At 35.2% G+C, this 72089-nt stretch overlaps 1 protein-coding gene across 1 annotated transcript; it reads left to right on the top strand.

The window, feature by feature from the left end:
- The first annotated feature begins 20507 nt into the window (after window positions 1-20507).
- LOC140166761 (uncharacterized) lies at window positions 20508-65424 on the top strand. The gene is made up of 13 exons (XM_072190255.1): window positions 20508-20679; window positions 38320-38473; window positions 47825-47907; window positions 51397-51642; window positions 52670-52783; window positions 54796-54924; window positions 55143-55424; window positions 57017-57304; window positions 58252-58542; window positions 59980-60276; window positions 62413-62525; window positions 64361-64587; window positions 65068-65424. Exons 1-13 carry the CDS (start codon window positions 20508-20510, stop codon window positions 65150-65152), a joined length of 2481 nt encoding a protein of 826 aa, XP_072046356.1. The 3' UTR covers window positions 65153-65424.
- Window positions 65425-72089: the final 6665 nt, after the last annotated feature.

Raw genomic sequence — 72089 nt, 5'->3', positions numbered from 1 at the left:
CAAAATATTTTTAGAACCGCCTATAATTAACCATCCGTAACCCCTGCTTTAAAATGGTCGAGTCCTAAAACTTAGTGTACACTTTTAAGCCAGTTATGTCGTTGGGACGCTTACGGGGAACTACAGGGTATTCAAGTTCAATCTCGCTGCCAACCATTGGATTATACTTGTTAAAATTAATATTCACGTTGTTTGAATGTTATTTGAAACCAATTGGATTTTAATGTGATTGTTATTTGTGTTATTTGGACTGCTAATCTGTGTACAGGTGAGTAATAGTTGATATTGTTTCTGACATAATTATTCTCATACTATAAGCAATATTTATATTTGGATGTGTGTTTCTCTGAAATTGATACACATTCATAATCCCTAATAACTTGATTTCTAGCCAATTAGGATTTCTTACAATCATTCCATATTAACCGATACATAAATTAATCTGACTGTGTTAGTTCGTAAGCTTTGTTCGACTCATACTTGTCATAGGACTAAGTGAAGCCAGTGAAGTTTATGATTGCTTGTTATGCAAAGCAAAGAGAACAGAATCGTGTAGACTAATTTATGTGCTAGAAATTGTTATAACTTTAAGGCAGATAATATTTTAATAATTATGATCTATCATTGAACACAATTATTACAATGAATCAATGCAACAATAGGCTACACTCATTATGCAAGTTACGTTGAATATAGAACTACCCTTGGGTGTAAGCAGTCATGGTTTTTACCAAACTTGCGTGCCCATGAAATTGTCGGGGAAAGTAAACGCCTTTGAAATTTCCTTTCGTTTCATGGCTGATTAAGCATTTTGTGCCTATATACCTTTAACTTTTTAGTATTCAATAACAATAGCAACAACAATTCCATACTTTTATCACATATCATTATTCAATAACATTTCACTACAAACATATCACGGTCAGAAAAATTAAATAAAAGGATAACAAATAAAAGATTAAAAACCTTACACATTCGTACAATTTCATTTTTGAATTGCTCCACCACCTGACACATGGTAAAATGTAGAAGTATAGAGATGTATAGCCTGCTATTAGTTTGTTTTTAAATTGATCTTATTATAAAAAAATATAAACGATTTTCACAAGTCATACATTACTGTTCCCCGAGTTCGGTTGCTACAACTATTTTGATAGAAAAGTTCTGTTGTCTAAGATAAAGAAAAACAAGTTACATTCTAAACAAGTCAAAAATCTATTTTTAGCATAAGATCAGCACTACATTAAAGATGAAATTGATAAAATCCTAATATTAAATGCAATAAAAACATTTCCACATATTTATAGAAAATCACAACCTATAATATGTCATCAACCCCGGTACGTCTCAAAAAGGCGGGAAAAAGATCTTCTTTATCTTTTCAATCCACGCGTTCGGCTATCTTAGAGCATTGCAGGCGTTGGGGCCTTGAGGTGGTGATTTCATGACACTTGATGGCGCAGATTGTTGCATTATTCAATAACATTTCCTGATTATAGTGCAGCGTTTCAAATACACAATTATTATTTTCATAACTGAGAAAATACTTTTGTCTTCTGGTCTTAGCCTACATACAGAAACAGCCAGATGTAAGAATACGTCTCAGGTACATGCTATGATGTGGAACACATTTTCATCTATAACATTAGGCTATCATGAATATACAAAATAAAGTCAGCGGTAGAAAGCGGAACAATGTGCCGTACAGACGAATCCAACGAGCCAGGTAATGGTCAGGATTTGGTCGGCCATTATTGGGTCCCCGCAACACCAAACTGGTGTTGTGAGTGCCCAATTGGGTGGATTAAAGCCTCTTAAAAATCGATGTTGTAAAATACCCTCCAAGGCCGCATCATTTCACATTTTAGGTGAGATTGAGCCCACGGGGACCCAGCTACGGCCGTCATTGAGGTGTAGGAATGCGTGAAATTGGATTCGTCTACAAGCACAAATTTATAGTGTTTCTTAAACGGTATTTCACTTTCACGATGATGTCCTAAGTAGATAGTTATAGACATATTAGGCGACACTTACTCAGTGAATGGCCTGTCACCTGTTTGAACTTTGTACACAATTACTGTGATGACAGGAATCACCACAAATGCAGACCCTGGAACACATCTTACAGGGTCTATATTGTCTAGAGATAATTGAAGATCTAAAATAGCACTGCCATGCCTATTTGATATTTTGATGTAAATATTTCCCCTCCCCTAATAGTTGTTTTTATCATATTCTTTGCTTGTTATTTGCCTTTTCCTTAGCCATATGTTTTTTTCATTTCGGGAAGGAAGGTAGGCTTTAATAAAAATAGAAAAACTTTTAGACACGCCTAAACTCTATCCCGTTTACACGGACACTGCAAGAACATAGAGCAACATTTATATTAAAGAGTATCTTGAACACGTGAACAGCTAAATGCATACGGTGTACAGAGAAGGTATAAGGACTGTTTATTAATTAACAATAAAACGCTTGAAAATTACAAATATGTTTATCTAAACACAAGATTCGTGTGTTAACAAGTAACATTATCTTCTTCATATTTTTCACACTCTCAGGTGTTAATAAATGAACATTCCTTATACACTACTTCACTGTGTAAGCCCTAGCCATTAAGGTGTTCACGCGTCTTTAAGTGTAGCTCTGCTTTTTTGCAGTGCAGTGAACTTGCTCTATTCAAATCGTTTATATTGTCACTAATAAATGGTTTATGTCTCATAAGCAGATTGAGTAACGATTTCCTTTTACAATTTATCAACAAAATTAATTTACAAAGCACTTTTAACTTTAAGTCATAGTCACTGAACCAGAAATTTATGAAAGGTAGATTTCAAAAGTTTGTGTGTCACGTCACTCAGCACTTATCTGGAATGGTAAATTATGTGTCATTTGGTTTGAGCATATCGGATGTGTAAATGTACTGAAGGAGAAATCAACAGAAATTAAGTCATCCTGATTTATCTTGTCATAGATGACTACTACTTTCTATGTCAATGTAAACTTTGAACAAATAAAATAGTTTTGAACATAGTGAGATAGGGCTTTCAACGATATCTTTCCATGAATTGGATTAAACATTTTGTTTTGAGACACGCCTTTATGTTTTACTTTGTGCCAAGCATTAAGAAACAAACAGATAAGACAAAATAATAATAACATTAATTGAAAAATAAATAAATAAATAAATAAATAAATAAATAAATAAATAAATAAATAAATAACTAAATAAATAAATAAATAAATAGTAATTGTTGTAGCTTTTTTTACTTTACTGTCTGCGAGTAGAATCCAGTCATTTATATTGGTTAGAATATTTAACACTTGTATGCCGTATTGTTATGAAGTTTCAAATGCTTTCACCACAAGGGATTACAACCGTTATTTATTTATTTATTTATTTATTTATTTTAACTAACTAACTAACTAACTAACTAACTAAATAAATAAATAAATAAATAAATAAATAAATAAATAAATAAATAAATAAATAAATAAATAAATAAATAAATAAATAAGTACTCTTTGAAAACGTACTGCAATTTATAAGATCAAAATTTAGAACAATATAGTCATGATAAAATACACACTAAACACACACATCCAATAGTGGTTGATCTGATTACCATCCTCATTCTTTCTGATATTGTTAAAGGAAGTTGTTCAACCAATCTATTACCGTTACGGATACGAAACAACCACTTAGGTGCAAATATGTAATTAGTTAATATTCAGGTAATTAGGGTATTTATCGCTTAAGGGTGGTCTTAAACCTGGAATTGTGGAAACTTTCGGGCCTCTGCTAAATTGTTGGTCTAAAGTATATGAAAGTATACATATTTAGAATGGCAAAGACTTGATAAATTCATCTGTGAGGCCAAATTGTCATTTTTGGTAAACAAAAACGATTTTTCAGGGCATACAGATTGCTTATCAATAAACAAAAACAACTGACAAAATGAAACAGACATTCAAACCTAATTTAAACTACAGTAGCGATATTAATGTACATGTTTTTAAATTGCTAGATAAAATTTTGGCTCATACAAAGATTATTGTCATTTGATTATTCAATTACTATTGATTATTTTTGCTATCGCTACTCCCGCGTAGCTACCATGGCAACTCTACCAAACGCGAGCATATAGCTCGCATGGTGACCACCTTGATTAGTCAACTATATGTGTGGGTGTCGTTTCTAGAATTCTAAAATAAATATAGTATATTATATGAAATAGGTCATGTCATTTTCAATTGACCAATAAAGTGTCATGATTTGCTCATGAATGAGATGAAATAATCACATATACCCGTCTACAAATAGGGCACTAGTTCGATGCACTGCAGAAGAAACCATTACGGATACTTGTGACGATCATATATACGTGGCAGCCAAAAATGGGAACTTACGACTAAACTTCAAAACAAATCAGACTAGATAGACACAACACAAAGGTCATCTTGTCAAACAAAGTGTCCGTGAAATAAATACTTAAGTTTGACTATTAACACCTGGCCACTTGCTGGTTAATAACATAACACTCGCTAAGGAGAGTCCTTAGTAAGGACAGACGTTGGGCTATTTAAAGACTTCTTATGACAGCGAATTAGTTACTATTATTTTTAGTTCTGCTAAAGTATAGCCTAATCCACACAACACCTGGATTGCGTTGGACAACATGAATGTCACTATATTGCCTTATAGTTGCTGTATAGTTGGTAGAATAACGGCAATGCAAAATGAATATTCTGTTACTTTGGAGTACAGCATTCCGTGTGCCCGGGGGGTTCACTCCCATTGTGGCCTGTACACCATCCGTGATAATAAAAACGCGTAAAAAGGATAGTTTTTCGTGGGTAGGCACAATACGCGCGTATCGTGTTTAGGGTGTCAAAACATGAAACATTTGGAAAAAAGGGTAGCAAAATTGCAATTGCTAATACGCGGAAATGAAATGCAAGGTATAAAATCTGTTTAGGGTGTGAAAACAGGCGTGTATTACCTGTTTAGAGTATCGTTTTAGCCCAGGGTTATATCCTTGTTTAGGGTGCTTTTCAAAAGTTGATTATCGCGGATGGTGTACAGGCCACAATGGGAGTGACCCCCCCCCCGGTCCGTGTGTTCTCCGGTATAAAGAGTAAGCATGCCGTGTGTTCTCCGTTATAAAGAGTAAGCATGCCGTGTGTTCTCCGTTATAAAGAGTAAGCATTCCGTGTGTTCTCCGTTAAGAGTAAGCATTCCGTATGTTCCCCGTTAAGAGTACTAATACTCACCACGTGCTGAAGGTGTGGGGACTTAAGCTCTAAGACTTAGATTTGTCGAGTCCATATCCAAGAAACACATTTTTATAAACTAAAACAGGGTCATAAAAATGGAAGCTTTAAACGGCTGTCCTTGGATGTGTATACAGGTATAATATTTGCAATGACTACTTTGAATGTGGTCCTCTAAAAATAACAAAAGGTTCCTTGTCCTTATATCCATTTCCATGTCCTTACTATCCGTTCCCATACAGCTATTTAAGTGCTTAAATTAAGTAATGAGGATTAGTATTATAGGGTATATCATTCGCACGAGGAAATATGACCATCACTGACCATTATAGTCATACCTGTTGCAGTGATAAACTCATCAATTAAAAAAGACGAAGGCGACAAGAACAGCTAACAGATTGGCTATGTTACGAGATAGTACGTAGCACTATTAAATGTACATAGTGACGCTATAATTAGCATCTGACTCAGGGGTCTTTGAAGACATGAAAATGGCAAAAAGACGTGAGAAGTATGTTTATAGTATCAAAACGAACATTAATATCATTGTTTTAGAAAAAGTTTTCAAGGATAAAGGAGTTCATGTCGGGATTTTATTTTGTCGCCGCACTTTTCGCACCCATATATTATGACCCCTTAATGGGTAATCTTAAACGTAGAGTAATCATTGGTAATCTAAAATCTTGTTAACCCCTACCACCTGCACGTGACAAGAAAATGGGCAAAGCTGCCGAATTCAGAAACAACGCTCCACGTTCATACGCGAGCAGACCATGTTATCATGGTTGCTATTAATAAGCATGGTAAGTCTTTCCCCATTCATTTGGATTAATTATCTTTTTTTTTCTAATGCACAGCTAGGAATGAATAAATAAATAATACTAATACGGTAGGTTAATAACCCAGCAAACACAAAACGTTTTTAAAACGTTTTAAACAGGTTATATTTTGGGGTTTTGGTTTTGGTAAAAACGTTTTAATAACATTAAAATGTCGGGTTATATAAAGGTCATGAAAACGTTTTAAAACGTTATGTATGAAAACACACTACAAAACTATTTTTAAAATGTTTTCAAAATGTTATTGTAAAATATTGTTTTGCAAACTTTTTTTGCCAAATATTTTGTCAACATATAAATAACATTTTGTTAGAATATTTGCAGGTAGTTATCAAAAATGTTTTTAAATGTTATGAAAACGTTTTATACCCTTTATATACCCTCTATATAACCCGACATTTAAACGTTTTCTGGCAACCTTATCTAACATTTGGCGAATGATGTCGAAAACGGTTTGTGTTTGCTGGGAAACGCGTATAACTTTAATATTGGGAGACAAATTAGACAAAATATTGCACTCGCGCTGATGTCGATGCGTCTAATGGACGAGCCCCGAAGGGAGAGTTCATTAGATGCATCAACATCAGCGCAAGTGCATATATTTTGTCTAATTTCTCGAGCAACAGGTAATACGCGTTCATTAACCTAAATTAAGTATATATTATTTATTTATTCCTAAGATAATAATAATAGAAAATGTGTAATTAGGCTAATCTAAATGAATGGGGGGGGGGGAACTTATTTGTTATTTGACTAAAACAATTCATCCACGTGGGTACGTAGTGGTAGAGAACAGGACTACAATAATCATAAGATAGTGGGTTCGAGCCCGATTTTCTTTTCGGGACTAAGGATCCCTCTATTTCTAGAGATTTTACCAATCATGCGCTGCAGCTTTTCCTCTTCTTGAAGTTTTGCCCAGAAATCAATAGGAAAATGAAAGATGTTTTAGCTCAAAGTGCACAAATCAACACGTGGATCTTGACGATCTGATCTAACTGCCGGCAAATGTGGCAATGCAAATTGACCAACGATTTAGACGAGACAAGGGAAACAAAATATCTGCCCAACAGTTTTTACGTTGACCATTGGCGACATAAAGTTGCCTCATTTTTGTTTACTTCCGGAATAATGACGTTTCAACTTATAATCATTTCTTATTTACAAAGGCTATACCTAGCAAATACAACAATGTTTGAAAGCGTGTTGTACGCGTTTATGGTTTTGGTCAAAAGGTTTTAATTGTTTCAGTTTCAATTTTAGTTACATCTAAATGTCGGGTTGTATAAAGGTCATGAAAACATTTGTAAAACGTTTCATATCACGAAAACCAGTGGCGTAGCCATGATTTTGGAACCGAGGGGGCACAACTTGTTAATATTGCATGGTTTGAAAAAGTGAAGAGCAAAAAAAAAAAAAAAAAAAAAAGACTATAGGCGGTACCAACATAAAAACACAAAATTTCATTCACAATTTTTAACAATTTTTCATCCTTTTTATATAATTATCCCCTTTTTTCTGTCGTCCTGGGTAAAAAATAGTCTATCGTTAACCCATTTTTTTCTACCAACGCCTTCCGTCTACCGACGGCCTTACATGAACCGACGGCCATGACGAGCGGGGGGACCCGGCCCCCTGCAACCCCCCCTCCCACTGGCTACGCTACTGACGAAAACAATAAGTTAATGTAAAGGAGTCGAACCTGTATTTTTACAGGACGGAGTGCCCATTTTTCTTCAAGTACAATAACATGTTTAAAATGTTGTCAACATTTTATAGTAAAGTTCTGCAAAATATTGGTTTAACATTAATGTTAAAATGTATTGCAGCAAGTTTCAAAAATGTTTTCTGAATGTTATTAAAACATTTTATACACTTTATAACCCGACATTTAAACGTTTACTGCAAAACGTTATGTGTTTGCTGGTGAGCTTTAAGATAGCTAGCATTGTTTAAAATTATCTGACAAATCTTTCCAACTAGGAATGTTTAAAAACAATGTGTATGAGACAAGACCGTATTGGCACAGAAGTACCTACACAAATTCAGTTCAGTTCGCAACGGCGGTTTTGTCCGTCAAAAATGGCTATGTCTGGTTGACCACATTTAAAATAAATCTTAGCCCCAAAAATGGGTCTCTTCCAGAAAAGAAAATCGTACCGAACTGAAACCGGACCATCCAATTTTCCTTAGCATGTAGGCTATATGATGTATACATTCCCAGCAAACACAGAAATGTTTTAAAACGTTTTAAACAAGTTATATTTTGGGGTTTGGTTTAGGCAAAAACGTTTTAATAACATTAAATGTCGGGTTATATAAAGGTCATGAAAACGTTATAAAACGTTTTGTATGAAAACACACTACAACAATATTTTTAAAATGTTTTCAAAATGTTATTGTAAAATATTGTTTGCAAACATTTTTTGTCAAATATTTTGTCAACACTTGTCAAAAAAATGTTTTTGAATGTTATGAAAACTTTTTATACCCTTTATATAACCTTTATATAACCCGACATTTAAACGTATTCTGACAACCTTTTATAACCTTTTGCGAATGATGTCGCAAACGATTTATGTTTGCTGGGTTGGACCATGCTGTTAAAGAAACATTGCACTTGTAGATAGCGGAAAACGTCTCGAGGAAGCCCGAAATGAATTCATACTTATGTCATCACTTTTGCGTGTTGTTTTAGTATGGTTCAATTCCTCACAGGTTGAAATTCGTATTTGTCATCATAGTCATGGACTCAAAATTCTTTTAAAATATCGTAAAACATAATTTATGTAAACATCCACGTGTACATTATGACGCATTAACATCCTTCGCATCTAGCAGTGTAAAGGTTAGCATCGAAAGAATTTGACATTTTGTTAGGTTGAGTTTGGTTGATTCTTTAAATGTTAGGTTTGTGAAGTTTAGGGAAGGATGTTGAGAGGAGGAGGATGACGTTCGAATAGCTCTACTCCTATATCAATTATAACGTTATGTTTAGTATCACCATTTCTAATGATACAGGATGACACAGAATACGTCAATAACTCAATATACAGGGTGTCCCAGAAAAAATTACCGGGCAAATGAAAATTGGATGTAAGTCGAGAGATACACATCAGAATCCAAAAATCTAAAAATTATCGTGTAGCCCATCTTATTCTGCATCTTATACGCTAATTTTACTGGAATTGGTTGACTGATTGCGAAGAAATGAGCGATTACATAACGCATGCGTCAATTCAATTCATTCCAAGTTTGAAAGAAACACAATGCGCACTAGTGGTTCCGTGAAATCCTTTTCGTTTTTGTGTTTTAATAATCTGTTTCATGCAAAACATTTAATTAGGTTTTCTTCAAATTTGAAAACCTCCACGATATTGAAAATGAAAGATGCATGTAAGATGATGCTCGGTACTTGTAAATATCTCTTTTCGTTAATTTTGATACAAATGTTGCATAAAGAATTATTGCATAAAGAATTCCATCTGCCTTAAAAACTTTCTCACACACATTAATGTTTTTGGAATATATCCAAGAAATTGTAATGCAAGGTTCTAATTTTTTTTTAAACTTGGTATTCAAAATCACACGTAAAGCTGTAAGCACTTGTTCGTTGTCATTCTTGGCTCAAATGTTCTTTGGAAAGTTAAAATATAACATATTTGCACCACATAAAGAATTAAAGTTGGAAAGCTTCAAATTGCAGAAATCAAAGTTTTCTAGGACAAACATGTTATTCATCTTCAGTGAAAGCATGAATAACATAACACCGTCAGATTATAAAATAGATAATGTGGACTAAATTGAATGAGATACACAAACTTTACGAAGCGGTGAGCGAGTATGAAAAAAGCGCCTGTTGATCAAACTTGGAATGAACTGCATTGATGCACGCATCATGTAATTGTAAATTTCTTCGCAACCATTCAACCGAATCAAATAAATTTTTCGTATGTGATGCACAATAAAATAGGCTCTGCGCTACAATTTAAATTTTTTTGATTCTCTGGGACACCCTGTATGCCACAATTATACATAGATAGCCAATGGACAAAGGTTAATACAGTAACTATGAGCCCTATCGGGATACTGATATTGTTTTGTCTTTTTAATTTGTTTCCAATGTGCATTATTGGTTAAATACCACTAATAGGCCTGGGCGATACATTGAAATACGAGTAACTATTTGTTTTCATGGCATCTGAAAAGACTGCATTAAAATCGCTGAAATTGATCAAGTTATATAGCCAAAAAAGTACTTTTTAGGGTTTGATGCTTCAAAATGGTACATTTTCTCTCACTATATGACATTTTTGTTGTAATAGTACCAAAATTCATACGCACGGCTTCGGTTTTTAGTAAATATTCGCCCTACCATATTGTAACTTTCAGCTTCGAGGGCGCGCTGTCATTTTAAGGTGTTTACGGCTCAGTGCGTTAAAACAAGAAAAGTCTCAGGTCAACCTGTGTTGAATTTGTGATCATTTGGCATCTAAATCATATAGTTTCACTCACCTGATATTAGTGGCATTGAACTGTGAGAGTTTTGAATATGAGAAAATTCCACCCGAAATTAGCCATTTTCCCATTTAAACCCGTGTAATACATAATTAGTGGTATTTAACCCATTGAGCACATGCATGTGAGGATCTGTTCATTGGACTGTTCCAGTTGAATTTCAAATAGGGTTACCTGAATGGGTGACTCCATTTTTAAATTTACACCCCCATATGGAAGATTAACGTCATGTCTTCCATATGGGGTATGGGTTTCAACTAGAATATCCCATTGCTGATGGAAACAATATGCATACATTGTTAGTGTTAGAACATTGGGTAGTTTTTCCCATTAGTTGTTCAAAATCCTTCATTTAGTTGTTCATATTGAACCAAAGTTTTGTAAAAAATAAAATAGCGTTTTAACATTGTACTTTATGGTGTACAACTGTATGGTGTATGTTAAATATAAACCCCGATGTACAGCTTTGCCACAAAGTGTAATCCAAAGTCTTGTCAAAATCAATTCAAATTAAATTTGGGACAGACTTGAATAAGCGAATGAGACATTCCACATAATGTTCAGATTGGTCATTCATTACGCAAATTTCCGGGAGATACGAGTTCATCAAATATAGCATCAAGGGTTTGGATTGATGACCGGTTAGTATTCTACATAATAAATATATAGGCCTCTAAGGTCATGACGGTTATTCCAATGAGATCACAAATATTATGCAATAAAGTTCTCTCCATGTGGAACAAATGAATATGATTTGTAATTAAGAAGTAAGTCCTTTACAATAGAATGGTATCAATAAATTTGGATTGCGAAAAACTGTTTTTGAAAAGATATGTTTCAGTTGTTTATAATTTCGAAACACATCCAGCTGCGTGTCTCTAGTCACTAGGGTTGACGACAAAGTCGCCAGTATAATAGTAATAGTCGCGACTTTTGACTATGACTTGTTGATATTCGACTACTGTCTGTCCGATTAAGACTCGCTTTTTATTATTTATTAAAAAAAATATATGGGTTAGAAAAAAGTCATGAAAGAACATGTTCTAGTGCAACTCGGACCTAACAAGATTTTTTGATAACATTTTGAAAATGCTTTCCTTCATGTGGACTTTTATTAAAGTTTTACTACATTTCGACAATAAATCGAGACCAGACAATTATTATTCCTAATGAAAGGACTCTTTGAAAGGTTAGGTGCGATTAAAATCGAGGTGAAGCAGTGGAAAATAATATTGATCCACGAGGGCTAAATGCTTGATGTACATTGAACCCAACGTTTTGTGGACCATTTTCAAAATTACCGTGACTTTGCTCAAATTTCAATACCTTTGTGGTTATAATGTTACCAAATAGCTTTGGAACAAGAAAAACTTAGGTCTGAAGGTCACTAACAACTCTTCTTTCGTGATTTTTTTCGAAAACATTTTTATATTTAAATAAGTAATAAAAACCAGGTCACTGAGTTAATTGGACAGACAGTATATAAATGGGAACTAGCCTATATAAAAAATGTATTATGTACTCTCAAGATACATTAAATACAAGTCAACTATATTATACTATACTATAAAGGCTGGGAAACCTATCGCTAGACATCCATACAAATGTTGCTTAAATTGTTTTTTATGGGCAAGTGTATATCCATGATATCTGTTGGGCGGATATTTTGTTTCCCTTGTCTCGTCTAAATCGTTGGTTAATTTGCATTGCCACTTTTGCCGGCAGTTAGATCAGGCCGTCAAGATCCACGTGTTGATTTGTGCACATTGAGCCATTAGTCGACCAGTCACGACTATTTGGTGCCGACTATAATAGCAACGACTAACAAAGCTAAAGTCGTGTAACTAATCACGTATTCCCATCACCAATATCTTAATATTATGCATTCCTTTAAAATACAGAAATACTAAATTTTTAAGCCTAATTCTGGGGATAAGAAACTGCTTCTACAGTTTGTTTATTTGATTACACTTGTTAGTGTGTACATTCATTCATTGAGCTTCCTAACTCTGCCCTTCCAAGTAAAATACGTAAGTTACGCCTCGTTATTCCTAAAGATCATTATTCCGAAGGATCATTTACTCCGAAGGTTCATTACATCGAAGGGTCGTTACTCCTAATTTTCAACAAGGTTCGTTATTCCGAAGGGTCAATACTCCGAATTTAGAACAAGGGTCTGAAGGATCACTACTCCGGTCATTACTCCGAACTCCGACTTTCGGAGTTATGACCCTTCGGATTAACGGACTTTCGGAGTATTGACTTTTGTTGTGAATTCGGAGTAACGACCATAATGACCTTCGGAATAGTTGGTCCTTTGGAATAACTGTCATTCGGAATAACAATTGAATACATGAATTCAAAAGCTACACAAGTCAATGGGAAGTGATTTTGTGAAGAAAAACCTGTGTATCATTTTAATTCCTTCAGTTAGATTTACCTGGTTAATATGGTAAGTTTCACGTGCAAATGAGTGGGTTAAACTGTATGACGATTAGCATTTCAGGGACTTCGTGGGGTTCATTTTAAATGCTGGACTTGGGTGGGTTTTTTAATCATATACAAAGACAACAATGTGGGAATGAAATTACCACTAGTAAGATAATACAAAATAAAGCACACAGGTATGTATAATGTTGATAAGCATTCTGCCATGTAATATAAACCACACACTTTCCTTTATTAGACCCATTTTTTTTCCAAAAGTCACTCTCCAGCAATGAATGTGTTACAAGTGGACTTTTATACATACTGGATTTCAATCAATGTGTTACAAGACTCAAATCATGGACTTGGGTGGTTCTTTCATACATGTTATTTTTCACATGCTCAATAGACACAGAGGATGAATTTGAGTTGTTCTTTCATACATGTGACAGGCCTATGTATAGCAACAATTTCCCATGCTTAACTCAATTTGGCCAAAGTATGGACTTGGGTGGGTTTTGTATTCATATATTCATATGTTAAAGCTGGTGATATGTTTTTCCGGGTTTACATTATCTGTCCTTTCCCAATTGAAAACTGTGTAATAAGAAATTGGTGGTGTTCAACTTATAAACCAATTTCTGTATTCTCAAGTAAAACACACAGTATCTGCTGTGTTAATTGAAAGCAGATGCTGTTTTTTACTTTAAGAGTAACAGGATTCAAAAACAGTATTGCTTCCCATATGAAATACATGCAATGCTTAAAAATACGAGCAGATACATGATACTACTTCACTCTTTGAAGAGACAGATTCAGGAGGGGCCTGCATCTTGGGACCTGCCTTCCTGGTAAAAATGCACTACCTTTAATACTTTGTTTTTAATAAAACTTAATGAAACAAACATTGGAGACACTAAGAAACAGAGTATGAACCAATTCAAAGCTATGGCAAATGCTTCACCATTAGAACAATACCATAACATATCATTTTTTGCTCTCCATTTCAGCACTTCCTGCTTTAAACTCGTTTTTATTTTTACAAAAAATGTAACCAAAGGCCGGGTTATCATTTGAGATTTAATCTCAACACACTAATCATGTTGATGTACTTAACTAGATGCTCACTTTTTTTTTTTAACCTAGTCGGAAGTTCTCCTTACTTAGCAAGAATGTCTAACAGGATTACATGGCGACTGTGCAGAGAGAATGTTCTCAATAGAGTCACGCACAGTGGACCATTTAGACCACTTAATTTATTAATTGGGCGTGAGACTGGATAATATATACATGACTAGCTTAACACCTGAGCTTGACCAACATTTCTGCACGCATATCCATATTGCATGCAATCACAAAATCATGCAGCGTTGCAAGTGTCTGCGCAGCGTCAGTTCATTTTCAAGCCATATTAAACAAAATATGCACGTTACACATGCAATGGGCGTCAGGACAAAAGTTACTGCTGTTGTTTGGCATGTTAGCCTATTATAAAATGGTAAAAAAGATGTATCTACATCTATAATGGTACATTGGACCGACCCCAGACTACTTGAAGCTAGACACATCCCACCCACATCCCACCCACTTCACACCCTGGTCTTGGCAACATATACTCTTGGTTTTAGAACATGTTTAAAAATCAGTAGATTAAATAACGATCAGCTCACTATTTTAGTCCTAATTTGATCTTTCATATACAACCTTCATCATCTGAAACTACACGGATGTAATGTACAGAGCGCAAAAGAATTAAGGTGCCATGTTCACCTCCTGTAGGCTACACAAAGACAGATATGTCATAATTGGAACCAGCAGCTAATAGCTGCATCTTTTAGCTCGAATTTAAGACGTCATTTGTTGAAATCGTTCAAGATAAAAATACACGACGCACGACGATCCAAAAAACAAGTAAGATGCCAATTCAAAAGTTACAATTTGCTCCATTGCATGCCCTATTGATTTATCCACAAAGCGTACTCGAAGAAGAGAACAAGCGCCGTGCTTTCCATTGACGTTGCAACTATCGTCGTGCTTTCATTGATTAGAACACAAAAGTCCAACTTTTGATATCGTTTCTTCCTTAGGTTTTGGATCACCGTTTCAAGGTCTTAAATCAGTACAAAAGAGTACAGTTATTGGATGCTTGTTTTAATTTTGACACATTTGTCTTTGTTGAGGATATGCAGGGGTGGACATATCTGGTACCTTAATATCTTTTGCGCACTGCATGTATCTACCATAATAAATGATTCCACAGAGAGGTAGTAATACATTATACAAGACAGTGATGAAAGCTTCTGGTGAGAAAAGGCTGAAATAGATTTGATTTCCCTGATCCGTGACAAATGAAGTGGCAATTGGGCTGTTTATACAACACGTGTTGTGCATGCAACAAATAAAATATCGTAAGTACGTGGAAATAAAGTTTTATCAATAAAATAGAATTAACCATATCATCATGATAATTAATTCTAATAACTCACAGTATAATATTATTGGTGTTTCAATAACATAACATGTTCATCAATGATAATCTGGGTTTGTAATACCTATTTAAATGCTACATTCTTAAACACTTGAGAACATTCCTGCAATCTTATTGGTTTTTACCCGTGTGATATGACACGATATCACACGGGTCAGCGCGTGTGCATCGACGCGATACGCATACTTGCTATTTGAACCAATCGGAGGCGCATACATGTAGCAACAACAAGACTGATCGATTTTAAGCCCTAGGTTTAAGAATGAGAATAAATGTATTGTTTTTAGCCGATGTCGTGCATTTTCGGCATCGCCTCGTTGTTTTACTTAAAATAATGATGTCGCCCGTGTTATATGAGACGATAGATGCACTCCAGCGGCTAAGAACAATACCTTTATTCTCTAAATAGTATACAAATATTGAATGTTTGTGAGTTCAATGGTAAGAATATTTTAATTCGGTGAAATGTGGACTGCTCCATTCAACGAGGCTGTGCTGAGTTGAACAGTCCATATTTCACCGAATGAAATAAAAACATTCAATATTTTGTTTTATATAACTCATATATTCCTTTTCTTCCACTTAATTTTATAAATCACCAGGAAAACAAAATAAATTAAAAAATATAAGAAGCTATATTTATTTTCGAAACGGCACCTACACCTATAATAATTATAGGTGAGTCGAGGTGGTAATCGTTGTCGCTATACCATGATACGTGCGAGTATGCCATGGTTGTCATCAGAGGATGATTTAAGGAAGCCCCATCATGCACTGCCAACGTGTTATCACTAGAGTTTCAACTGTCACTTTACTTTTCAAATCCCATTGAATTCTGTGCAAAAGATGTTGTTTAAGAATTGTACGTGTGTCATTATTACTTGGTCGATTTCAGAACAAAAGTGATGTATGCATAAAGGATAATTCACACCTTCTGTAGGTAACATAAAATGTGAAATCGACTAGCATTTTGAATGCGTTTTTATTGTAAATATATCAGTCCAAATTCAAATTTAACCATGCCCGTCAATGCAATGTGCGAGCAGTGGTGTCATGTTCACTCACACAGCTGTGCTAACCGCAAGTCAACACAGTGGCGTGGTGGGAAGTGCTTAAACATCCTCTGGGTTGTCATGGTAGCTTCGCGTTAGTTATGGTTACACAATTCGACAAGCGATCACCTTCCTTTGATTATTATTATGCCTCATATAAATATTAGACAATCTCGACATCTTATTGTTTAATTGCGCTGGAAAGGTATTGAAAATTATTGCGCCCTCGGTATTGGCTGATTTTGACTACTTCCCTCCGCTACATGTATTTTGTACACTTCACAATCAAAGAAATTCGGAACTTCTGATTGGCTGATTGAATCAAGTCATGAAACGCTTCTACACATCGACACTTCATTCGGTACTTAAGGGACGCACCATTAGACTTTAAGGTGGGGTTAGGAAGTTTTGAAAAAAATAAACTTCCTCCACTACATGAGCAAAAACAAAACATTTCCCACCAACACTAAAAAAACCAAACTAACTGTGTATAAATGCATGAAATTAATAAAAACCAACTCCCCGACCCCAACTTCCTACCACCCTCTAAAATTCTAATGGTGCGTCCCTAACCAAGCTGTGTTGCACCGTGTGACCATTGCTTGACCCAGTTTTTGACTCGATAAACAGGGCATGTGCGTTGACCACTGCCAAATTTACGTGGCATAATCTGAACTATCAACTGGTCAGATATTAGAAGAGGTTAATGAAACTGGGTTTTCCTTCAATATTTACTCCATATTACAAATTCGTACGATTTGTTTAGCTGAAATAACTTCTCTCCCGGTTGCCCCGGGGGTTGAGTGAATTGCTAGATTTCACATTTCCACGAAGGCGTTATCAACCAATGACGTCATGATGATGTCATATGTGAAAAGACTGGTATTTGTTTCACTATTACAGACAGTACCCATAGCTACAGTCATACAGAATATAACTCGGACGAGGGTTAATTGATAAACATCGCACAGTTATAAATGGCATCCCGAAGATCAAAAATTAAAGGAAATATTCTGAATTTGAAATATTTTATATTTTATCATACCTGAAATACCCGGAGTTATTCTTACAGTGGGTGTTAATATCCAGCAGCATGGGGGTGAATCATTGCCCATTTCAAGCGTACACACTCCTCAAAATGTTACCCGTCTGATAACCTCACGTTTCCGACAGTAATTCCGTGTTGAACGTTTGTAAGAAATCACAATATTCAATATTTGTTGAAGGTTAGAATGTGTGTCATGTCATTTTTGGTGCCAGTTAAAACTGATGCTGCTATGCAACTATTACATGACGTTAATTGTGTTGTCATGTACATAATGAGACTATGTACTCCATGTTACCAGCCTCTTTTAAAACAGAGGGCCTTCGGAGGTAGTGATTGTTAGTCATTTTGTTTATTAAAACAGGTGCCTTTTCACTTAAAATTACAAGCTGATATTACATAAACCATTTAACAACAACACAGGGAATTTGCAGCTTCAAGAGCGCACACCCTAAACATTTCACAAATGACCATCGCATCCAGGATCAGCTCCCCGAGTTTCGTACGGGTTACAACGATTAGCAGTAAGTTCCGTGTCCGGGGGAATTTCAAGCTAACTCAAATTGTTCCACGAAAGCGTACTAAACCACCGCCAGGGTTCGAACCCGCAACCTCTCGCCCCATAGTCGAACGCCTTCGATTGAGCTAACTATTACCGTAACTCATTGTTTTAAGGTTGGTCTAAACCCTGGAATTATGAAAACTTTCGGGCCTCATAACTGCTAAATTATTAGTCTAAAGAATATAAAAGTATACATTTTTAGAATGGAAATGACTTGATGAATTCATCTGTGAGGTCCAATTTGGGCCAAAATGCTCATTTTGGAGAAAATCCCCCAAAACGGTTTTTTGGCCCAAATTTTTTCGTGCAACGTAACAAAAAAATTGTTTGGCCAAAAAAATTTTTATTAATTTTTAAAAACTAGATAAAAATATCTAGGGACCGTTTTTTTATTTTTTTGAATTTTGACCAACTTTGAGAAATTTGCATTTATAATGGTATAAAAATGCTAAATTTTCAAAAAAATCATAAAAAAGCCTGATTTTCGCCCAAATTTCAAATATTTTTGGTCAAGTTGGTCAAAATTCAAAAAAATGAAAAAGCGGTCCCTAGATATTTTTATCTAGTTTTTAAAAAATAATAAAAACATTTTTTTGGCCAAACAATTTTTTTGTTACGTTGCACGAAAATATTTGGGCTAAAAAAACCCCGTTTTTTTGGATTTTCTCCAAAGATGAGCATTTTGGCCCAAATTGGACCTCACAGATGAATTCAGCAAGTCATTTTCAGTCTAAAAATGTATACTTTAATATTCTTTAGACTAATAATTTAACAGTTATGAAGCCCGAAAGTTTCCATAATTCTAGGGTTAAGACCACCCTTAATCGGTTTCGACAAAGAGGAAACACTATTTGGTAAATACAGACTGCAAAAGAATTAAGGTACCAGTTATATTCACCCCTGTATATCCTAAACAGAGATCAATATGTCAAATAGCTCTGATTTAAGACCTCATTTGTTGAATGGAAAGCACTGCGCTAGTTTTCGTATTCAAGAACGCTTTGTGCACAAAATCAATAGAACATCCATTGGAGCAAACTTCAACTTTTGAATTTGCATCTTCCTTAAGGTGGTACTACCCTTGACCAAATTTGTGCCTATTTTTGCATTTTTCTCAAAAATTAAAGCGCGTTGGTGACAAGTAAGATATGTATATTATTATAGGGGCAAGGACTACAACTACTGCACTGAACATTCAGCACAGACAACAGTTGTGGAGTTACAGTCAAAAATGAGGGGAAACCAATATTTGATCATTAAATCAATAACTACTTGTTTTGAGTCACTGAAATTTCAGTGTAGTAACTGGAGTCCTTGCCCCTATAATATACATAAATTTTGTTACCAGTGTTTTATTAGTTTGTGAGAAAAATGCAAAAATAGGCACACATTTATCAAGGGGTGTAGTACCACCTTAAGGGATTTCTGATTACTGTTTCTTTATTTAGTGACCGATTTCAGGGAGGATGGGAAACATTTTATCAAGACTTTACAAGACTTCAGGGCAATATGGAACGACTAAAGGGGTGTGTGTATTCAACGTGTTCAAAGCAGGAAAATCCCGAATAGTGTTGATCGACGAAATCTTGACACAAACTACATGCATACTCGTGATAAACAAATCAAGTTTGCTTTTATCATATTATTCCAAGTTCATCATGTTAACGGATTAGTTCAGATTGATTCTGGTTAAAAGATAATACTCTTGATATTGCTACTTAATATTTTAGTCTCTTAATGTTGGGGACACTGTACAAGATAGGATATTCCCCGTGAAATGCATGTTCAATGTGATAAGAAATCACAGTCGTACAACAATCTTGCAAAATAACCAAATACAAAGTCTAGAGGATATCTGTTACGGATATTCAACAGGCCGTAAGAGATCTTTTAAAACTCAAAGTGCTTCATGTGTGACAGAGCAAATTATTTTGATACCGTGAAAGCGAACATGCATTTAAGTGTCTGTGGTGCCATATTAGCTTGAAGCATAAAAATACCCTCAGGTATTTTGCCGCCTTTTTGGTAGTAGTTTAAAAATAAATGACTCCATTGAGAAACAGATAAACTGTATCTTCAACATGGGCATCATAACTCCTCCCCGATAATTGCCCATAGTAGGTAGGGCCTAAATGCGAGAAATAAATTGCCATCCTCTCTGTAGAGGAAAATGTACTTCTTGCAATCAAAAGAACTTTATCCTCCACCAAACTGAAACGAACCAGTCAGAGCTGATATGTTTCTCACCTGCACATTTTCATTAAACAAAAATCACTTCTTAATTCTGTTTCAGGTAGCCAATATGGTGGATTATTATACGTCGTGGTTTTACTTGCTTTTTGTTTGCTGGATAATATGTGCAAGTGTAGCTGGTTTATATCAACCAGAGGTTCCACACTATCTTGGAGGCTATGCACTGCCGCTGCCACGGGATCCAGGAACACCAAAACCGCCAGTTGGTCCTGCTGAAGCAGGTAGGAATATACTGACAATTATTTTTGTCGCAATTACTTTCGCATTGAAGATTTTTTCCCCAAAAGACCTAAACAAAATTAGGTCTTGGGGGGGGGGGGATTTATATCTTCAATACGAAATGTCACAAATTTTAAATGATGGACGGTTTTTCCTCCCAGCTACATACACTTTAAGTACATATCATTAGATTTATAAAGTTTTATTTCGAAGACTGTCAAATATACATTTCTAATCATTTGCCATAAAATTTGTATTATATCGTGAATAAACATTTTTTTTCACCAGGTTCTCCGTCGATTATATCGTGAATTTCAAAAAATCTAAATTATTTGATATTAGAAGGACACTCCTCGTATTCAGAATGCAATTTGGTGTGTCTGATGTACTCTCAGGTCCCACAAAAAATACTCTGCAAATGTTGCTATCAGATCCCGTCAATTAATGATTGCACATGTACACAAATGTATAATAGGGAATGCATTATTACTTAATTTCTACACAACAGAGTAGGCTACAATGGTTCACTTTAAATCTTTGATTTGGGTGTTTTTTTTGCATTTTAGTTTCGGTTTCGGTTTCAGTTTCAGTTTTCGGTTTCAGATCTCATTGTTATTTTGAAGTGTTAGCAATGTACGTGTGAACAATCGATTTATTCTAGTCTTTTGTTGCTCACTGAAAAGTTGAACGAAGACACTTTATGGTTTCGGTTTGGTGAGTTATGTTAATTTCTGACATGAAAACGTGAGATGAGATAGTATGGTCACCAGAGGGGGTTCCCATGCACCCAGTGCTTTTTTTTTTCAACTTACATTTTTGTAATCTTGAAGGTGTCTAGTAAATGAATTTTGATGTTTCCAAAATTAAATATTGTCCCATGGGGTTCATTTGGCGGCCATCTTGGATTCCGACAAAATTCAATTAAATTGAAATAACTTTTGAACTAGACATCGTAGGAAGACAAATGACCCCATTTTTCGGGATAATGTGGGCATGAGCAATCAATTAAAAGGGTTATTTTCATGATTTAAACATGTTGGATACATTAAAATGCAAAAAATTATGTCCCATGGCGTTCATTTGGCGGCCATCTTGGATTCCGACAAAATTCAATTAAATTGACATAACTTTTGAACTAGACATCATAGAAAGACAAATGACCACATTTTTGGGATAATGGCTTGTCAGTGGCGGAGCCCCTTACTTTACTGAGCGGCGTAAAATCTAGATGCTCAATACCACTCACATGTAAAATACAATTTACAGGAGGACGTTTCTGCAGTGAGTCTGACTCAGTACCTTTATCACCCTTGCGTTTTGGCATGATTATCCACCACTTCACTATAACTATGCTACGATTTTTAGCTCACTAACACCAGTTCTAGCTAATAATAAGTTAAGTCATGCACCTAGAAGAGAAAATAGTAAATAAATCAATAACATCAAAATATCCTTCTCAATGTACCAAAAAGAGCTCCTATTATATACACCTGCGAGTATGCCTTGAAGATAGTATTTTTAGTAATATTTTGCATTTTAATGTATCCAACATGTTTAAATCATAAAAATAACCCTTTTAATTGATTGCTCATGTCCACATTATCCCAAAAAATTGGGTCATTTGTCTTTCTATGATGTCTAGTTCAAAAGTTATGTCAATTTTATTGAATTTTGTCGGAATCCAAGATGGCCGCCAAATGAACGCCATGGGACATAATATTTTTCATTTTATTGTATCCAACATGTTTAAATCATGAAAATAACCCTTTTAATTGATTGCTCATGCCCACATTATCCCGAAAAATGGGGTCATTTGTCGGAATCCAAGATGGCCGCCAAATGAGCCCCATGGGACAATATTTAATTTTGGGAACATCATAATTCATTTACTAGACACCTTCAGGATTACAAAAATGTAAGTTAGAAAAAAAAGCACTGGGTGCATGGGAATCCCCTCTGGTGACTATACTAAGAGGGTTGGTACTAATCTAGACAAAAGAAGTGTCTAAATTTTACGGTCTTAAATTCGCGTTACGTTGTTCGGCTTCAATTGACTTGCGTTTGGTGTATAAGCACTTCCGCCGAGGTGGGAGTAGCTCGTGAAAATAGCCCATACTGCAGTTACTGTCCATTTTCCTATACACAATACACAGTGCTCTTCCCATTGACGCGTAACCTCTACAAATAGCGTATGTTAGAAGTATGGGTAATTGCCTAGTTAACGTCGCTGTGTAAAAAATAACCGGCCAATATTAAAAGTACTCTTCTAAAATTCTAGAAAATATAGTTTTGTAACATGTCCTAAATTTTTAGCTAATTTAGATGTTTGGAAATATTCGTACTTTGGTGTTTTAGTGTATGTTATAGGTAATAGTATATTGCCTAGTTAACGTCGCTGTGTGAAAAATAACCGGCCAATATTAAAAGTACTCTTCTGAAATTCTAGAAAATATAGTTTTGTAACATGTCCTAAATTTTTAGCTAATTTAGGTGTTTGGAAATATTCGTACTTTGGTGTTTTAGAAAGGATATGTAAACGACAGATAACACCAAAAAATATGAAGAAATTATTTCCAAACCGTGTTAAGTCTGCAAACCACCATGCTTCTCATTTTCAAGAACGCTGGTTAACAATAAGCAGAGTATTGTCTCATTTCGTAAACAAAAGCCCACACAGAATTGTTCTCTAGCGTTTGCTTTATAATCGTTCTCCCAACTGAAACTATAATACCAGCTCATTGCTCCATTGTACATGTAAAGCAGAAACATATGTTGTGTGGATTTAACCAGAGAAGATATGATTTAATCAGTTGAGCTATTTTCAATGAGTATTATCTTGGTTTAATAGCTTTTAATGGGGTTTAAGTCCTGCAAAGGTCGTGGTGAATTCTACTGTAGACATGACTGCATCATGCTTGCGGAGCTGATTTTTGTCAGGCATTGATCAAAATGATAAATTTCACCGAAAGGGAAGGGGAGATACTTGAGACTGACAGACTGAACAAGCAAGGCGAGGGGGCGAGCGAGAAAGAGAGGCGAGGGAGAGACGGAAAGACTAGAAAAAGAAGAATACGAGAGGAGAGAGATTGCCGGGGAGGGAGAGGTGATACTGATTCGGAGGGGGAGGGAGGAAGTGAAATAGGGTGTACTACATTGATACAAAAATATCCACATTAGACCCCGAATTTTATTTCAGGAAATAAAAGATTAAATTACCATAAAAACGAAACAGTAATCTTTCTAAAAATGAAATAAAATTCTCTGAGTCTTAAATTACATCAAATGTGCCACAATTGGGTGTCACGAATCGTTGTATATGATGTGCAGTTAATATTCATATGTTCTTTTATACATGCTTCAGTTTTGACACAAAAATAATTTTATTGAAAACCCTCTCACTCGGCAATTTCAAAAAGGTAACCACGCTTCCCTAGAATGTGCAATAAATTAGCATTAAAATTGTTCTTATTTTAACAGCATTCTAGAAACTCTGGGGGTTTGGCGAGTAGTATCGCCGCTAGCCGCCCATTAATCCTTCTGACTGGATTACCAATTGTTATGCATTACAAAACATTTGAAACAAACCAATGGACCTTTTTATCTTTACGTTTTTTAACCTCTAAATCTTTTTATGCTAATGATTGATTGGTATTTCTCGGTTGCATCGCAACTTATCAAATGAAAGAATTTGCCTGCACCTGGTTTGACTTTAACCTCTACAAAGAAGGATATCCCGCTTGCATGAGGAAATAGATAAAAATGTCAATCATATATCGGAAAAGTATAAAAGGAAAAAAATGAAACTTATGTAAAGTTATACAAGATCCACTTGGCAGTATTTTCTTCACGTTGGCCTGTTAAGACGAGTGTGATGAGAGTATGACCTATTGGTGTTTGCACTCATATATTGAGATAAATAAAGCTGACACACACGTGGAATGGTATGGGTTCTATAAAAGGAGATCCCAAGGCCTGAAATAAGGATGTTATTTTCGCCCAATGTGCATGTTCATAAATAAACGTATTCTGTTTGGGAGTGTTCATTCGGGAGGGGATAACGCCCAAAACATTCGTTTTGATTATTATTGGCTTTAAATTGAAAAGCGGTTATTGGCTTCCTTTACTCATTTCTGTACGATCAATGTATTTATATTAAGAAGTAATAACGGTTAAATGGCTACGAACATATGGCTCCTGACATCTCACTCCGCAATACTTTCAGCTTCTGTTTTGTCATTGATATTGTAATTTCCGATGTTTGGTTGACTAATCCATAGATTGTGAAGGAGTACTCACTATCTACGGTTAGTCCCATAATCTCATTGACCAATAAACCCTCTTTTGTGAAGAACATACCAGCCTACTCTTTTTATATAAATCGAAAAATATTTAACGAAATTTAAATCTTAGACCTTATGCCTTATGTGTTTTACAAAATGAAGAGCTTATTTCCAAACCGTGTTCAGTCCACAAACCAATGTTTCTGATTTACCTGTGCGATATTGCAATGGGTTGTGATGCTATAGGTATTATGATTTCAGTTGGATGCACCATTACAACACTGTAACAATACTGTGTAAGGCCTTTGTTTCCCAAATGAGAACAATAGTCTGCATATTGTTATGCAGCATTGTTGTGGTAAATAATGGCTTGTTGATGGTACAACTCATTGTTGCTAATGTCAAATTTGTCAAAGTAATTGTGATTGTATCATACAAGTAAATAAGGCACATGTGGTTGTGGACTTAACACAGTTTGGAAATAAGCTCGTCATATATGGACCAAATTATAGCGTCACACGTCATTGCGTTCAGTCACAATGGTTCATTATGTAAAAAGAGAACGTTTTAAACAGTGTTAAAAGTTGCATCTGAGTCCATAGGAGTCAACTCTCAAACAATACAGTAGGCCAGGTTTATTTTGTGTTTGTTAAAAAAACCCTGATTGCATTGTCTGAGGTGCAACTTTTAAAACGGCCTCTTTTCTTTCACAATTAACCCAGAGGATGATTTAAGCACTTCCCACCACGCCACTGTGTTGACTTGCGGTTAGCACAGCTGTGTGAGTGAACATGACACTACTGCTCGCACATTGCATTGACGGCCATAGTTAAATTTGAATTTGGACTGATATATTTACAATAAAAACGCATTCACAATGCTGGTCGATTTCACATTTTATGTTACCTGCAGAAGGTGTGAATTATCCTTCATGCATACATCACTTTAGATCTGAAATCGACCAAGTAATAATGACACACGTACAATTCTTAAACAACATCTTTTGCACAGAATTCAATGGGATTTGAAAAGTAAAGTGGCAGTTGAAACTCTTGTGATAACATGTTTGCAGTGCATGATGGGGCTTCCTTAAATCATCCTCTGCAATTAACCATTGTGACTGAACGCAATGATATATGACGCTGTAAATTGATCCACATGTGTAAAACAAATAGGGCTATACATAATTTTTTACATCTTTACAGTTTGTACAATATTTTTCAACTTATTTTATAAAGTATTAGGGTGAACTAAGTTGTGGACCCTATAATATGTGTGTGTGTGATGCAACATATCACAGAAGCAGAGATCGTAGTATTATGGAGATTTTCGAGTGAGACAGGTACATTTTTAGATTCAAACGGAATGGATAATACAACCCATTGAAAAGACTTATTGAAAGACAATGCTTTCATCTGTGTAATTCTAATTATATATCTCAAACAAACTGTATTTGACACGGCAATCTATTTTTATCCGTTGCAGTCGTATTGCAAGAGGTGCTTTAATAATCTTTAAAACTTCTGCTCAACACTTAATATTATTTAAAGCTTAACAGGAAAATTGATTTTCACCGTGACAATGACATGTGTTGAAAACATATTAAATCTCGTCTCTCACTTATACTTCCATACTTGTAATAAGATAATCTGTCCTTGATAATGTGATTATGTAGAAAAGTAACCTCTCAGAACATTATAGTGGCTTGATTTACCAAAGTGCAGGTTACAATTTTCTGTAATGTAGCAGGCATCTAACATGATGTAAGAAGCCACACTGAGGGAGAATATATGGCAAAGGAACCTATAAGTTCCTTCAACAAGTCGAAAATGTTCCTCAACTTTTTTGTTTATACCCAGCAAACACAAAACGTTTTAAAAACGTTTTAAATAAGTTATATTTTGGCTTTTGGTTTAGGTGAAAACGTTTTAATAACATTAAAATGTCGGGTTATATAAAGGTCATGATAACGTTTTAAAACGTTTTGTATGAAAAAACACACTACATCAATATTTTTAAATGTGTTCAAAAAATGTTATTGTAAACTATTTTTGCAAACATTTTTGCCAAATATTGTGTCAATACTTAAATAACATTATGTTAAAATATTGGAAACCAGCAAACACAGAAATGTTCTTAAAATGTTTTTTTCGAAACCTTTTAATAACATTTAAATGTCGGGTTATAAAAAGGTCATGAAAACGTATTGAAAACGTTATTGAAAATATTTTGGGCAAACATTTTTCGCAAAATATTTTCAAAACCCCAAAATAACATTCTGTTTAGAATGTTTTGTATCAAGCTTTCAAGAATGTTTTTGGAATGTTATTAAAACGTTTTTATACCCTTTATATAACCCGACATTTAAACGTTTTCTGACAACCTTTTATAACCTTTTGCGAATGATGTCGAAAACGTTTTGTGTTTGCTGGGTAGGGATGAATCTGACTAAGTCAATGTGTTGGAGTGTGGTCTAGATCGCAGAAAAATAATTGTAAACAGGTCTAATCGAGCCCTGTGTACTTGTTTTGCTTTCAAGGACAAAGGTAAGACAGTCTTAGTCATCAAGATTAAAATGAGCAGAAATCGGTATGATTTCTGTCATAGTGTTCATCCTACAAGTCTACCAGAGATGGGAGGTATTGGGTGATGTTTAATGATTTTAAACACCCCTTCATCCATTTTACTGTATAGCTCCGAATCCTGTCAAGCTAGTGTTGTTCCCTGTCAGATGGATCAAGCAAGGGATATTGTCAACTATCATAGCTGTATCTTGTTTCCCATCTTCATACCAATGTTTGCGACCCTATGATAGGCATTTACTAGTAGTACTTTTAGTAGGATGTATTAGGAACCTTTACTTTGTGGGTAAGGAGCAGAATGACAAAAAACTGGTTTGGAAATAGAAACAAACAAGGAAGTGTGTCGGGGAGAAAGGAGGTCAATAGACGGTACCATCATGAACAGAAAAAAAGGATTGGTCACATGTCCTGGAGTCATGAAAGATGAAAGATGAAATGAAAGATCTTATTGAGGGCAGATGAAAGAATGTGACATCAAGGAAACACTATCAGTAAGGAAGAATTGAAGGTCAAGTCATTGGCATTAAGTTCAGTAAGCCTTCGTGGTTTACAAGTCTCTTAGCTTTATGTGGTCGCCAAACTTATATAATTATATGTGTCATACATATCGCAAACCTAAACCAGCTATATGAATCCGAATTATATAGGCTTAAGTATGATGATAGGTTACGATCTAAATGATTATGATTAAACGGAGTATTTCTCCATTACAAATTAATAACTGTAACAGTTCGTTTTACCTGTTTACTCTCAAAGGACCCGACGCTTATAATTATATGTACTCTTGCACAGTATTTTTGTGGGAACTGAGAGCACATGAGACACATCAAATTGTATTCTGAATACGAGGAATGCCCTTCTGATATATCAAATATTTTTGATTTCTTGAAATTTCGCGATATAATACAAATTTCATGGCAAATTATTAAAAACTGATATTTTTTGTATTCCGTCCATCATTTTAAAATTTTGATATTTCGTATTGAAGATATATACCTAACATTTGTAGGTGGTTTTGGGAAAAATGTCTACTTCAATACGAAAGATCAAAAATTTCAGATCCTCCCAGTTACATACACTTTAAATACATATCATTAGATTTATAAAGTTTACTTCTTAAGGACTGTTAAATGTCAAAAATATAAAAATCAAAGTTATTTGATATCAGAAGGACATTTCACGTACTCAGAATGCAATATGATGTGTCTGATGTGTTCTCATGTCCAACAAAAATACTGTGCAAACGCTGCTATCCGATCCCTTAAAGACCTTTCTGATTTGCTGTTTATAGAATGTTTTATCAATACTTAGAGTCTTAGTGAAGGGCGTTGTATTATCTCATTCTGTGACAAGTTAAGCTACTTTTTGAAAATATACGCATCTTAAAGGAAACGTGCTGGGATATAACGGAAATTGTCTTCATATTTCAAATATATTCCAGTTGAGAATTTCAAAATACAATTTAGTATATTCAAAGAAAGGTTTCTTTACAGGTTTTGATTTTTGGGTGTGTATTTTTTCTAATTCAATATTTAAGACCACTCAATTATTATTGGATCATCAAATATGAAAGCTTTAGTGTTTCGTATTGCAAAAATAGGGCAACATCAACATACATATTTCGAGGGGGTTAGTGCACGAACGTCGTAACTGACATTTCGCCCAAAATAAACATTATACAATAAGCCAAAAAATTAAGGTACCAGTTACGTTCACCCCTGTATATCCTAAACAAAGGCAGATGTGTAATAATTGGAACCAACAGCCAATATCTTCATCTTTTAGCTCGAATTTAAGACCTCGTTCGTTGACATTGTTTACAAAATAAAGACACGACGATCCAAAAACCCAAGGAAGATGCTAATTTAAAAGTTGCAGTTTGCCACATTGCATGCCCTATTGATTTGTACACAAAGCGTTCGCGAACAAGATAACTAGCGCTGTGCTTTATTTCGGTTTTTTTATTTCGTATCTTCATCAGGTTTTGGACTACCGTTTCTTTAATTCTCAACCAATTTCAACAAATAAGGTCTTAAATCTTTATTGAGGACATACAGGGGTGAACACAACTGGTACCTTAATTTTTTGGCTTACTGTAGGTAACCAAATATTTGAAGCTTAGCAATTGATTTAATTTTAAAGTGTAAATAAAAAACATTAAATAAATAAGGAAGTTAACCAATTTAAACAAAACATTACTAGAATGTCACTTTTTGCTCTTACCCCTCTATATATTACGTGGCACAACATTTTGGAAACATTTATGTTAATCAAAATCTTAGACTTTAAAATTTGTTTAACATGTGTAACTAGATATAAACACATGTACATTACCTATTTGATTGTTTTTGCTGGGGAATATATATTAATTTTTATAAGTGATACTAATACACAAAAAATTAACCTTCGTATTCAACTTGATTTTCCGATATTCTTTGAATATTTTTTTCAAATGACCCGACCTCGTTTTAAAACCTATAGGCCTATGAGACGTATAGAAATGGCGACAAGAAGTTATGTTGTGACATCTTCAATTTCAACAGGACATGGCAGGTGTCAATTGAAAATGTACAATATAGACAGGATGTCCCAAAAGTCGTGCTTCCATTTTTAACTAGTGTAGATAAAAAGCATCAGGAGAGATAAAGTGGTATTTGAACAAAGCAATCTACTGTGGTTTTGATACTAAGCTTTTGATATATTTTGCTTCTTTATTATATATGATATATAAAACCATTAAATGCATTGCAATGTAACATATCATACTGGAAAGACAAATATATGTTACTAGTTGAGAACCGGGGTTGAGAATTGTGCGATAGATTAGAGGTATTCAACTTCCCTGTTCAACCGTCTCTACTACCATGACTACCAAAATTCCGACGAACAACATTAACTTATATCCTGTTATGATAAATGTTTATGATACAAAAATAATATAAAACATCTCTTCAAGGAATTATCGATGTAAGTTCACAGCACTTTAGCGCAATAGCCATGGTCATGCTGATGAAGCATCAACTTAAGATCGAACTCGAATTTCAATTATCATGATTATTAGAATAATACCTATATCTAGATTTTGGAACACTTTTAATGAAAGAGCAGCTGATTATTTTCCTTGGGCTTGCAGTTGCATGCAATAATAAGACGAATGACACTTGTGTTCAATATTGACCTCGATGTCTTTCCTCGTCTCTTTATCAAATTAGAGTTAGGCCTATGTCGAGACGAGAAATCTGTTGACACTAACAAAAACAAATTTCTTAAAGCCAAGAAAAATAGACCTATAATTATACGAAAAGTAGGCTAAAACCAGCACAGGTCATTTTAAAGTAGGACCCCAAAATACAACTGTTTTGCACACCATCTTACGCCTGCAGCAGTATATTCTCTAACACCTCTTTATTTATATCACATTGATAGTTTGAAATCAACAAGCCTTCTATGATGGTGGCAGTTGATAAGTGGCTGCTAGAAAATACTTGAAAGTAAAGAGGGCCTTGATGTCTTGAAACACAAGAAATCATTTAACACGAGAAAATTCATTCTAACTAACGTGACTTAAATTGCCAAAAATGGGTCATGCAGTTTGCATGCAATTTGAAAATAAAGTTATCCATCCCAGCCTCTGAAGTTCCACCCAGTTCATCTTTTCCTAGTTCTTGCAGAATGCTGTTACACCCGTTGAGGTTAAAGTATTTTGATACGTTATACTTTTTGATTTCCGGCTGACTCCTAAGTACACGATATCTCATTGAAAGTTTACACACATGTTCGGCTTATTTTTCTATGCTATTTAAGAAGTAAGTGCAATATCCCACTTTTACTTGGTCAAATAACAGAGATGTCCGTTTAGAGGGAGAACTCATGTAGGGTCATTTATTCGGAGTAGATTTTTTTTCTGCACTTTGCTGTTCAATACTGGACCATTTGTTTACAGATATACTATTTTGTTATGCCCCTATATAGATGAGTTAACTTTTGACGTCAATGCCTGACATTTTGCGCACGCATCATCACAATTCCCATTGTTTTTGCCTGACAGTATGCGCGCGCATCATATTTTGTTCAGGGCTTGTGTTTTTAAAACTCCCGCCACATCACAATAAGGCTATTGAACAGTGTATTGGTTGCATGGGGTTTACTCAAGTATATCGATATACCAGTCCATTGCCTTTGTTGATAAACATTCAGGTCAACTCATTACCCTTGCAATAATGTCAAGAGGCCGATACAAAATAACACAAAAGGGAACGTATCCTTAATAAGGAGTCGCTTGACCCCGTTCCTCATTTTTATAGGTCACCTTTACCACGCTTAATATATTTTGAAATCGACGACATGCTGGATGGGGTGTATTTTACACTTCGCAGTGTGTTCTAAAATAAACCCGATATTTCCTTATAACTGGCATTGCAGATATTGTGTACTGACACATTTTCAGCCACACCCATATCCGACTTCAAGCTGTTACCTATTACCCCCAGCCTCTACCCCATCCCATTTTTCATCAACTATCAACATAACATATGCAGGCCCAACCCTGGTTATGAAATTTAGACCAAATTAATAAAGTGGAAATCTACGATGGTCATTCAAAACGATTTGCATCAAATCTCATAAATCTGGTTCAGTGAAGCATATACCATGTCTAATGTCTATGGGTGAAAGCGAGCCACTGATTTCTTCACTTTGTACAGTATTTATACAGCCTGTCTCAAAAAAAATTGTGCAAGTGAAAAGCGCCCTCTGTGGCAATTAGAAAATACCGTTGTGACATCAACGTCAAGGGCGCTTTTCACTTGCACAATTTTTTTTGAGACAGGCTGTATATAACATAAGTTGGGTTGTCCGCTTGCAACACATGATATTGTCTACCTCACCTTCCGGGGTCCCATCACCGGAACATATCACAACACGGCGGCATTCGTCATCGGGCCAAGCGTTTTTAAAAGGCGTAAAAAACAACTTGATTTTAATGCTAATTATTGCACATTCTGATGAAGTCTGATCTTTTTGAAACAGCCGAGAGGGCGTGTTTTCGATGAAATATTTTTTGTGTAAAAACTGAAGCATCCTTATGAATATTAACTGCACAACATTCGTGATACCCAATTGTGGTACAGTTGGTCAAGTGTCGTTTAGAAGGCAAAGAATTTTATTTCAATTTTATATACGCCAAAATGTTTTCTGATTTTATAAAAATATGCCGAAAAGATTATGAAAAATAGGTCCCCACTAAAGATTACTGTTTCGTCTTTATGGAAATTTAATCTTTTAATATCTGAAAGAAACTTTGGGGACCTATGTTCAACAATTCAACAATATTACAAGATAATAGTCATAGGCTTAGGAACCGGGGGCTTGAGGGGGCTCAGCCCCCTCAATAATTTTGGTGCGGGGGATGGAATACCTTTCAGTCCCCCAATAATCCTAGGTGAACTTAAACAATTGTGATAAAATAGAGGGAAAAGGGGTCTTTGTGACCTATATTTTGCAACATTTTCTGACTGCGAGGGGGGAAACCACCCTCGCGCACCCCCAGGCTTCACGCATGTATATACAAATGACAAGATGACAATAATTATGACAGAAAGCATTAGAATGCTGATGCGTGTGACTTTTAGTGACGTTGGTGCAAAACGATGACAATAAGAAGGATTAAAAGGAATAATCAGAAAGGCTAAGGGTAATTACCTTATATGGTAATTCATGTGACTTTTAGTGACTTTAGCCTGTGACTTAGACAAAAATCAGAGCAAATTCTTCAGACAAACAGCTGAGTTGGACGAAATTCGCGTGTTAAAATTCCTAATTCACCATTTGTCACCTGTAACCATTCTTAACTCACCACAGAAATCTCCTTTATGATTGGTCAATGACTCCGGCATTATTACAGCAGGTGCACAACTGCACACCCTAATAGAGTCAGAATGACAGAATAATGCATGTACCATCCAGGGTGTCTCTGAAAGGACTGTTAATTAGCGCCCCAAAGAAAAAGAAAGCGTAATAAAGCAGCTACCTCATTTTTAATCCATCCAACGAGTCAAAAAGAATGACTTGTGTATTGAATCATTCATGTCTAATACATTGTATGTGTGCCCAGTTAATTCTTTCATGTCTAATACATTGTGTGTGTACCTACATGTAGTGCTTGATACCTCAGGTACAAACCATTGACAGCTGTACCACAGATGTGGCTGTACTCATCTTCTCTGCTGTATTGTCAAGTTAGCTCTATAGATAAGGTGTTCGACTATGGTGCGAGAGGTTGCTGGTTCAAATCCTAACGGAGCATAGTACGCTCTGGTGGAAACAAATTGAGTTAGTTTGAAATTTCCCTGGACAAGGAACTTACTGATAATTGTCTCGTTGTAACCCGTACGAAAATCCTGGTTGCGAAGGTTACTAAAAATGTCTAGAGTGTGCGCTCTTGAAGCAACAAAGTCCCGGATTATTATTTAATGGTATTGTTTATGGAATGATGTGGGGCCGTAGTGGTCAGCGACAACCTGTAAAGTGTGCTGAGGCTTGTGAATCAACATCTAGGCATTGTACCTGTGCGTAGCGCACTATAGTGCTTTTTTTATTTATTTTTTGAATCCGTGGAAATGGTTAAAAAAATCACTAGCATCACAAAAGTCTTATATTTCAAGAGCGTGGCAGTCAATTTTTAAAATTCAAAAAATAGTGAAAGCTGTTTTATTAAACAAATATAATTGCAAAAATTAATCAGTCGTATTTGGTATAAACGAAGTTCAACGGTACAAATCTTTTAGGAACATTCTGTAGTAGGCCTACTTTAGTAATATAAAGGCAATTTCATAGAAGTTAAAGCAAGTTTGAAACTAATACAAAAGAAGACAGTCATAATCATTTTAAAAAAGAAAACGGGGTGAGCGGATATGACCCCATAAACACAGCTATCTGACTTTCCCGGTAATTGATTAATATCGCATGAATCTTGAGATGTTTAAAGATTAGGTTTTGTATTAATAGACACCGTTTGCCACTGTCAAATCAAACCGGTCAGGACATGAGTTTGCTACACTTTTCAGAGCACGTCGATAACTGGCAGGAGTTCTACTGGACAGCTTCAAAGTAAAGGCAGCACTCTGCTAACACGGAAGCAGCCAAACATACCTTGAAGTAACTGTTTCTATTATTGTTAGGGTTTTCAACATGGTATACCTTTTTTCATTTTCAAAAAAGAAACAATCCTGAGATTTGCCAAATAATTTTAGAGGTGCAAGTCTTGATGAAGCCGTTGATCATAGCGATAGATTGAGACAGAATATACCCCAAAAATGCACTTTTTACCTAATGGGACTTGAGGTGCATTTTTGCAGCTTATCTTGCAGTTTAACCTTCAATGCAGAGGTTGTTATGGGTTATTATTTATTCTATCATTATATCTGAAATATCCAGGTGCAGCCGTTTTCTATCTCTGTTTGTCTTTCTGTCATAAGCTTATAAAAGTACCATCCACGTATTAATGTATAGGTTTACAATAGCATAGAGTGTCAGTTATATTCACAACTTGATCTTCATCGATCCAGAACAATATTTATAGAAATCATTGACAATAGAGTACAATGTTGCAAACACTACGGTTAAAGCGCCAAATTGTGCTAGTTCAGTTTATATGAATATTTAACTCTATAGATCCCGGTTTTGGATAATGTTTGAAAGTATATTTTCTTTACCAGTTGATGAAGCAACATACAATAAGTATTGGATGGGTTATCAATGAAGTGTCTCTCCGTTAGCTAAACGTAGCTGACGTAGGACATTTGGCTCGGACTGGGAAGTCAATTGCTGATTCGCCACGCCTTTGTGCTTCTTTCACTGCAAGGTATCGGCAATACTGACTGAGCAAGATGGTTCAAATGAGGTTTTCTTGCGGGGTCAAATAGATGTGGCCTACGCATCATGTACTGGAACAAACATTCAAACATTACCAACTAGCACACGGGATCAAATTAATGATGCTTATTCGTAATTCTTAAAATTATCAATATAGGCTATAGGGGAAAGAAAAACCACGCATCGCACGCACACCAGCACATTTTAACATAATGGAAACCTAACATGCATAGGCAGATATACCAGAAAAAACTCCAGGCATACCTGCTTGTGCGGGGACTTTACCTGTCGCTTGTCGGGCAAACGCTCTAACCACTATAGCTACACAGACTGTTTAATACGTTTGAAGAGGTGTTTGATTAAGTAAAACCACTGATACATTTACACGCAATAGTTAACTTAGATGCATTGCTTGATTAATTTTACTGCATTCAGTTAAGGGCTGGGGTATGAACGTTTGGACAGTATTTATTTTGGGACATCAGAGCACATCAGACATATCGAATTGCATTCTGAATACGAAGAATGTCATTCTGATATCAAATAATTTTCATTTTTGAAATTCGCAATTTAATACACATTTTATGGCAAATCATTAAAATTGATATTTTTGATATTTAAGAGTACTCGAAGTAAACTTTATAAATCTGATGATTTATACTTAAAGTGTATGTAGGTGGGATGAAAAGCCGACGATCAATTGAAAATTTTGACCTTTCGTATTGAAGATATGGATTTTTTTCCCAAAACACACAAAAAAAATAGGTCTTTTGGGAAAAAATCCATATCTTCAATATGAAAGGTCAACATTTTCATTTGACCGTCGGCTTTTCCTCCCTGCTACATACACTTTAAAATATATCATTAGATTTATATAATTTACTTCGAGGACTGTTATATATCAAAATTTGAAAAATATCAAATTTTTATAATTTGTCATAAAATTTGTATTATATTGTGATTTTCAAAAATGAAAATTATTTGATATCAGAAAGACATGCTTCGTATTCAGAATGCAATTCGATAGGTCTGAGGTGCTCTCATGTCCTAAAAAATACTGTCGAAACGCAATAAACGCTCATTTTAGATCCCTTAACTATCTTTAACATATTGTGGAAAATCCAACCTTCCCAGCATATATATTTTGGGTTTTGGTTTAGGTAAAAACGTTTTAATAACATTAAAATGTCGGGTTATATAAAGGTCATGAACTCGTTTTAAAACGTTTTGTATGAAAACACACTACAACAATATTTTTAAAATGTTTTCTAAATGTCATTGTAAACTATTTTTGCAAACATTTTTAGCCAAATATTTTGTCAACACTTAAATAACATTATGTTAAAATATTTGCACCCAGCAAACCCAGAAATATTCTTAAAATGTTTTTTACAAAACGTTTTAATAACATTTAAATGTAACATTTTAAAACATTTTTAAAACGTTATTGTAAATATTTTGGGCAAACATTTTTTGCAAAATATTTTTTCAACCCCAAAATGACATTCTGTTTAGAATGATTTGTACCAAGTTTTCAAAAATGTTTTTGGAATGTTATTAAAACGTTTTTATACACTTTATCATGTTTATATAACCCGACATTTAAATGTTTTCTGTACAACATTTGTGTTTGCTGTGCAGTAAATTACCAACAAATGTTATTTAATCTTATAAAAACGTTCTATACCACTAATGTACCCTTTATATAACCCGACATTTAAACATTTTCTGACAACCTTTTATAACCTTTTGCGAATGATGTCGAAAACGTTTTGTGTTTGCTGGGTTAGTGTTTAGTAATACATGTATTACTCCGCAAACCTGATGCAGATTAAAAGTCTGAGACGGTGTTAAATATTTTTGGTTGTATAAAATGTGCCTCCGTTTATACGGCACACGGTCTTAATCAACCATACATTATATATTAATGCATGGTATTTGTCAGTCAGTTATTGAGGTTACGGTATCACCTTGTTTATACTTCTAGCATGTTTATCATCAGTAATATTTCACCCAGTTTGTTTCAATTACTTGTTCAGTTCTCTGGTATATTGCCAGCCTACTTTGAAATAATCGCTAGCATGGTTAATATTATGATGTATTTGTTTTCATGTATATACAGAAATTAAAGTTGATATTATTATTAATAATATGCCAATAATAGATTATCCTGCATGGATATTCGGTCCATATCAAATCACACCTTCTATATCCTGTTTTATTCTCTCCCAGAGCTGCTCTTCTGTGATCATACATGTATATCCTAATAGAGCGCAACAATTTAAGCATGAGAACTTGTAAAGTAATAATGAAAAATAGCAGTTGCTCTTTTTAGCAACTATACGAGGTTCATGTAATCATCTTTTCAATCCCATCCTAATTTTAATTTTGAAATCTATGCAATAACGTAACCGTAATTATTGACAATGTTATTGAATGTTTATGAGTTCAATAGTAAGAATATTTTCACGAGGTGAAATATGGACTGTTCCATTCAATGAGCAAAACTGTGCGTCTGTCAGCGTTGCTATGGTAGCTCCGCGTCCGTGCAATGGAAAGATGACTATTGCACGGACGCGGAGTGCAAAGTCCTTTTGCAGCTGGCCGCTAAAAATAGCAGAAATAATCAATAGTAGTTGGCCAATGACAAGAAACTTTGTATGAGTTATATAAAAATGTAATATCATGCAATATGGCAATTAAATCAAACAGCCGGATCAAACATACTGCTAAATTTTAGCTATTGAACTGGCGAAAAGAAACAGGCTCCACAGCTACAAATAAATCAATTTACATTTAAATACATAACTAAGCAGTGATTCTGACAAAGGTCTTGTTGTTCAACAATGATTAATTTAAAGTATTATGTAATCTAATATTTTTACGATTTTTCTCTCTTTGCACACAGAAGGAGGAATCACACTAACAAATTGTCCCAGAAATATAACTCTACCAACTGCTACTGGGCAAGCCTGGGCAATAGCCTCCTGGATGCAGCCAACGTTCATTGACCGTGAAGGCAGTTCAGTTATTTATGATCGAACTCATGCCCCTGGTCTACGGTAAGCACATCAAATATCCGACAACTTATGAAAAGTTAATTCACATGGAAACATTCTGAAAACTGAACACCTAAAATGTGGCAATATGTTTATTTAAGTCATTTTAGGGTTTTCTCATATTTTATTTTTTGTACATTTCAGCTTCAATTTGCTTTTTATTTGAAAGAAATCGGACATTTGATTCTCAATTTATGATTCAAAGACGTGGACAAGATAATGCAAAATTGAAACTTGAAATATTTCCTATGCTAATGCATGTATGCAATTTCTCATGTATTTTATTGTTTGAAGATGCACTAACTTTGACAAATTTGCATTTAAACTGATTAATAAACCCTATTTTTTTTCATAAAAATTGTGTTTTTATTTATCTTTTGTATTATTGCAAATAGCCAAGCTACATTTTGCGATTCAATTTGCATGACTAATTTGCATATGCAGTGTTTCTAAACTTAAAATGTAAATTTTAGCAAATTGTCGTTTCGCGTCATTTTAAACCTTGCGCGCAGCTTTATTCGGTAATGCAATGTCCTGTTGCATTGAAATTTGGCACACACATCACTTAGACATATCTCAACCCAGCTAAAGTGCCGTTTTTTGAAGAATAAATGTAAAAGAATGGCTCTTTAGATTTACTTGAAATGAGGCAAAAGAAAACAATTCAATCAAAATCGACCAACTCATTACCGAGAAATCCTGCTCGCAAGTTTCCTTTGAAAAACATATGGCCGCCATTGCCATGACAACAGTAGTCGGGACACTTTTTTCACTCAAAAATGCAAAGTTTCATCAAGTTACACCCCCCCCCCCACCTAATTAGCAGCCTTTTGGGAAGTTTATTTTAGAAAAACCTTTTACGAGTTGAGTGTCCCTTAAAATTAAACTAATTCAAAATCAGATAAATCAAAAACGTTACAAGCAATACAAAATTAATAGTTAAAATTCAGGATAAGCTTGATTTTTTCCACTCGCATATTGACTGTCAAATATCAGATGACTTTTCCGTTACGACAAATTTATAAGGATATTTACCGCTATAATGAACTCAAATTAGGTCCCCCCATTAGCTGTATTAATGTAGGAACTTACAGATGCAGCTTGAATTAATATGAGCCAATTGCGGATTGGATGTGTGATCTGGGATCAATTCATATCAACACTATTTCTGTCTGAATGGTTAACAAGTTAAGACTTTCAGCGGAAATCAAAGATTTACCTTGATAACTGTTTCTTGTCCCCTCATAGGGTTATTCTCAGGGATTGGAACTGTTCCATTTTCACGTGTTTTCTTCTTTATTACTTCATGTCAAAGTTATATAGTTTACGTTCACACCATACACCATGTATAGGTGTTGAAATGGCCAACTTTAGATGGATATCCTAGTGCCCTTTCCCCATGATGTTAAACATGTTAGTGACGGAATGGGGACGGAATTAAGGGTTCAATTAATTTCATATGGCCATCAAGGCACGTAACAACTGGTACTCTGGTCCACTTGCATGGCTTTTATCGAGGGATCTGATTATGTATGGATGAATGACTCTCAAGTGGATGTCAATGATCTATTCAACGTCCAATAAACACCCCTGATGTTATCACCATATAACTTAACCTTGGAGGAGACTATCCTTGGAGTGCTAATTTGTGTTTGTGATGTACTTTGCAAGACAAAGAAAACTGGAATCTCAAACGACCCTTTTTTCGTGCAAATGTGTCCATATTTTAACATATAATTTTCAACACGCCTTTTTGATATTACATCCTAGAATGCGTAGGAAAATAGTAAAACAATGTTATATAAATTGTCCTGCTCGTTGTGCTCGCACATCGTAATCAGGGATAATTAGACAATTTAAAGGAAAATCTGGCAATGAGAGAGAAATGTATGGGAATGTATAAATTAATATGTTCAAAGGATATCTCCCGTCATTGTTTGGCTAATCTAAATGCGATTCAAGATGGTAATTAATAATATTAGAATAACAGAATACTTGTAAAGATGCAATGAAGTTGTAATTAGAAATATCGAAAGTGATATCAATTGGAAATTAGCTGCGCGATTTTTTAAAAGCTGTTATATAGTTTAATGCAAGACTTCAAAATCAACAGGTGATTACATGTAACTCTTGTAATATTTCCTATATTTTCCTATACTAATGCACGTATTCAATTTATTTTGTATTTCATTGTTTTTAGGAGGCAATTTTAGCAAATTTGCAATTAAACTAGTTATTAAATATTAAACCTATTTTATTAAAGAATATTGTGTTTTTATTTATCGTTTGTATTCTTGCAAATAGCCATGCCACTTTTTGCGATTCAATTTGCATTTCTAATGACTAACTTGCATGCAGTGTTTCTAAACTAAAATGTCAATTATAGGTTAATACATGCGTATCACTTGTTGAGAGTGAAATTGTACAAATAACAATAATTCAAATATCACAGATATACTTTTGTAGGTCCTGTGGTTCTTGAGTTGTTGTAAAGAGGGCTGAAACAACAACACTTTTGTAAAACGTACATAACAACAATAAATTAAATTTTCAAAGTATATGATTTGTAGAATGAACTTTTGCAAAACACCAAAGTGTTTATTTTTCAATAATATATTGATTCAGATAATGAAAAGATTTCTTTTGGCTGCTTTGACCAACAATACCTCGTATACCCTTAAGGGTAGACGAGGTATTGTTGGTCGAAGCAACCTAAAAATCGATTTTCATTATGTAGATCAATATATTATTGAAAATTAACACCTTGATGTTTTGCAAAAGTTCATTCTGTAAATCGTATTGCATTTTTTTGCATTTTGTGAAGAAATTACAAAAACAAAATTGGACAAAGTGGTATGCAAAATGAAGGGCAAATCTTCTCGTTTTATTGGTGGCATCGGTATCAACGTAGCTTACATGCTTTTAAAAGTAGAAGCCAAAAGGTGGTACATCACTGATGATTTAAATTCACTTCATTTTGGAAAGCTTACTATCAACGGATTTCGTTAAAATTTTGGATATGTGTTGCTAACACATTAGGGAAATAAAGTTGATATGTAAAATGGGAATAAGTGGTTCCTGATTTCTTTTATGACTTCATGAACTTGGTGCTCCACAACTATCAAAAAGGAACTGGTTAAAATGCTTCTATTTTCAATGTTGAGCTATATTTTGTATTTTTAACTAGCGACATTATTTCACTGAAACTTAATTAAGCCACAGGTAACTGGTTAACACAACCATACTACAGCAATGTTGAAAAAATTGTATTTCTTGTCACCTATACCACCATATTGGGTAGTTTTCCGTAAGCTTAACTTTTGTGATTTTGGTAACTATTTTATATTTATTTGTGAAATCCATCTCAACTAGGCATTCTAAATTGTACTCACCATTTACATCCCAAGGTATATTAGTATATCCACCTTGCACTTCTCGATATATATCCAGTTAAAGACAGAATATCAAAATTATGCCTCATCATTATGATATCACAGACTCTCACATGTGTATTCAAAATTGATGCTTAAATTTGACCTGAACCAATTGACCTATAACCTGCCATACGGTGACCTAATAGCCTTTTCTTCTCCTAACAACACATTATAGTATTAAATTGACTAATGACTATGCATCCATTGTGTAAGTGTTTATTTAATTTATTCAGTGTTATATATTTTGCATGCACCACTAGATTTTCTATAGAGAGTATAACAAAGGATTTAATGTATTCTATTCATGTACCCTACTTGAACATGTTGAATAGAATAAATTATGGTTTGTTATGAAACACGCATCTGAGTTACTAGGATACAGTAAACAAAAAAATATATAGGGCTAAAATGACTTACTAAAATGGTTTAAAAACACTTTGTATGTAGATATATTTTATAAGTTCAGGACATGAGGTGATGAACATAATTATGTACTTCATAAATTTGCAAGAAAAAAAAAGAAGAGGGGGTACTGATGAAAATCAGGGTATTATTCCCCCTTAATTTATTGTTGTTAATGATTTATGTACATTTTACAAAAGTGTTGTTGTTTCACCCTTCTTTACAACGTAACTCAAGAATCGCAGCATCTATAAAAGTATATCTGTGATATTTTAATTCTTCTACACGCTCGCTATGAATTGAGCAATGCAGTTTTTGCCAAAGCTCACTACCATTCGTAAGATGCTGTGAACTACCAAATCACAATAGTTTAAAATAATTAATAACCTTAAAGGCATCAAATGAATCGAATATCACTCTTGATGACCCTTTATTTCCATATGCACTAAATGGTAACAGATATAATTGTATGAGGAAATGATGAAGTATTACTAAAATTACTGATTTAAAGAGGCCATTCATTCGAAAGTCATTATTAAAAAATCAAAATAATATAATAATAATTCTATTTTTATACAGTGCTTTCCAAAAAGCTAGTACAAAAGTATGTATTTGGCTATTCATACTTAATTATAGATAGTGATCCACCAAATTCAATATATACTCGTTAAAATTAATACCACCACGAGCCATTACCTATTGATGTGATTGAGACAATCAATTACTTTTGATATAATGCAGACATTAATTTGATCAGGTTATTAAATAATGATTAGTTACTCATATAAACAATGTTCTTTGTTTCCGACGAATGACATTCTTTTTAGTCACTAGTCATATTCCCCATATGCCCGACCGGGTGCCCATGGCAGGATCGTGCTGTGGTCATTGGGAATTGTTATAGTGCAGACATTTTTAACATCAGGTTATTTATCATGTTTTAAGTAATGATTTAATACTTAGTTAAAGGAGGATTTTTCAGTAGATATCCACGAAAAAAGCTTATTTCCAACATTTCAGTTGATTCCGATTTTGCGTTTGCGAGTTATGCATGATTATGTGTATTGCACTGCTCCATAGACAATGTGTTGTAATTTCGTTCTGGTGCACCAGAACGAAATTCAAATTTGGCGATATTTTTGCTAAACGAATTAATCTGCAAGAAATATTTGGTACATAAACATTATGTAGCTAGAGGTATCCAGTGGTGTAAAAATCTCAACTTTTTTGGGGAAAAGTGGGGGGATGAGGCTGTGGATCACGAAATGCCCCTTTAATCATGTTAGACAATGTTCGTTGTCTCCGGCGAATGACATTCTTTTAGTCACTGGTCATGATGCCCATCATGTCCGGGTGCCCATGACAGGATCGTGCTGTGGTGATTGGGAGTTACAATAATTACCTATTTCTTGCAGAGAAACCCCGGAGAGAAATTGATCACGATATCTTACTTAGGGACGCACCATTAGATATTATCGGGGAGGCTATGGAGTTTTTTGAAAAACATTTTGCCTCACTGATGCGTAAAAAAAAATTGCCTCACTTATGAGTAAAAAAAAAAATTCCCTACCCAGCTCTGTATAAAGGTATATACATTAAAATTGAAAAAGACAATTAACTTCGCTGCCGAAGATGGCGAAAAAACAATTTGCTTCCAAAGGCAGCAAAAAAAAATCTGCCTGACCCTAACTCCCTAGCCCCCGATAATATCTAATGGTGCGTCCCTTAAGGCAGCTGTGTACTCTAGACACTGTTTCTTTCGCAAAATTGAGTTTTTTTGATATGTTTGTACTTTGTTATGTTTTTTATAAATATAAATACTGCAATATTTTAAGGATTTTATGTCACTATTCCACTCGTGTTTGAAATTGAAAAGGAAAGAAAATCTTTGTTGAACCATCAGGGTACACGCGAGCAACAACGCATCGCGTTGCGTATCGCGCAATTTGTTAACGCACAAATACGCTACGCATACGCGACACTTATCTGCATGCGCGGCGCATCTTATGGAAACACCACGGAAGCACTGATTTCACAAAAACCTAGTGGTCAAATGGCTCCGTTTTACCTGATAAAATGTGGGTTTTTTCAAGTTCTTTCCCCCGAATTAAATATCAAGTTATGAATGGATTTCGCTCAAACTTCTCAAGGGGCTGTGGATTTACCCGATGTTCACGTAATATAAGGTACAAACACGAAAACTGCCTCATTCTCCTGTGAGATTCGATGAAAGTGCAAAATGTGACCACTTTAAACTTCAACGGCCATTATTTCAATGTTCATTTTCTCACTAAAATGACGATTTAGGTACACGATAACTCAATCAATACAGCATCTATGTAAGCAAATATGATCATCGTAAAAAGCATGATCGACTCAAGAAAAGGTTTTCTCATTTTTTTATATTTTGGTCTTTTTCCGATTTTAGGCATCATTTTGGGCAAATAGGCGTTTTTGTATTTTATTAATTTCATTTTGATGCCTTATATGGTCAATATTTCAAAAAATAAGTCCAATATCAAAAAAATAAAAAAACCGTTTTTGGAATGGAGCCTCAAGATTGAGCTAAAAACAAAATAAAATATTTTGGAAAGAGTGTTTTTTGTTATGATGTACCTAACAAATATTGCCAAAAACTCACTTTTTGTGATTTTCTGAATAATTGTTGTTTTTACCCCAAATCTGTATCCATATTAAGATTTATTGATGCCTTGCCTTCATAAAAATGTATACTTTTATATGTCTTGCGCGAATAATTACAAAGTTATTGCACTTTTACTACATGCATGTCTGAGAGTACACAGCCTCCTTACCACCAACCAACCGCGCCCCTTGCTCATTATTTTGAAATTTGCATAATGTAGAGTTGCGTTATCAACTTTTGACTTGTGATTATTAATTGTATCTCCACCTGTTGCTTACTGAACATGCTGAAGAGTTACACGTAATCACCTGTTGATTGTGAAGTGTTGCACTAATATTATATAACAGCTTTTACAAAGTCACGCAGCTTTTTTCAATTGATTTCAATTGTTTTCTTCATTGCATCTTTAAAGTACTTTGTGTTACTGTTTTTCTACACATTAATTCTAGGGCGTAATATCAAAAAGGTTAACTTATGGTGATAAAATAGGGGAGTGTATTTGACATTGAATAGATAATTGACATCCACTTGAGAGTCATTCATCCATACATAATCAGATCCCTCGATAAAAGCCATGCAAGTGGACCAGAGTACCAGTTGTTATGTGCCTTGATGGCCATATGAAATTACTTGAACCCTTAATTCTGTCATTTAACATCATGGGAAAAGGGCACCGGGATGTCCATCTACACTAGGTTGGCTATTTTAACACCTATACATGGTATATGGTGTGAACGTAAACTAACATTGATATGAAGTAATAAAGATATGGTAAAGGGAACAGTTCCAATTCTGGATAATAACCTACGGGGAGACAAGAAACTGTTATCAAGGTAAATCTTTGATTTCCGCTTGAAGTCTTAACTTGTTAAACATTCAGACAGAAATAGTGTTGATATGAATTGATCCCAGATCACACATCCAATCCGGAATTGGCTCATATTAATCCAAGCTGCGTCTGTAAGTTTCTACATTAATATAGCTAATGGGGATCTAATTTGAGTTCATTATAGCGGTAAAAATCCTTATAGATTTGTCGTAACGGAAAAGTCATCTGATATTTGACAGTCAATGTGCGAGTGTGAAAAATCAAGCTTATCCTGAATTTCAAATATTAATTTGTATTGCTTTTAACGTTTTTGATTCATCTGATTATGAATTAGTTTATTCGTAAGGGGTCACTGAACTCGTAAAAAAAGGGTTTTTCTAAAGTAAACTTCCAAACGGCTGCAAATTTGATGGGATGGTGTAACTTGATGAAACTTTGCATTTTTGAGTGAAAAAATATCGCGACTACTGTTGTCATGGCAATGGCGGCCATTTTGGGTATTTTTTTTCAAAGGAAACTTGCGCGCAGGATTTCTCGGTAACGAATAGGTCGATTTCGATAGATTTCTTTTCTTTTGCCTCATTTCAAGTAAATCTAAAGAGCCATTCTTATACATTTTTTAACGTTTGGTCTCTACGGTCCCTCAAATGTATATAGCTAAATACTTATGCGAAAAATGTTCGCAAATGCGTCGATTACGAATTTGTTTTTTCTTCAAAAAACGACTCTTTAGCTGGGTTGGTTGAGACATGTCTAAGTGATGTATGTGCTAAATTTCAATGTAATAGGACATTGCATTACCGAAAAAGCTGCGCGCTAGGATTAAAATGACGCGAAACGAGAATTTGCTAAAATTATTTATTATACTGTTGTACTTTGGTCATGTTTGTAAATAGTCCTTGGCAGCGTCCAAAAACGCGCACAATTTTTTTTAAATTTCGTATGAAACCTTTAAGGGCGTTTTCTCAACAATTTTCCTCGAGACTAATTTCTGCATCTGTCATTTGACGTGTAAACATTGATTCAAATAATGTAATGTCGTTATTGTAGCTCTTACACAATTAAATGTGGATTAATAATTAATTGACCTGGATTATTGATAAAGCATTCATGATCCACATGTGGATGGGCAGGTTGAAAAGTGTGTCTGAACTCATGATTAAGTAAAGTCATAACAGTAATTAATTAGATATTATTTTTTGTTACGTAAGAACAACGGTATTCTGCAAGAGCGTTTTGACAACACTAATTACTATATTTAAAATATGAGTTATGTAAGAAACATTAACATTTCACCGATTTGACTTAAAAGTTATATAAAGTTATTCATCTTAACAATGACGGCGTCTGGGGGGCAAGGGGCATCCCCTCTTATTGTTTGACTCCCCTCTAAAGTTTTCCCCATTCAGGACAATAATCGCAGAAAATTCACTATTTTGGATCAAATTTTCGATTTCCCAAGAAATTCCTGTCGTCGCCACTTCACCTAGACCGGCGCTATGGCGTAGCCAGGTGGAATGCAGGGATAAAAATGGGAGCGGCAAAGAGTAAAGTTTCATTAAAATGACTAAAAATGTGACAAACAATTGACAATGGGGACAAGAATTTTGCTTCCCCTCCCTCCGCCAAACTAAAATTCTGGCTACACCTATTGCATGCTATCACAAAAATGGTAGTGGTTCACTATAACGTTTTATTTGGAAGTAACGTCCTGGGTGATACAAAGTGGACAATAGCTAATTATATAGATTAAGAGCGGAACCACATTTTTGGGCGACTTAATGTCCTCACCATCCACACACCTACATCATGCATCATTGCGAAGCTTGATATGTCTACTTTAAGGTTAGGCATGATGTAGAATTCCCAAAGTTGTGAGAAATGTGGGTTTTTTTGCCATTTTTAGGCAACAATATGATTTTTGAGATATTACTATTTTTGACATTTATGTACAAGCCTCATCCATGTAAACTTTTTAGATGACCGAGTGTATAACAATATAAAATCACCTTCACAATTGTTTAATTATAATGCTTTTGTTTCAGATTTTCAGTCGGTAACACCGTAGTACGCTATACTGTGGCCTTGAAACGTGCTCCAATATGCAGCTTCACCATTACCGTTAGGGGTAAGACTTCTTTATCTTCTTTAAAAGACGCATTTTTTCGGAGGATCTGCTTCTGCAGCGATATAAACATCTCGAAAAAGTAATTACCCCCCCCCCCCCATTTGAATAATGGCCATTATTCAAAAACGGGCTATTGCATTTCAAATCTGTAAAATGCGTTGAAGGCAGAATTTATTTCTGCGCATTTTGACATCTCATTTGATACGATAGCCCAGACCAGAAACTAATAAAACACCGGTCAATATAATGTAGTGAGGTCCAGATTTGAAAGTTGCACTTATAACAATACAAAAACACTCAGATATCATTACACAGATTTCCTAGAATTTACTGCAACTTTCAAATCTTGGGTTACATTGATTTAAATGTACGTTGTAACGTCAATATTTAGTCAATTGCTACAAATGAGGTGTCAAAATGTGCAGAAATAAATTCTGCTTCTAAGGCATTTTACAGATTTGTAATACAATTGCTCGTTTTTGAATAATGGTCATTATTTAAAGGGGTAATTACTTTTTTTGAGATCGACGACAGCTTTTAATTTTGAGTATTAAAAGAGAACTAGGTATAGTACAAGATTTATGGTTCGGAACTTAGGCTATGTCAGAAAACATTGCTATACGGCTAATGCGTACGGCTCATCAATACAATATGGAATAAATCGAGTATGTTATGAAGGAAAAGCAAATTAACTCTTAATATAATCAGAAGAAATGATAGTACATGCTATTAAAGCAGCTCTACAAGTTCAGTTCAGTTCAGTAAGTCTACAACTAGCGAAGAACATACATGTAGCTCCAAATACATTAAATACATCCATTTACATCGTTGACATGTGTCAGACCATTGTTAAATAATGGTCTCCACTGTACGTCAATCTAAAGCCAGGAATCTAAATTGATATTCCAAAAGGACGAATATGGAAGGAAATCACTGGATATTAACAACTTCCGACTGTCAGGTAGTTTTCATGTCAGGTAGTTTGAATGTACATACCTAATCAACAGAGGGCGTAGTATGCAGCAGCTCTGGTCTGTCTGGGATCAAAGAACATGTCCCCACCACACCACCCTACGCAAACATAAATTCGCGTAGCCCCATTTCCCAAAACAATTAAAAAAGGCTAGTTTGGCAGAGGATAGACTTGCTCCAAGTCCTCAGGCTTTCTATAGACTGATGCATTTTTTTTATCTGTTGATCATTTATATATCCATGAGGGCTTGTCATGGTCGGGTTGTCATGGTCCCAATACGCACTGAACAAGTACGAGGTTTTATGTTCAACTTCAACAAGCAAAAGTCTACTCTCACTTCCCTGTGAGAAGTGATTTTAAAATGAGGAAGAAAGAAGGAGAAAAAGGCAGAAGCATTGAATCAAGGTTAGGTAAAGAAGGGCCTCGATCCCATGCCGCACCTTGCCGCTATCATGGCTATCGATCCAAAACGTTAGTATAGTATCCCATAGTATCAATGCGCTAGACCACTCGCCCACCGATTGCTAAGTAGCCATCTTGAAATTTGAAGCTATATACATAAACTTCAACATACCGGGTACAGAATTAACAATAATTATTATGACAAGCAAAGACAGAAAACGTATCATATTTTAATAATTTACCTGCTTAAAACATTAATGTGTATTATACCTTATAGTGCTACCCATACTGCTATATCTTCGTGTAAAAAATTGCCATGATAGTACGGCGAGTCCTCTCGTTTTTTAAAAGCTACGCATGGCGATTTTGTTCGAGATAGGCCGAGCCACTCAGGCTAAGCATATCATTTACACGATATGAGATACCACAGAGCCTGCCACAAAGTTTCTATTCTACGATTTGCGCATGATCAGTACCACATATGGTGTTGCCATTATAGAAAATTCGAGTTGTTGTCAGGTAAAACGCAGGTTTTGTTTCCAAAACACTAACTTGAAATGCAATACACTAATTTGCGGGGCCTTGCTGTTTGCTGTGGATATATTTTACTGCATTATAAGTAAAGATTTTGAAATCAAAAGTCAAAATTGTGATATATTCAACTGTTTGAGAAATGAATTATATAAAGGAACCCGTGTAAGATCCAGGTGATGTATCTATAATACAATGTACATTATCGACACACTATACCACTTTCTTTATCTGCGTCAATAATAGAATATTGATTTCAATCGAATTGAATACATGTCTCCATTTTGGGTGTCGACACTGTGTGGCCTCTATACTTCGCGGACTGCACTTGCTCGTCAGTTTGTAAGGTAGAGACCCTAGTCAGCCTACCATTTGCGTGTACGTGTAAGACACTCCGTGTTGTTGGTTTTTTTGGGGGGATGCACCATATAGTCCTACTATAAAACTGCTTAAATTGCCCGGTTAAATTGTGGAATATTGTCCTCATATCACACAATATTGCTTCAAGTATTTACCATATTTACCATGTAAATTAATTGCGTGGTTTATTCATAAATTCATAAGAGAGAGCATAGTAGTGATTCATGGTTAAGAACACAATCATGTTCCTGAGATTTCCCAAAAGATTTAAAAATAACTCTAATAGTTTGTTTTTCAGAATAAGATACTGCTGAGCATAAATTCCTGTAAGAATACAGCAAATGAATATAATGCTCGGTGAATAAGAAATCTTGGCTATGATTTCGGATCCGGGGATTTTTAATACAAACCTTTACACATAATTTATTCCATTCTTGATTTATAAATTAGTTCATAATTTTTAATTTAACATCTTTAATGTTACTTTTGTTAATTTTGTGTCATGATGCAGTTACAGAACAGTTTAACAACACTAGCAGAAGTAATAGCATTAAAAATCATCAACTATGCCTTCAATTGATTATATTTCTTGTGGGTGGATTTTAAGGGCAATAGTGCAATTTAGCAACCGAAGATAATCAAATATAGAAATTAACTGTGTCTGTCCTTGCATAATTTGGTGTTTTTGTTTTTTACTTTTTCTATAAATATTCCCAATGAAGGTCACTCTAATTAATCACAATTAGGCTTATAATTAATTGCATTCTAAAGGATGTTCTATTTTACATCATAGTTTTTATCTTATAGTTTAAGGATGTGTTAAAACAAGATTGTAAATATGTTGATTGATGAATCATATTATAGTGCGTAATAAGAACATTGCATATCGACATACTTTAAAGCATAATGTAAGATCTTATAATAATATTATAAGATGTTGATATGAACTGGTTAATCATTATCAACCAGCAGGGTTACTTTCACTTTATCTCGTTATTTCATTTAAAATAAACAGGAACCCTCCCTGACAGGTATAAATAATATTATTTTTGCATTTTGGGTAAAGAATAACAAAATTGAAATTTGACACAAATCGTACATTATGGCTTCAAGCCAAAGAAAAATGTTTTAAACGCTATAAACGTGCTTTTGGCTTGGGTTCAAATATTTTAATAAAATGTACATGTATTTCTCTCTCCTCCAATTTTTATCTCTTCATCCAGATGAAGAACCACCTAGACTGGTTAACTGTCCCGCTGATATAACGCAACCAGCAGACAATGAGAGAAACAGTGCTTCAAATATCAGGTGGGACGTACCACAAGCGACAGATAACGTCAGAGTAGCTGCTGTAGAATCAACGCACACTATTGGCACGGCGTTTACATTAGGAAGGACGGAAGTCATGTACTATGCACGTGACGGATATGGGAATGTTGCGCATTGTGCTTTTAACATCTACATTACTGGTAAATATTGACATAAGTATTATGTGTGAGAGAGTGTCACATGGTAATAACCACGGTATGCTGGAGATTCTGTTCTATGAAATACAACATCCCATGACGCATGCATTTGTGTCTATTCCATAGAGTTTGTAGGAGGATTGCATGTTTCTAAACGTAAGGTGCTTTAAAATAAATCAATGTGCAACATATTTTGTCAGACAGCTGCAATGGTTTATGGATGTTCTTTTTCTACAAATCGCAAATAACATCCTTTACATTTATGCATAAGGTTAGTTTTGTTTACTAGTATTTTATATCTCTGAACGAAGATCCCCCATTTCTAACCATGAAACAAGTAGATGAAATAAAGCTTTAAACGTCAAAGAATATTACGAGCAGAGATCATTGATAATTTCACAAAGTGGTACAACATTTTGTAGGAATAAAACTTGTTTTACGCAATACACAATATTGCTTTCCACCACATCCTCATATTTGTACATTATTGCTTTTATTAGTTGTTCCAATCAGCCTAATCAGAATAATTATATTCTCTGTACACGGGACCGACGGCGCGGCGTCACTATTGGTAGTGTTCCCTTTGAAGGAAGGATTACTCTCGTGTTTTATGTACCCAATCTTTAATACACCATGGGCGAAATCTGTAAATGATACCAATCAAATTCAGGCTTTTCCCCTAAGCCAATACCGCTAGCAAGTTGCTACTGCCGGGAATTGAACCAAATGCGAGTATCCGAATAACCACTGTGCCTGGCAAAAAAGTGCGAAATTTGTAACACAATAATGTACCTGCTATATTGCAATAAATGTAAATCCCGATTACCTCATCATGAAGTGGGACTTAGCAAAATACACTACCTGCATCTGAAGGCCACCTGAATTAATTGTGGCGCAATCATTCCCATGTCTAGCCACTAATCTGCCCTCCAAAAAGTAAAACTACTAGATAATATGAACATTGAAATGGTAAATTTCCTGATATTTGTGCTCCCTTTAATATATTCCAATGTTTTTTACCATCATGCAGATGTTGAAGACCCAGTATGCGCCGTCTGTCCAGACGACATTTCAGAAACAGTTGGTCCAACAGAAACCAGAAAAGCTGTAAGCTGGAGATTACCGGTGTTTCGAGATAACTCAGGTATTCTTAACATTTCTGTAAAATCTAGATTTATGAACACAAGACTGCCACAACAAAATATATATCATGTTGTAGTTGAGATCATGCTTTTCCTTATTAGATATGGTTTGATCATCCATATGCCATTATAATTCAATAAGGGGGACAAACACACAAAACCTTCAAAGTTTTTATAATACCAAGCCTGATTTTATTCGACATTAAGCCCAAAGAAAGCTCACAAATTACAGCAATAAACCATTGGCAGTAGACTTTCATCTGATTAATCCTTTAGTGTGTATATTAAATGCAATGTTGACACACTTTCTTAAACAGCTTAAAAACACTAAATAAAACATTAAATTATTGGTAAAATTACATTTCTCTTTCCCTTTCCTGAAATATTAAGCTTGATAGTGTTTTAACGAGGTTTAAACTTATAATAATATTTTTAAATATTATTATAAGTTTAAACCTCGTTATTACAACATCCACAGTATAGAGATCCATTAATATGTAATTTTATATGATCGCGTCCAATTGTTGAATTTTCCACTTCAAATCAAGTACGAAACTGTACGTCACATACAAGTACATTATGTTGATGGTTTCCGTTTTAAATGGCTACACACACAGGATAACAAATTATGCATCTTGAAAGGCAGGACGCTGCCAGGAATCACAACATTCAGAGAATCGATGAGTTCACGGAAAAACCTGGGCGCTAGTCAATAGTCATGGGCGATCCATCCTACTTGCAAAGCTTGATATAATCTGCAATCTGCGTTTAATCATGGTATTAAATGGGGATGCTGATTCACAGAAGTTTTATGGTATATCAGCTTACATCTAATTTTCATTTGGATTTATGGATTACAATTAAATAAGTTTATTTATTGTCCGATATGTATTTGAGTCACTCAGTTGTCATTTCGTACCAACAAACATGCCATTTTGTTCTACAATAAGTGATAAGCTTATCCGTCCTTGGCAATCATGGTCAATACATCGATGACTACAATTGAATTTGACACCAATCTAACTTATCTAGCTTTAGGGTTTAAATTTTGTCTTTTGCCCAGTGACTGAGAGTGGAACTCGTAATTTAACACATAATTGTATAGAATTAACAGATTTTTGTGTAACTTAACACATGATCAAGGTAATACGAATATGGGTCACTAGATCTAGAATTAATATAAGCATAGAAGGTTAATATTATATCTTATAGCCTAACACACCACATACCTGTAACAAAACAGCTGATATAGAGACACATATTTTGCACATACCTATTTTTCGTTTCAGGTATACAGACATTTCTTTTTTAGGACAATGGCTTATAGTGAACTATTGCAAAACATATCCCTATGTTTGAAGCACATCATATTGTGTACATTCTATGACAAAAAATATTCTTTTTTAATTCAAGCCTAGATAAATGAAACTGAAGTAATAGCACCCGTAATGACATTGAAGCTGAAATATGACCTTTCTCTCTATAGACTTGCAAGTTGCATGTAAACCCTAAATACCCACAAAGTATAATGGTTTTATTTGCATTCGAATTGTACAATATGTTTTTAAACATGCAGCAGTGCATTATAAGACATTCGGGAAGACACTGCCCTTTAAATTTGAAAAATTGTTCTTTAAATTTTGAAATGTCAACTTTTAAAGCAAAGGTGATGAACGTGGAAAATGAAAGAAAGTGCCCGCGGGTGCGAATGTTAATGTAACATTTTTACCAAAAAAAGATGCTACCCCTTGTTAGTCCGTCAAGAAGGACCACGCTATTGTTAGTACGATAATCCACGCGTGGTCCTTCCTGACGGACTACTCCTTGTAGGAAGACGTCAATACAGAGTCAATTCTGTAGCCGAGGGTTCAAAATTTACTCCAAATATGTTTTCATTCTGTCCTGGATTTTTCCAAATACACCCAAGATGCCCTTTGACGCCCTATCAAAAGCAAGATCTTTAGAAAAACATTTCAAACTATTTACATTCCCCATACTTCTTATCTTCTACTAGGCAGTACTCAACTGTCGTCATCTCATCATCGTGGGGACTCATTTCTATTAGGACATACCGCGGTCGTCTATACAGCTAGTGATCCATCTGGAAACACAGCCACATGCTCCTTCCATGTTTTACTTAAAGGTATGTATCCAATAAGTTAGTTGAATATTTTAAATCAGAAGATTGTGTACATATAGTTGTTTTTCAGATACAACTCAAATCATTCCTCAGGTTTAACACCGCCAATTTAAACATATTTTAATGATCAAGTCTCAAATCTCATTATATGGCATATTGCTTTTAACGGTTCTTCTTTTTTTTTGCCAAAGCTTTATCAATTTCACTTATTTTTTTTACAGTACAAGTACCAAACAACCGCATATTTGTCCGCCATTTTACGATGACGGAAATTGAAATAACGTGGGCTCAAATCATGAACAAAACCGCTTCTAGTTACCTCATTTATGTGTGGAATGTTGGCAGCAGAGAACCATTGGCTTCGGATCACATCTACTATCCAATCAACAGACAGGAAACTTTCGCTACTATGACGTTGGCGGGGCTGTTTCCAGGAGTCAAATACAATATCAAAGTTGTTGTAACTGGGATTGATAAGCAGTTGAATATTATACAGAGAACGAGTAAGATGTTAATAGTTATCTTTAGTTAGCAAAGACATTTAATAATTGTTTTAGTCATTTCAATCATTATTTGAGTCATTTAAACGAGAATGTAACTTGAAAAGGATTCAGCATTTAAAGAATAATTCACAAGTGGAGACAGGGCTTCATTTGACATGATTGAGAATAATCCTTCCTAAAATTGTTTATCGTTAAACTTTTTTAAGCCAATTGAACAATTTAATATAAATCAAGATCGCTATTCATAAATGTTATTGTATAGTCTGAATTTTCATCATATGAAAATCATCCCCGAAAAATCAATTATTCATACTAAAAGTCGTCGACTGACCGGTAAGTAATGTTACTGCGTCAGCTGTTTGTATGGTGCAGTTTAACAAGTGTGTGATTTCACACTTTATCATGAATATATCATATCAAATATTGCTGTTGTCCACAATATTGATAAATATTGTGACTAATTTTGCATTTTCTAAAAAAATAACTACACACTGGTAACAAAAGTTATGTATATTATAGGGGCAAGGAATCCAATTACTTCACCGAAATTTTAGTGATTCAAGACAAGTGGTTCATTATATATATTAAGAATTGAGGTACATTCTAGCGGTACCTCTTTTCTTATCATAAATAACGTACCGCTTGTCTTGAGTCACTGGAATTCCAGTGCAGTAACTGGATTCCTTGCCCCTATAATATACATACCTTTTGTTACCAGTGTGTTATTATTTTGTGAGAAAAATGCAAAAATAGTCACAAGTTTATCAAGGTACCACCTTAAAAGTGTGTGATCTGTGTGGTAACACATGATGTTTTCTACGTCACATTGAGACACATCACCCAAACATTCTTATTCTAAGTTTTGATCATTGCGTGTCACAAGGCCCATAGAAGAGTACACGGCTTCAAGGGTGGTAACCGACAAACTATTACGTGTTTATACAATGTTATGATGTCTAAACAAAACATATTTCAGGCCTAACGTTTCACTGGGGTTATAAGGAAAATAATGAGCTTTCATCTAATTCCAAAATCTGCATGCATTTTGATGGTGTTAAAGAGAAGATGAGGCTCTCAATCCGATCCGGTCAAACCTCAAAGCTGGGTTGAACGGTTTTGCTAATAGAATCATAAATGTATATCGCAGTAGCCCAAAACGATTTATGGGTGGTATCACCTTGTTGCTACTTCTTGTACTCTTTTTAAGGTGATCAGTTGATTTACCCACCTTTGAAAGCGACGTTTCGATAGAACACCTCGTATATTTATCCTATAATACTGATAACCATGACAAAGTTTTGGACTTGTGGTTGTCAGTACTTCGCCGTGATAAAGAAGCTGGTGTTAGCGTTTCGGATTTTGTGATCTTTTAAATCTCCTTTATCCATTTATACTGGCCTAATACAATCATCATCACTTTGAATATACAAAGCCGCAATGTTTGAACAATTTTTCAGACGTTCAAATAAGTAATTTGTCTCCATTTTCATATTATTATAGGGCATATTTGTTCCAATTCAGTTTATGATTTGAAGTAAGAAGCAATAAATCACCTTACAGTTTACACACATGTACATTTTTATTTTCCGTAGAACCAAACAGTCCAGGAAGCTTAACAGTTGCACCAGGATCTTTGTCACCTGTCTCCGGTACTCTGATATGGCAGTCCGGTGGTGGTGTCTTTGACCAATATCAACTCTCTTACAGGAAGATAGGAAGTGAGATCCGGAACATTATGAGGACTTTGGATAAAACAACTACATTCTATAATGTGGATGGCCTGGATCCTGGAACTGCGTATGTATTCAAAGTAGCTTCTATCAGTGGGACGGGAGAGACATCTACTATCAGTACTCCACGAGTACTGACCGTAACAACAGGTAAGCTAACTCTTAGAAAACTTATGAACTAAGCTAAAACCATACTTACCATGCTAAAGAACTTACTTATATTAGGAGTCCTGAGAGGATTATGGCCTATTATTATAATTGCAGATGTGTATGAGGCGGAATTTTGTTTTTGTACTCTGCATGTATATGGAATGCCTTATTGCTTAATCTGGGGTATCATATCAAGCCATTCTACAATGGTAGAACATGTAGAACATGTCAGGAAACATGCGGTTGTGACTAGCATGTCATATTTGGAATCTTTCTATGCTTTTTGGAATAACCAACATTACTAACATTGTATAGCAGTTGGAATGGACTATCTTCCATCGCATGTGTTACGGTGAAGCTCCAGACCTCTTAACCTACTTCCAGAGCGTACACATGAAGCCACATGGCTCACGCCTTCTATCAAATGGCATAATTAAAGGGCGTCCATTCTAAAGGCATCTAGACATTTTGTGGACAAAGGTTTCTTCGTGTCTACGTTGAAACGGGTTTCCATTATTCCACCCCCTTTGATTCCATCATACATGCACTGGAATAGCAACATGATGTCAACACAGGTGACACCTTCTATCACCCCATTGATGAGCCTGACTTATTTGATGCAAAGAACATTGCCATCCAGTGTACAGTCATTCTACTCTGAAGTACAAAGTGCCGACGCGGACGCACACTTTGTGCCGACTTTGAAGGCACGCGTACCTGCAGCAGAGACGCAGCACTGCGCACTGTTTACTCGCTGTATACGCGCGAGTTGTCACTTTGTACTTCAGAGTGGACAAACTGTAGTAGTACGTAATGTGTAATCAACATAATATTGGATTAATGTTCAACTTACAGTTTATCACTTTCTTCCTTTTTCAGAGATGTTGCAATAGTTTTGGCCAGTGTGTGTACAACCATAATACTATTTCTTGTATATTGATTTACAGAATCTCTTCCGGAGGAGAAAATTTTACTTACCAATGTAACCTCTACCAGCGTATCCCTGCTTTGTCGGATCTCCACCCACCACCAAGTGGAATTTAGATTGGAAGATGAATCTGCCGACCGAGGCTACGTGGTTCTCATCTACTCAGATGACAATGATATATTCACTGATGTTGTCTTTGACGCGTGGCCTTTGAAGTATCAGTTCACATCATTGAAGCCGCATACTTATTACCATATTCGTGTTGTCTCTAATGAAATGGGAGCTTATTATGAAACAACAGCTACAACAAGTAAGTGTGGAATCTACAGTACAAAAGAGGACATAACTCATTGTACTTACTTCTGCAAAATACCCAATTATCTTAGTCATGGTAATAATTTATTATTATTGTCTGAATGACGTTTTCTACTATTAAAGGTAACATCGTTTGATGACCTAAATACCATGAATACTGCGCGCGACCCGATATATGCACTCATTCGGAAGCTGCAAGATGCTGTTAGATACAAGCCCAGCCAACACACTACCTTTTCACGACGTTCGCTGACGTTGTACTAAGGTTGTCCTCTACGTTGTAAATACGTAAATTTGTGAACTCGTATTCGTGTTGTGACAACGTTATTTTCGACGTTGATTTTCGGACGTATTTTCGGATATAACGTCATTGTGACATTGTAATGACGATTGTCATTATGACGTTGTAATGACGATTGTTTCGACAATGAGATGGGATTAACATATTATTCAAACGTCCCTATTAAGTCCGGTCGAACGTTGTAAGAACATATGAATAATACATTCAAAATGACACGTGGAATCAACGTCATAAATCATCGTCAAAAATAACGTTGTCGCAACACGAATACGAGTTCACAAATTTGCTTATTTACAACGTAGATGACAACCTAAATACGACGTAGATTACTTTTATACGACGTTGTAACACCATAAAATTGTCGGCTAGGAGAGTAATTAAGATTAGAATAAATTGAAACATGTTATGACGAATCTAAAAGATATGAAGACTTTAATGTAGGGAAGATGAAATATGATACAAAAGAAAAATCTAGAAATCTAGAAAGATGCAAAGTTGACCAAGTAACAGGTAGCAGGTAAATCAATACAGATGATATCATATTTCAATATGTATTGGTAACGCATCAATTAGGATACCATAACAAGTTACCATATTAGAAGTTGCAAGAACAGTCACTGAACAGTAGTAACTCAATGGAATCCTGAAGTTTTGACACTGTAGCCTTTGACTGTACATCGATTTGAATTACAAACGAGGAACAATGAAGTTTATTCTGATGTATAGTTTATGTTGTACTTTCCCCTTGTATTCGTCTATTGTAGATATAGACCTCTTTGCAAATAGAATACCAATTGTATACTTTGATCAGCTCGTAATCCGATCGGCGGGCCTTATAACATCGCGGATTAATATCAAAATAGTTAATTTTGAAAATTGTCTTGCGACATCTCGCCAGAACCATTACGAATTAATTCAAGTCCTATACTCTATCTACTTTCTTTAACACACAAAATATAGACCATACAGGTCAACTAATAGCACTCTTAACGTGGGTCTACTTTTCGGCGTAGTGGTAAAAGCCTAACATTTCCCGCCTATTACGAGCTGATCAAACTATAGTAGTTTTCATTTGACAATGCTTGAACAAAAATGTCCATAGAAACACGTGCTATTTTTTATTTCTAACAGGACCAACACCAATCTATGACATATGGATCAACGCAATCTCAAACTCATCCGCCACCTTGGAATGGGACCACATATCATTACATACCCACACATACGAGATCTCCATCACACCAAATTACCAAAAGATAGAGCTACCCATAAGGACTCCTTCGAGCAAAGTCGTTCTGAATGGCCTTAAACCTAGGACTACTTACATTGTAACAGTGGTGTCAGTGTATGACAACTTACGTAGTGATCCTGTAGATTTGAAGGTGACACCGGGAGTTGATGAACCAAAATCTATTGCAACAATTAAAGGTGAGATACCATTCTCGTTCTTGTCATCTGCATGTCTATTCCTTAGACCAAAATCGTAAATCCAGTTTTATAGTGTGGAAGACCAAATCATTAAAGATGTAAGATGTTACAGACCCAATCAAAGAACATTATCTTCGTGTTGCCCATAAATGCAGTATTTTCCCACCCAACCCTATACCGACCAATGATCATGTGGATAATGACCACACGGGTAGTAACAGCATAAATGAGGTATGTAATAAATACAGGGTAATGTACTTACTTTCTTGCTTACTTCATAACAGATGCTTTTAAGCACCACGTCTACATATGTAAGTCATTGTCTACCAATGTTTCTTGCTACATGCGTGGGTGTCCCATTGATCAGTTTCTCGCTCTTTGTCTTTTCTCTCTCCGAGAGTCTTGAAGGTCCCCACACGGCTCTATATTAGTTATGTGATATTGCCATGTTGTACACTGCCCTGCGCACTTGAGTGTAACAGGCATACAGCACCTGTATCCATAGGCTGTTCCCTTGTGGCGTGTGCCCTTGTTCCGTGTTTACTTTTTCCCATGTGACCTGCCACACAGACAACCTATGGATACGGCCACTAAGCAAAACAAAGGTTCGTTGTCTGTGTGGCAGGTCACATGGGATAAAGTAAACACGGAACAAGGGCACACGCCACAAGGGAACAGCCTATGGATACGAGGCCTTGGTTCGGGAGTCATGGTCCATGCAGGTTTCACATTCATATGTTATCCGCCATAACAGTCCATAAATAACACAAAATTGTATTATTCACAATGCTGAGAATATGAAATAGACGCACCACATTTATATACATTATGAATACTTCGCGTTTACTCCTGGATCCATGTAGGTGGCAAGATGAAGCAACACAAGGTGAAGAATATAATATATGATTATACATATAGCAGTAATATCAAACTAGCCTATACAGTACAAATTTTGCTTTACGAGCGCGTTATCATTTCAATTTCTGTACCAGAAGCAGTCTTTGACCCTTTTTATTAGTTAAAAAATCATCTTTATGTGGCATAAGCTTTAAACTTAAGGCATCTAAAATGAGCGTTTATTGCGTTTCGACAGTATTTTTGTGGGACATGAGAGCACCTCAGACCTATCGAATTGCATTCTGAATACGAAGCATGTCTTTCTGATATCAAATAATTTTCATTTTTGAAAATCACAATATAATACAAATTTTATGACAAATTATAAAAATTTGATATTTTTCAAATTTTGATATATAACAGTCCTCGAAGTAAATTATATAAATCTAATGATATATTCTTAAAGTGTATGTAGCAGGAGGAAAAGCCGACGGTCAATTGAAAATTTTGACCTTTCATATTGAAGATATAGATTTTTTTCCTAAAAAGACCTTTTTTTTTTGGTGTTTTGGGGAAAAAAATCCATATCTTCAATACGAAAGGTCAAAATTTTCAATTGATCGTCGGCTTTTCATCCCACCTACATACACGTTAAGTATAAATCATCAGATTTATAAAGTTTACTTCGAGTACTGTTAAATATCAAAAATATCAATTTTAATGATTTGCCATAAAATGTGTATTAAATTGCGAATTTCAAAAACCAAAATTATTTGATATCAGAATGACATTCTTCGTATTCAGAATGCAATTCGATATGTCTGATGTGCTCTAATGTCCCAAAATAAATACTGTCCAAACGTTCATACCCCAGCCCTTAACGTCATTGATTTATTCAAATGGTAGACTAAGTGACTGATAATGTTTAGTGATTCTTCAAAGATTATCACAAACGGATAATCACCAAAGAAATCTTGAACCATTCATTCCTCACTCATAAAGGACACAGAGAATATAAAGACAATGTGAAGTTCAACATATGACAGTATTACATTTAGGTCAACAAACTGGTGTTCCTTAGAAAAATAAGTGTTAGTTTAAAAAAAGCAAATTGAATCAGAGTTGAAATGATTCAGGAAGGTCATATTTCTGATTTCAACATTAAACAAATACGGTATATAGAATAGATAAACAACGAAATACTAGTAACATTTTTCACTAGATAATTCACACATATTATTCACAATGTGATTGACCTTGGTAATGATTTTTATTTCCGTTTTATATTTTCATTTCTAGAGCATTCTTGTGTCACGCCAATCATTACTGCCTCATGCTTAGCTGGAATATTATTTATAGTTTTTCTCTACGTCGTGAAGACATGTATAACACATAATGGAAAACACATTCCTGTAAGTATGTCCAGCAAAATAATATAAATGTTGACTATATGTGACTGGACACCACGAATCAACCGTAAAGTCGGCCCCGGTCAATTTTGTTTTATTTCGTGTTTAGAAAATATATATCATAAACTGTAAAACGGTATATCATTTGACTTCAAACGATATCCAGAAGCGGGGTTATGGTTTGTTGAACTCTGTTCCGTAAACAGAATTGTACCTTATTTTGGTTCTACATGTGATTGTTTTTCCACATTTCTGGTAATAAATATCAAACAGTCATAATTGGCGGTTATTTCAAATCATCCCCAAGTCAACGAGGTTCAGGAATGTCCTCGCATTGTTAATTGTTGGTAATACATACTGTACATACCTAGACAAAATACAATGCTTTGTTATCCACCACTTGAACAGGATTTAGCCAAAGCAAACAAAGACAAGAACTATTCTATAGAAATAGGTAGAAGCTTATTATCCTCTTCAGCAATAGGATTATTGATTGGTTTAAAGAGTGTTTGATGAGATACTTGTCGCAACGAATTGAAATACCTATGAATACGACCTTCACGACCTTTTACACTGTAACTCAGAATGCAATTTGCCGAGTTTACGGCTCATTCGTAGTGTCCAGTCACATATGGTTATGCAATTTTCAAAGTTACTGAGCGAGCACGTGATGTTTTTGCTAGAATTTCTGAACGATATTGTAGGCATTGTTTCATAATTGTAGGTCTGCTTTAGGGATCACACCACTAAAGTTCCTATTCTTTTATGTGTTTTGCCAAAAGTTTATGATATAATCTATACCCTAGAACCAGTATTTTTTGGTAGGTTGCCCTGCTCGATTTTTGGTTGATTGAACATTATGTAAACCATACCAGAGCCTACCAGAACGGTCAACTGCAGATCCGTCGTATAACGCTTTTTCAATGGGAAATGAACTTTGCTGCTTGGATGATGTCACGATGAGGTTAGCATTCCTACAGCTCAGCGCCTCTATGTTGTGACGTCATCTGGTGCAGGAAACCAACAAACCTTCCTAAAATGTCAGAATTGTAATATTTTTTATCTTTTTACGCTTGGATGATATGAAAAACATAAACAGAGCACAACTATCCCCCCAAAATGGGCACATCAGCCTTCATTTTAAACTTTTTTCCATTAAAATGCACCAGATGTGGTTAGCGATTGGAAACACTGGTTGTTATTTCTTCAGACAGATAGGGTTGGACCTGATTTAGTGTTGTGATCTCTGTACCTTGTAGAAATTCTCCCCGTAGACATGGTAGACCTCCTCGTGGAAGTGTAACACAGGGCTGACGAGAGTGTGGGACGCTAATGTTTACTTCTGGTCGTCGTTGAGGTCTGGTCCACTTCTGAAATAGCTTGTTTAAAGGGTTCAGTTGTTTTGATGTCTACAGTCGATTGGGGTAATTGGTTCCAAGATGAAATTATAAGGGGGAAAAATGATGTAGCGAACTGGCTTGTTGTGATGAAATTAGAGTTGCTCTGGTATTGTTGGTTGTGCGTCCGGCTTGGTCTGTCAATTTTCTTGGTGGTGTATCTATTCAATTCAAGCTCAAATCCACCATGGTTGTTATTTCAGAGTGGAAATAGTACTGAACACTAAATATGTCATTGAAAAACCATTTTAATTAGATTGCTGTACTTTGTTTTGTTGTTAATGTTTCCCAATAGTATATGAATCCGTTAATTTTGTTTCAAAATTTACTTTTGAAAACTACATAATTGATATGATAAAAATCAATGTGCATTTGTTTCAAAAAACTAATGCATATTTTACAAAATCCCTTACAGTTACATTTTTTTAATTTACTGAATAGGCTCATCATGCAGAAGAAAATGAGTATGAGAATCCAAATCAAAGATCAAATAGTATCTACTCGGCACAATATCAGAATACTTCAAACAGTAGACGAGAGTCAACGGTATCATTAGGGCCATCTCAACAGGATTCGGACCAGGCATCTCTCATATATCCAACATTAAATCTACGGGCAACAGGACCCAAAAGACCAAAACTTAGACGAGTTGGTTACGTAGAAGAAGGGTAAGTGATTATTTATTTCTATTTCACTGTTTGAACTTAAATTAATGGGTATATCCACTGAGATTTTATAAAAACAAGGTCTTCGAAAAAAGCTGGCGCAAATGGGATGCAACTGTTTTAGAGAACACTCTAAAAACTATAAAAAGCACTGTAAACTAGGAACTATGAAAAGCATTAATTAATCGGAGTTACGATTTTGGCTCTTATTCGTACCCTTGCAGGACCGTTACAGAAAAAGGGCACAAAATATATTTCCCAGTGCAATATATTCATTTTAACATGTAAATTAAAAACATTGGGTTTAAAATGGATAGGAAAAGAAAACAATAATTAAAGGTACTGGGATGGTACCGGATTCGAACCCGAGATCCCCGTGTGGGAGTGAAGCGCTTTAATCAGTTTGAGAAATTTTTATCCTTTTTACTCTTATTTATGACATTTTCTCATCTTTTGCGTTGTCGTCATTTTATTCTATTGCAGGCTGGAGGACGATGATGAAATGCCAATGTACTACAATATTCCGGCTAAGCTTCCGCCTAAAACCAGTGATTTACCAAACCGATAATAAGATGTGTTATCATAATGTCCTTATTATTGTACTACTAGCATTCCAGTACCAAGTCAAGTAAAGACCGATACGTCCGAGGTTGGCGTGTGAAAATAGTGTACGATGTGAATGTGAACTGCGTCACATTCTGTGAGGTGCTTGGGACCAATAACACCTCCTCAGGGATATAAAAACAAACACCATGTTGTAAAAGATTTTACGTCATAATATGCATGAGTGACAAATATGGAATATAAGTGTTGCATAAAATACCCTCCAGTGGCGTGCGCAAAGGGGGGGGCAGGGGGCCATGCTCCCCCCTCTTTTGTTGGTCATTCGGGCGATTCGGGGGAAAAACACGTTAAAAACGTCAAACTTTACTCCTAATCAGACTCCATTCGGGGAACTGAACAACCTGCCCCCCCCCCATTTTCAATGTTCTGCACACGCCACTGATACCCTCCTAGAACAATGGATTCTCTGCACTGCGTTAATCTCATTATCTCCGCAGATGCTCAGTCATGCTGGACCAGAAAATCCATAAGGTCAGCCAAGGTATGTACTGATTATGTAATCTTTATTCAATACATTCGCCATATCCTTTATTGTGGGAGAGAACAATCTGGCTTAATTTTCAAACGACAACATCGAATATCCTAAAGTTTCATCCCCTTTTAAGAGGAAAACCAACTCTAATCATTTCTGTGGATCCGAGTTAACTTATATTAACTGCAGCAGGTATCTGTTTGAATTGATCATCACAGACAATGTTTTTCTCACATTTACCGTATTTATTGTGTAACTTTCACCATTTATTTATCATTTTATTTGCGTATGATACAACAGTAATACATGTAGACTGTAAAGTGGTGATGTACAGGCTGTATCAAAATGTTTTCTGAAAAATTCTGCTTCATCCAAACGCACCATTGAATCCCCTGCAAAGGACTAGACTTTCTATACTTCACACTTTATTTTTAAAATTCTGGTCAGTTTAAGTGGATCCAATGGTGTTGCAAGAAGCAGGCATTTCAGAAACGCCAAAAGCGATTGAAGATCATAGTTGATGATGCAATGGTATGCTTCACACTTCGCTTTATTATGTTAACATAAGATTTAGTTGAGGATGATATCGTCGTGATGACTCCATACTGACAAATCCTAGATAAATATAAACCAGACCTTTTGTATTATAAAAACTATTGAGGACAGCAGTATCGTCTTTTTGAGTGGCAAAGCTGTTTTGGTCATTGTCGTGCATCCCCCCCCCCCTCGCATTCGTCGAATTACGCAGGCCTCTTCTTGTGTTTTATACGAACAGTTTATCATTGTCTTGTATTCGTCATTATGGAGAAATCACTAGTACATATAAACATCTCAAAAAAAGTAACTAACACCCCTTAAAAATTGGCCATTATTAAAAAACGGGCGATTATATTACAAATCTGTAAAATGCGTTGGAAACAGAATTTATAGAATTTATTTCCGCGCATTTTGACACCTCATTTGTAGCAATTGTCTAAATATTGACGTCACATCGTACATTTAAATCAATGTAACCCAAGATTTGAAAGGTGCAGCAAATTCTATTGATCTGTATTTGTAATTGAAGGAAATCTGTGTAATGATATCTTAGTGTTTTTGTTGTAAGTGTAACTTTCAAATCAGGGCCTCACTACATAAAATTGACCGGTGTTTTATTGTTTTCTGGGCTATCGTATAAAATGAGGTGTCAAAATGCGCAGAAATAATATCTGCTTCCAACGCATTTTACAGATTTGTAATACAATAGCCCGTTTTTGAATAATGGCCGTTATTCAAGTGGGGTTAGTTACTTTTTTTTAGTTATTTATAATACCGTGTGTAGGTTAACTTCTGATGTATTTGAATCTCAATTAGGTATGGTGTGACATTGTTTCTGCATATGATAGTTATTTGCGCTTGGTCAATAATTGACTATAATTGGCATAGGTTACCACAGGATAGGGTGTCCACATGGGGTTACTTGCCATTGTGGGGAACTCAAAACAAGAGATATCTGACTGTAGAAATCACCGATTGTCTTCAATTCTGAAAAATAAGCCATTGATTGAAACTTCTTGCAGACATTTGTTGACAAAAATGGACCGCAATTATTTATACTCATGTTACTTGTTAGATTTGCCAAATAAATAGTGTTCATCATCCAGATGAGTCCGTGTGTCTAACACAGCCTGCCTGTGCCGGAGATATCAGGAGTGTCAACGAATATGTAAAGGGCCTAAAATTGATCCCTGTGGAACGCCAGAATATAAGATTGTAGTATCAATGCAGAAGAGTAGTGTTCATATCTTGTTAGGCACCTTGCTTGCTGTTGTTGTCTGGAAATAGCAACAATCTTCTGGTGCATACATTTCTTTTAGGGATTTTTTACAAATAATTTTGGAGGCAAAAATTAATGACTCGTGCTGCTTAACTACATCACATAATCCATATACTTTCCTGCCTTATGTATACTAATGTACATATCTGTTTCGTAGGACAGGTGTTTCAAATTAACAAATCATATATCAAACTGTTCAGAAGAGTCTGGAGAATCTTTTCTGCCATGTTGGTGTATGGGTGAAAATGCCATTTTATAAAGTTTCTACTCCATTTAATGTTTACGATATAGCTAGTTAAAATTTGACTTTTTTGGGGTAAAAAAATAACAAAATTCCTTAAGGTAGCGCCTCGGATACAACTGTTGTCATTTAAACGGAATAGAACGCGCGGGCTACAAATTTGCCAACATGGCAGAAAAGATTCTCCAGACTCTTCTGAACATTTTGATATAATAAAGATTTGTCCAACAACAACTAAAATGTCTGATTTAAGTACTGTAACTCGGGTCGTATTGAGTAGAACCAAAATGGGTCAAGGTGTCCGACTATGTAAACTGTGATCGATCGCTTCCATCGTTCATCTTATTTTATGTTATCTTTCATATGAAGGGCCTTGGATAAAGGGCTTAGAACCAGAACGGGTTATGTCCATGCACTCTTTAAGACATACCACCACCATGGCACCTCATAAGTGTTATTCGAGTTTACTCGTATGGCTCCTACCGAGGTGTCAGACTGTGATTGATAAGTGGTTATTTAATAATATTTATTGAAACACCCGTGTCCCCTCTTTTATGTACCTCACAGCAACTTATCCCTAAAAATAGGGACTTAATTATACCAAGAAATATCACCATAAATAACACTTTTTTGCGTGAAATGTGGACACAATATGAGTTTTAAAATGTGACCATTCTGGAGAGTCAGAAATTCTTAACAATTACACAAAGATTGATCTTCCAATAGTTTTTGAGTTCTGGTGTTAATCTCTCAATGAGGTTATCAGTCTACGGAAGCTGTTTTAGTAAATAACAAAGTTGTATAAACATTTCTTATAGTTATTGTACTTCTTTTGCACATTGAATCTACACTAAGCCAAAAAGGAAACTTATAATGTTTCACAAGGTCATATTTTAAAATCCTGGGCATCAAAATGAACAAAAATTACACACAGGATTACTTCAATACTCTACTCTAAACCCATGTCAGTAACCAAGCAGTTGTGCAACTGATACAACAGCGACATTGAACAGCTTCCTGGACAACATTCAGAGCCCAATAAGTGGCACCCAGCACAAGAAATCTGTGAGAATGCGTATAAGATCCTTACACAGATGACAATTTCCAAAGAGTAAGTGGAATAGTGTGAAACAGGGCTTATTTCTGCTTTTCACGCACTTTCTTCAAGAAACATGTCTTGTTCTACACTATTCCACTTACTCACAGATTTCTTGTGCTGCGTCCCATTTTTGGGCTGTGAATGTGGTCCAGGAAGCTGTTCAATGTCAGTGCATTTTGCTGTTCTGTCAGTTGGACAACTGCTTGGTTATGACATAAGTTTAGAGTAGAGTATTGAAGTAATCCTGTGTGTAATTTTGGTTCATTTTGATGCAAGGGATTTTAATATATGAATTTGTGAAAAATTATAAGTTTTTTTTTTGGATTAGTGTATATGACTGAGCTGCAAAGTTTTAGTTTAATGAATTTATGTATTTCTTTCAAGTTGTGCGTGAATGTGCACTTATGTATAAATGCTGTGTATAGAAGTATATATATTTTGTAAATAAGCTGCAGACGATTTTGTACAATATTTCAGATGTACATAATTTATATGAGAGATGTTCACCGAAATAAACCTTTAGAAATCAATTATTTTCTTGTATCTTTATTTTTTAAACAGATTTTTTTTTCTCATGGCCCATCCTTAAGGGTGCGGTTTGTCTCCTTAATACCAAAAAAATTCCCTCTGCGGTAGATAAGGTTTAGATATATGAAACCTTTATTTTACATATTCTATTCTCTTACGACCCATTATTCAAAATCGCGCACTGTTATTTGTTAAAACGCATCACGTGAGAGCCCATTATTCTGCAATAATGGGTCAAGCGCCGTAACACATTCTATGCACAACATTACGCTTGGTTACGCGTGCAATATTTCCGCGTTACGCACTGTCACTTACGCGTACTCGCTCCACCTTGAAGTAAACAACTTAAAATATTTGTGCCAAAATATGATATTTTCTCTTTAATTCGCACTATTTTCTGGTAATAAAATAGAAATAAAGGGTGCAGCATTATCCTTTACACGCAAATAATGTGTCCTCGGCAGTAAAAACGTTTAAATAATGGGTTCGGCTGCGCCTCACCCATTATTTACGTTTTTACTGCCTCGGACACATTATTTGGGTGTAAAGGATAATGCATTACCCTTTATTTCTTAAATAATTATCTTAATGCAACTATTTCAACATGTCAAAATTGATTTTCCAAAAAGCAAGTTAACGAACGTTACTTTAAATAAATGCTCCTTCTCCATTTTGGATACAATATCGGCGGATAGTAATGTTTAAAAGTTATCATCATCATCATCATCAGTCGGCTGCGGAGCAGGCGACTACAAGCTTTCTCCAACTGTTGAGATCTTGGGCTAACGAACCCATTTTGTTTGGCTGCAGCATCCCTTCAGTATCTTCCAGGAGGTGCTGGACATATTGCAAGTACAGTGTGCGCGGCCGTCCTGGTTTCCTCGTCCCATGTGGTTTAAAGGGCATATTCTTTCACAGGCTAGTTGTGTCTGTAAGACACAGTATATGGCCAAGAAATTTGAGTTGATGAATATTGACTGGAGTGGTGTTGGTCAGATTGTAGATTGTTTTTATTTAAAGCCCATCTTCATGATCTTCAATGAGTCCGTGACATGGTTGATGGTACTACCATAGTTTTGAAGTGCTGGCTGAACGTTACAGTTTGTAGTCATATGATTTCACACCCCCAAATAGAATTATATGGTTGTGCGCCCTTAATTTCAATTTAAGCATTAAAATTTAAGCATTAAAATGAGCAGAAATTTGCATAATTTTAGCCAAATTTGGATTGGTCATGATTAGTAATATTAATTGCTGCAAGTGTACCACAGATGGGAGAGATCGAATAACTTTTAAGTGATTTTAAGCAGCCTTTTCTTTACAGAAACACTGGCATGGTTTTGCCTGTAAAATAGGCAATTCCCGGACATCTTAGATTTCGAGGGCCAGTCGTAAAAAATAATGACGGTCAACCTATATTTTTTCCCAGCCAGAGGGATCAGGCAAGGAAAAAAAAAGGGTTGATTTCAACCATCATAGCTGTCGCTTAAACATGAGTCGCTCCTGTGAAGAAAAAATGACGTTTTCTTATTGCAAATTTAGCACATATCTCTATGGGACTCTGATTTGGTGATGTGAGATCATATATTCTGTCTTAGGTGCGCCGATGACAAGACTTGCTAGTAAGCTGTGACTGGGCAAGTGCTATGGAAGATTCTAACAGGGCAACATCATCAGAGAAATCCAGGTCATTCAGCATCCCAGCAGTTAACTGATGTCTAATAGACTTAAATGAATATTTCGTGATCATTTTAGCATCATCTTTTATGACATTTATTAGTAGATATCCACGAAAAACCTTATTTCCGATCCCAAAATGTCAGTTGATTCCGATTGTGCGTTTGCGAGTTATGCATGATTATGTGATTACATATTGCTCCATAGTTGTTGTACCCAAACGAAATAGAAAATTCACGATATTTTTGCTAAACGAAACTGCAAGAATTGTTTTGTACATAAACATTGTGTAGCCAGGGGTGTCCAGTGGCAAAAATCTCTTTGAGAAAAGTGGGGGAATGGATCACGAAATGCCCCTTTAACAGAAATAAAGAAACAAATAAACATACGAGTATTAAAACAGAGAGATTGACCATCGACCAGATATTTCTCTCAGTATATCCCCCTCAAAGAATGATATGAAAAAACGTTCACAACATGTCAACTTTGAATCTGATGTACTTTGAGGAATGTCAGCCTGCTTTTAGACTATTTTTATTTCTTACTTGCAGGATTTATAAGCCTATTTTTAATCTTCGTGGTAATTTGCACCCGTTGAACTTATTGCCTGAAAGTGATGTATGATTAACACTATCATTTATCAAGTCACTCAATTCAAAGAAATAGCGAAAAACGATCACTACCTCATAATCAAATATATTGAAGGGTATTTAGGTATTAATTATTTTCATGTCCAATGTTTACAAACCCACTGCAATAAAGTCCATGATCAGCCTCCTAGATTCGTTGGGGATATAGTCTACAGGTGTATGGATGGATTCTACTTCTACATGTCTCTTATTGCTAGATATAAAGTAACTTAGCGCAAGATAATCCCGTGTAATCATGTACCTTGATCTCTAGGAATCGGATCTATTTCCTTGTCCCGCCTCATTTCCAAATTCAGTCAAGTCCGAAATATGTTCACATAAAAGAGGCGAGGTATGTTTTAAGTGTCCCGTGATTAGCAATTTTGAAAGACATTCAAATTTGAACTTGTGAATGAAAA

This window comes from Amphiura filiformis, chromosome 12 (genome assembly GCF_039555335.1).
Source record: "Amphiura filiformis chromosome 12, Afil_fr2py, whole genome shotgun sequence".
NCBI lineage: Eukaryota > Metazoa > Echinodermata > Ophiuroidea > Amphilepidida > Amphiuridae > Amphiura > Amphiura filiformis.
Note: the sequence above shows the minus strand (reverse complement) of the source record. Positions and strands in the feature narration are given on the sequence as shown.

Coding starts and splice junctions, on each gene's coding strand:
- LOC140166761 (XM_072190255.1), top strand. CDS start 20,508: ATGGTGGATTATTATACGTCGTGGTTTTACTTGCTTTTTGTTTGCTGG. Junction 38,474..47,824: donor ACTCATGCCCCTGGTCTACG/GTAAGCACATCA, acceptor CTTTTGTTTCAG/ATTTTCAGTCGGTAACACCG. Junction 60,277..62,412: donor ATCTATTGCAACAATTAAAG/GTGAGATACCAT, acceptor TTTCATTTCTAG/AGCATTCTTGTGTCACGCCA.